The sequence below is a fragment of the Eumetopias jubatus genome, unplaced genomic scaffold, assembly GCF_037043125.1.
Source record: "Eumetopias jubatus isolate StellerSeaLion01/CBP00866 unplaced genomic scaffold, mEumJub1_p1.0 scaffold_1, whole genome shotgun sequence".
Taxonomy (NCBI): domain Eukaryota; kingdom Metazoa; phylum Chordata; class Mammalia; order Carnivora; family Otariidae; genus Eumetopias; species Eumetopias jubatus.
The window spans coordinates 24,041,780-24,113,868 of record NW_028274807.1 but is presented as its reverse complement, the minus strand read 5'-3'; positions in this window follow the sequence as shown (position 1 = coordinate 24,113,868).

Sequence of the window (72,089 nt, the reverse complement as noted above, 5' to 3'; positions counted from 1 at the left end):
CAATATGTGATAATAATAATATATATATATAATATATAATATATAATATAATAATGGAATATTACTCTGCCATCAGAAAAAGAAAGATATCTTGCCATTTTCAAGGATGTGGATGGAACTGGAGTGTATTATGCTAAGCAAAGTAAGTTATAGAAAGACAAATACCATACAATTTCACTCATATGTGGAATTTAAGAAACAAAACAGATGAACATAGGGGAAGGGAAAAATAAAAAGAAGAGAGAGGGAGGCAAACCATAAGAGACTCTTAACTATAGAGAACAAACAGGGCTGCTGGAGGGGAGGTGGGTGGGGGATGGGCTAAATGGGTGATGGGGATTAAGGAGGTCACCTGTTGTGATGAGCACTGGGTATTATATGTAAGTGATGAATCACTAAATTCTACTCATGAAATCAATATTACACTATATGTTAACTAGAACTTAAATAAAAACTAAAAACTGAAAAAAAGAAAGAAAGAGAATTGTGGATGCTTCAAATATTTGACAACACTTAGAATTTTGTCTTTTTAAAATTGTAATGTGTGTGCATTGGTGTCTCATTTTGATTTTATTTTCATTTCCTTAATGACGTTGAGAACTTTTTCATGTGGTTTTGGACCCTTTGGATATCTTCCTTATAAAGTATTTGTCAAAGCATTTGATCATTTTCTCAAAACCAACTGCTTGTTTATCTTCATGGTGTTGAATTCTAAGGAATTTTTTTTTAAGTAGGCTCCACATCCAGCATGGAGCCCAGTGCAGGGCTTGAAACAATGACCCTGAGATTAAGACCTGAGCTAAGATTAAGAGTCTGACACTTAACCGACTAGCCACCCAGGCACACTGTAAGGGATTTTTATAGATTCTAAATAAAAGTTCTATGTACGGTGAATCAGTGTTGGGAATATATTGTTCCATGACTTTAATTTTTTTTCTAATTTTCTTAATAGTAACTTTAGTTGGACAGTATTTAAAAATTCTAAATTGAAGTCCATGAGTATTTTCTTTTCAGGTTTCATGCTTTTTGTTCCTATCTAGGAAATCTTAGCCTAGTCCTAGGTTGTGAATATGTTCCCTAGTTTTTTTTTTTTAATTTATTTTAGATCTCTAATTTTAGCTTTTGTATTAGATCCATACCATTTTTGTTTTTTAGAGGTGGGGGAGGGGCAGAGGAAGAGGGAGAGAGACAATCTGAAGCAGGCTCCACACCCAGCTCTATCTCTTGAGGGCTGAGATCATGACCTGAGGCAAAATCAAGAGTCAGACGCTTAACTGATTGAGCCACCCAGCCATCCCTATGATCATTTTTAAGTTAATTTTTGTGTACCATGTGAGTCAATTTTTTTTATTTCCAGGTGGATATTGAGTTCAAGGGAAAAAGTTACTGAAAAGATTATGCTGTATTGATTTACCTTGGCAATTTTGATGAATAAAAATGAGTACCTGTGATCTATTTCTAGACTCCCCATTCTCTTCCACGGATCTGTATGTCCGTATCTACATCAATACCACACTGTATTGCTTATCATAACCTCATAAGTAAACATTAAAATCAGGTAAAATTATATAGTCCAACTTTGTTCTTATTTTACAAGACATTTTGACTATTCATAGTATTTCACATTACCATATTTTGAGGACACATAGATTCAGGGTGTCAGTTTCCATCCCCCCCCAAAAAAAGGTGGTAGAGAATGTGATTGGGAATGCTGTGGAAGTTTTAGATCAATTTTAGTAGAATAGATAGGCAACAATCAGGTTGTTCTTTACCTAAGACATTTTTTACAGCTGTTCTTTGTCAGGCCAAGGATATTTTCTAGTTATAGTTTGTTGTGTTGAAAAGTGTTGAAATTTATTCAAAAGATTTTCTGTTATACAGAAATACTCAATTTTTTCCATTTTATTCATGATTTATATTGATGCACTTTTAATGTTAAGTCTTGCGCTCTAAGGATAAATGTCATTCATTCATAACATTATTTCCATATATTGATATATTTGGATTTGATAATATTTTTGCATCTGTGTTCATGTGGGATATTCATTTTTAAGTTTCTTCTATTTACTGCCTTTCCTTCTTTGGGTATCAGAGTAATTGTGTTTTCAAAAAACAAGTTGGGCATGCATTCTGTCTCTTTCACTTTAAAAAAAAGTTTTTACATAGTTGGTAATATTGCTTCTTTAAAAAAAAAAGATTTTATTTATTTGACAGAGAGAGGGAACACAAGCAGGGTTAGTGTGAAAGGGAGCAGGCTTCCCGCAAAGCGGGGAGCCTGATGCGGGGCTCGATCCTAGGACCCTGAGAGCAGGACCTCAACTGAAGGTAAATGCTCAATGACTGAGCCACTCAGGCACCACGGTGATACTGCTTCTTTAAATGTGTGTTATAAGGCGTCTGAGTTGCTCAGTCGGTTGAACGACTGCCTTCAACTAAAGTCATAATTTCCGGATCATGAGATCGAGCCCCACATTTGGCTCCCTGCTCAGTGGGCAGTCTGCTTCTCTCTCCCTTTGCTGCTCCCCCTGCTTGTGCTCTCTTGCTTGTGGACACACTCTCTCTCTTTAAATAAATAAAATATTTTTAAAATAATAATAAAAATTAATGTGTGATATAATTCATCAGTGAAAATAGTCAGGCTTTGGAGAATCCTCTGTGAAAATGTTTTCAATCATGTATTCCTTTAACAGATAAAGACTCATTCAAATTTTCTACTTTTTCTGGAGAAAATTTTAACTTTTATTTTAATTAAATTTGTACACAGTATTACTTTATTTTTTTTTAATTTGATAGTCTTATTTCCTCTTTCTGTCCTGATACTGGTAATCCGTCTTGTTGTTGCTTTCTTGAACTGTCTAGCTAAAGATTTATAAAAACTTTAAATCCCTTCATTGATTTTTTCTGTTTTTCAGTCTCATTTATTTCCATTCTTTTATTATTTACCAAAACTTACTGATTTTGAATTTAATTGCTCTTCTTTTTCCAGATCCTTAAATCATTTATTTTGGATGATTATTATTATTATTATTTTAACTAATGTAGGAATTTAAAGTTATAAGTTTCCCTCTCGCACTGCTTAGCAGAATTATTTTGTTTTCATCATCATTCAGTTTAAATTATTTCTAATTTCTTTTCTGTTTTAATTCTCCTATAGCTGACTAGAACTTGGACCTATCTTTTTGGGTGTCATTATTGAATTTATTACATATAAAGTTGGATTTTGTCCTTTCTGTCTATAATTTCTGCTTTTTCGGTTGAATTTTTTTTCCATTTTCATTGAATGAAATTATAAATTACATTAATACTGTTATGTTACTATTTATATTATAATTAATATTCTATTTCTTCTGTTCTTTTTTCTTGTACCTTCATCTTCTGCCTTTTATTGAGTATTAAGTATTTTTAATATCCTATTTTATTTTTCCTATTGAACTTGTAAAATTTTCTTTACCATATTTTATCTTTCACAGTTGCTCTAGTGTTTGCAATATGACTCTAATTTACCACAACGTGCCCTGAAATAATAGTATGCCACTTTGGACATAAGTTTAGAACCTTTTAATAATATACCTATATTTTCTCCTTTCATGGTAAGTGTTGTTTTTTCATACATTTTCTTCCACATATGTTATAATCTACTAGTCCATTGTAATTAGTTTTGCTTTAAACTGAAAATTATTTTTACAGTAAAAGTGAGAAAAATTTATCTTTTATAATAACTTAAAATACAATAATTCTGGAACTCTTTATATTTTTACAAATCACAGTTTCTATCTGGTGCCATTTCTCTTTATTATGTAGATTTTACTTTAATATTAGCTGGATACCACTTATCTGGCAGCATGTTCTCCCAGCTAAGTTGACCTGAAAAATTCTTATTTTGCCTTAAGTTTTAAAATGGGTAGTTGCTTAATAAATAATCAGGTTGATAGTTTTATTTTAATTTTATCCTTTAAAGACACCATTCTCATAAACACTGAGAATATTTTAATCCCTTAATCTCTTCTAACTTTTTCTATGATGTCCTTTGTTTTAATTATATAAATATTTTACAATATACTGGACATTGCCACATTGCTTTACAAAGTTAATAATCATCTTTATTTACTCAAGCATCTGCCATTTCCTTTTTTTATTTCCTTTATTTTTCTGCTTCCATCAGGATTATTTCCTTTCTTCTTAAAAAGCTTATTTATTAATATAAGTCTCCTGGCAATGAGTTCTCTCTCTCTCTTTTTTTTAAGATATATTAAATCCAGTTGATTTTTTTTTCTTTTTAAAATAAACTCCATGCCTAATGTGGGGCTTGAACTCATGACCCCAAAATCAAGTTACCTGTTTTACTGACTGAGCCAGCTAGACACCCCTAGTTTTCTCTTTTTTTAAATCTAAAAGTATTTTACTATGCCTTTATTTTTAAAATAGAAAAAATTTAGAGGTACACCTTAAGAATTATTTTTCTTTAATACTTAACACTATCGTTCCATTGTTTATCTTATTTCACTATTTCAGTTATCATCTTTGAGTCAGTCTTATTGCTACTTCCTTAAAAGTAGTGTATATTGGGCGCCTGGGTGGCTCAGTTGGTTAAGCGACTGCCTCCGGCTCAGGTCATGATCCTGGAGTCCTGGGATCGAGTCCCACATCGGGCTCCCTGCTCGGCGGGGAGTCTGCTTCTCCCTCTGACCCTCTTCCCTCTTGTGCTCTCTATCTTTCATTCTCTCTCTCTAATAAATAAATAAAATCTTCAAAAAAAAATTAAAAAAAAAGTAGTGTATATTTTTCTCGTTGCTTTTGAGATTTTCTCATTGTCTTTAGTTTTTAAGCACTTTTACTATGATGTGCTTAGATAATGTTTCTTTGTATTAACTACTCTTTAGATTATATGTAGCATTATGTATTTCATCAGTTAGGAAACAAAATGGTCAATGTATTTTTTTCAATTACTGTACCTGCTTTATTCACATTTACCTTTTCTCCTAGAATATCAAATGATCTTATATTAGACATCTTTATTGTGCCTCATATTTCCCCTTGCACTCTTTCTTGAAATTTCTGTCTTTATTTACCCTTTCTCCTTGCACTTTAGTCTAGACATATTGCATTCTATTGACCTATATTCCAATTTGCTAATATTTCTGTAACTGGAATAGTTGAGCTGATCATTTTCCTGGTAACCAAGCGAAGGAAAATGAAACTAAGAGCGGATTATAATGCAACAGTTGAATGTAATAAGAAAAAAAAGAGAAGGAAAGAATTGATTAGATTTTGAATATAGAGTTTAAAATCCTCAATATTCATATGGAGGAGAATACTGAGAGACAAATAAATTCAGTATTAGAATTTGGTCCATATTCTTTAAATAGGCTTCTCTTACACACGTATATGTAGATCTGATAGGTCCTAAGATCTTATTAGTATTGAACGTTGCTTCTTCACTCACCGGTGTCTACCCATTATTCTTGTTCTTTTCTTTCTGGCTCACTAATAAGCCAGTATTATCTTACATCTAAATTCTTGATTCCTAATGACACCTTGATTCTCACCTCTCTCTCCAAGAAAATGTTGCTACTTACCTGTTGTATTATAAGAATCACAGGTGTGGGCAGGACACTGCACTCTTCCAAACAAAGTCCTCGACCAGGCTTTTCTGTTTCCTCTAGAAGAGATAAGGCTTAAACCTTATAATATAGAGTCCTAGGCTAGAATCCTAAACTTCCATATTGCCAATATGGTATTGCCAGTACATGAAGTTAAAGACAAAGAAATGGGAGAGATCTGGTCCAGTATGTATGTGATGTAAATTCTACATCTGAAACTAATATTATTCTGTATGTTAACTAACAGGAATTTAAATAAAAACTTGGGAAACAAATGAAGGGCTTGGAGGTAGGCATAGACTTGAGAATAATTTACTAATTTTCCGAAACTGTTATTAACCCAGTCAACCTATATTTATTACATGCTTACTAAATGCCATACCCTTTCCTAGGAGCTGTGCCTAGAACAACATAAAAAGCAGATATGGCCCTCTGGTCCAGGAAACTTGTATTAGGCAATGAAAGCTTATAAAACAAATGTTAGACTAAAGTCGTAGTTTACAATCTATAAACTCAGATGAATTAAATGTATGAATTCCTTTGCTTTCTGTAATGTGTCTTCCTGTAACCACATGCAAACAAACAACAGAGTTGCTCATCCTAGACTCTTCTAATTTAAAATTATTTCTTTTACTTTCATTTTGTCTCCTTCAGATAATCATTTCAAGACTTACATCCATTCAAGTCTGGTTTCCCTCTACACTTTCTCTTGAGGAAGTTATGGATCCTGCTAGCGTCAGAGAGAAAGAGAAATGTCATTCATTCATGGTTCTTGTACTGGACTCCAAACAAGTGTATTTCACCCTTATCTAGTCATTATTTGCTGGAATGCAGCTGACACCTGCCCAGTCCTGCCTCGTGTGTGTGTGTGTGTGTGTGTGTGTTTGTGTGTGTGTGTGTGTGTGTGTGTGTGTTGGGGGAGAAAAATGATATGGAACATTCAGGATATTTATCCCTTACCTTCTATTCCTTTCTCCCCTCTGTTCCACCCAGTTCCAGAACTGACTTCTACTCATTTCTATCTGATGGGAATTTATTCCTTTCTTTCCCATTGTAGCTTTATGACTTTATCTGCTTGGTGAATGGTGTCAGAGGCAAAAGTCCATATTACCCAGGAAAGAAAATAGAGGAATGTTTTTAAAAATCCCCTTGTACATCTTTAATAAAGAGTAGTAATGTTCATATGGAAAAAGTAAAATGCTGTAAGAATTTCTAAGATGGTGACTTATTCTAAACTTAGTATAGTCAACAAAATACCATAAATATGTGTGAAGCTAAAATAGGAAACAGAAAAAAAAAAGAAACAAACCTGACCAAACTTTTGGAAAAATAGTTTAGTTTCCTATATAAAAAGTAGAAGGACAAATTTTTCTTACCAAAAGAGTTCAGCTGCCACTGATTCAATTTTATTAATGAAATTTTATACAAATTTAGAATTATACTTCACTAAGTAAATTGGATCCGTATTTATGCATTTCATGATTGTTGAACTTTGTACAAAATAGAATTTATAAATTTCCACTTGAACATGTATACAATTATTTCTGCTATTTTGGGTAGATTGAAAAACTAAATCAGATGTCTGTTGATTTTTAAATTTTCATTTTTATCCTTAAAGAGCAAGCAATAGAAATCAAATGTCCTGTGACAACTAATTTGATATTGTGTCATTATGACAACAGTAAAAATAGCTTCAATGACAAAAATTAATGGAAATTTCATATATTTATATGTGGATTTTATTATAATATTTTATTGGTCAGCATATCTTAATTGGAGTTCTGTTAGATCTTTTGTACTTATTGAAGTGTAAAAACAAAAATAAGCTAGCATATGCTTTACCAGATGGTATGCATATCTTTCAAATATTAATGTTTGAGCATTGTTATTTGTCAAATTTAAACAGGTAAATAAAAATTGGAAGGAGTCTTTCACTTACTTCTTATACTATCCTGTGTAACATAGAATTACTTTACAACTGGACAAGAACAGCTCTTTGCTTATTTACCTTGTTAAGCCACAACATTTGGCTTTGACTTTTGGCTAGGGTAAGAACAAGTCTGGTAACTAATGATATATAATGAGCTGTTTAATATTGACAACTTGTGGCACCCAGGGCGGTCTTGCTTATCGGTAACTCACACGTGATATAGCTGTTCAGAATCTGTTTTGGCCCCATAACTAGGTGTATGAACTTCCTAACAGGAAATTTGGTGGGACATCAACCACTACCAAGATTCTTTACACATATATCAGTTGTTCTTCTCCAGAGACAAAACAAATTCTGCATAACTAAAGAAAAGACATTGAAGAGCTCTTCCAGGAACTTCTCTGGAGCCCCGGGCTTTTCTGTGCTTTTTCTCATGCTCTACTGTATCCTTTGCCTTAACAAGTCCTCCTACATAAGTATGCTCAGTGAGGTCTAATGAGCCATTTCATTATCCAGTTTATCTAGTCTCACTACCAGATGCATACTCATATTAATCTTTCTTCTTAATTCTGTTGGTAGTTATCTCTGCAATCTTGACAATATCCTTATATCTTACTTTATCAAACTTGAAAAATATCTACTCAAATAACTTTATGGGAAATGGTCTTACTTAAACTACCTCCCAAATATACCACATATTTTTGATAGTTTTGTATTTCTTAATCCATCAATTTTAGACAGTCTCCTTGTATGTTAAAAAGAGAGAGAGAGAAAAGAGAGAGAGAAAAGTGCTTCTACACTCTCATCTATTTCCAAATAGTTTTAACTTCCAACTTCTAGCAATGATTTTATTTCCTATAGGTTGTCAAAGTCTATAACACATTTTGAAAGTTTTGAGGAGTTGATTATGAGTAAATAAAATGAGGGATCCCCGGTGTCCCTGTTGGTTAGCTGTCTGCCTTCGGCTCAGGTCCTAATACGGGTGTCCTGGGATGGAACCTGCTTCTCCTTGCCTCTGCCCCTCCCCCACACTCATGCTCACACACAGGTTTTCTCTCTCTCTCTCTCTCAAATAAATGAATAAAATCTTTAAAAAAAGAGTAAATAAAATGAAATTTTCTGTATAACAAAGGTGAGGCAGTTACCCACTCCCCCATTACCAGGATGTTCCTTGAAATATGAAAGACTCAATAATAGGTTCAGTTTTTATATCTTGCACTGCAAGATCTCAGGTCTTCTGACTGTTGGAGCTATAAACACATACCCTGAAATTAACTTTGGAATCCCTCCTAAGTTTACAGGACACTTTGTAACAGGTAAAATATGTGTCTCTCAAGGAGATAAAAAAAGTTTTATTGATTTTTTCCTTCTATGTTGGTATATGTAAACTTGCATGAGATTTTGTCTGGACTTTGTTGTCTCTCAGTGACTACCTGCAAGCATGGAGTCAGATTGTCTTCTCAATAATAAATTGTGTTCTCTCCTTTCTATATCAGTATGGAGGACTCTCTTTGTTGGTAAAATTTATTTCCCTCACAAATGTCTGTAAGTTGATTCTAAAAATTAAAATTCAATGCAGAGTGTTTATAAAATTATGATTATATAAATTTTATCCACCAAGATGATTCATGGGAAAGAATGGATGATATATATTAGAAGTCATTAAACCTGTCAATTTGAATGAGAATGTTAGAACATCAAGGCAAAATGGCTCTCTTTACATAGTACATTATTACTTTTGAAAATTTATGCCACAAATTGCATCATAATTGGAACATGACTTTGATATTGTTTTATCTCAAGTATACAATAGCCTTTTTCCACTTTTATAAATGATATTTATGATTCCATTTTTGTTAATAAATACATGTCTTTTTGTTTTTAATAATAAAATAATTTTTAATACATCTTATTATTTTTAATAATAAATACGTGTCTTATACCACATGTATAAGACAATCCTATTGCAAGTTGTAGAATGTTGGATTCTGGAGGGATTTGGAATATACCATCCCCGAAAATATGCCATTTTGGCATGAACATTATTTTGAGCTAGAGGCAAATGAGAATCAACAAGAAGCAGACAGAAATCTTCCCAGAGCTTCCCTGATCTCACTACAAGGAGAAACTTCTAAGAAATGAGGACTGCCATAAATCTCTCCTGGGGAAGTTTTGTGGCCACGAAGAAGATGGAAAGTAGGTGCTGAGATCAAGCTGCACAAACCAACCTTACTCCATTTGTGTCTCCATATATTTACCTTCCCACAACTGGCTGCACTCTAAAAGCCTAAACCCCTTCTCCTGTGCTTGTCACTTCTCTACAAATGTATTTTTCTTTCTTTAAGATGTTATATAAATTCAAGTTCTAACGACTCTTTTGAGTTACTCATCACTGACATGTCTGCACACCTTAACAAACTCTGTTAGTTCTCCTCTTGTTCATCTGTCTTTTTTCAATCTAATGTACAAAGTCCCAGTCAGAGAACCTAGGAAGAAGGTAGAAGAAAAGGTCATATTTTTCCTTCCCTGCAATCCCCAAGTATCAACAGCACAACTTGTTGATAAGAGAAAACTAACTTTATTGATCATCAGGGTCAAAGAGAACTGTGAGCTTGGAAAGTGTCTTGGAGTGAGGTTGCAAAATCAGATTTTATAGACAATTAGAGGTTTGGTTCAAGGCAAGACTTTCAGTGCTGGTAGGCTGATTAGGATTGGGTAAGAATCATGATATGTTTAGTTCTGGATTGATGGAAAAAACAAGGTGAGGATTTTGAGGTGGGGGCTCAAGGAATCTTAGGACACAAACTGTCTGTTGATGCTTTCCGTTAGAGACTTGATGGGTCTTTTATGAAGTTCGGTAATGAACAATTAAGCCATCTGTTAGGACCAGAGACTCCTTGAAAAGTAGAGTAATATTAATGGAGACAGTGGAATAGCTAAGGCATGTTACCGTAGTATTATGGGCTGAATTATACCCCACTAAAATTCATTTGTTGAAGTCCTAACCCCCCAGTATCTCAGAATGTGACTGTATTTGGAGCTAGGACTTTAAAAATGATAATTAATGTAAAATGAGATCATATGGGTGGGTCTATGTGAAGTATTTGCTTATCTTAATATTTATTTTGTCTGATCTTATGTTTGATTTGCATTTTACTGAGTATCAAATCTATATTCCATTTGATTTCTCCTTGTAATATTTTCCATTGTTTTCTAGTACTTATTATTGATAAAGAATATATGATACCAGTTTAATGAAAATCAAATATATATGTATACACACACACACACACACACACACACACATTCTTTATGTTCTAAAAATCTTTGAAGTATGTACTATACCTGGGGATTATTAGTTATCTCTTCATAACTATAGATATTGTTCTTCATTCTGGCTGTTCATTAAAATCATTCATCAGGGAGTTTTTATGAATTACATGATGCTATGCCATACCTATTAGATTAGAATTTCTGGGACAGGGTTCTCTTAACCACTTTCTAAATATTTTCTAAACAGTTATAGGTTTATTGGGAAAATACATACATACATAAATATATATAAATATATTTATGTATATTTGTATAAGTATATTACATATATTATGTATATTTGTATATGTATATTATATATATATAATTTCATAATAGCTGTTTCTTGTGAGCTGGAGTGGCAGTGTGGCATTTTGTGTTTGTAGAAATGGTGTTTCCAGTAGCAAGCCTAATATTAGAGCCATGTTTACAATGATGACTCCTAAGATCAACCTAAAATTAGTAAAATGCAGATGATGAATTTATTTTGGCCTGATTAAAACTATAGTAGGATTTCTAGGCAGATCATTCCACTTTTGAAAAGACTTGCTCTGGGAGCCACGGCCATACGGCAAATGATTCTACACAACATGTGGGTGAAGTTAAAAGGTAAGAAGAATGATTGGCACAAATCTCAGCCATTGGCATAACTGTCTTTTAATACCTTTCTCTGCTGTTCATTCCGTATCTCCATCCTCTCTCTTCCTAGGCTGCTGCTTCTCTAAGCTTCTGCTGGGGCAAACAGTGTTACTGCAGCCTTCTCCTATGTGTGCACTGGACCGTGACTCCCTCCACTATCTTTGATGTAGCCTTAAGTTTCCATCTGCCTCTCATTTTCCAAAAATGTGTCAAAGTCTCTGTAACAACAATTATTCCCTTTTCTTCTACCTCTGTGCACTCTGGTACTCTTCTTTTTTCTTAAGGAATCATCAGAGGGAGAGAAGAGAAATATACTTGATGTATAGATACAAATATTGGTGTCATTCACATTATGCCTTCTTTTTAGTTGTCTGAGAGTACAGACTATAGAAGAAAGCTAGTAGAGAAGGAAATAAAACTGTATTTACAGGGATGCCTGGGTGGCTCAGTCGGTTAAGTGTCTGCCTTCGGCTCAGGTCATGATCCCAGGGTTCTGGGACCAAGTCCCACATAGGGCTCCTTGGTTGGCAGAGAGCCTGCTTCTCCCTCGACCTGCTCTGTTTGCTGCTCCCCCTGCTTGTGCTCTCTCTCTCTGATAAAAAAATAAAATCTTAAAAAAACAAACAAACAACTGTACTTACACTTAGTTTATCCAAACATCTATATGGATTAATTTATATACATGTTTTTGAAATTCAGAATTAAAATTCCCCTATTAAGAATTACACAAGGAAGCTTAAATATTTGTAATCTCTTTTCCTCCAATTTACATCTTCAGTGTTTTCCTTTTCCACTTATTCTAAAGAAAATATACCCTATACCTGGGTTGGATTCACTTTGTCACTATATCCTCACTGCTGAAGGATTTCTCCTCTTGTGATTTCATCTCTTATCTGTTCATGAATAATTTTCAAAAACTGAGCTCTCATATTTAGACAGCTTTCTTGCAGTGTAACACCTCATCACCTACCCGGCAGGATACCCTGGATGCCTGCTTTGCATGTCAGCTTGTGTATATCAAAGACAGAATTTTACAGTCATCTCAAATGCCTCAATATTCTGCATACTCAGAGTCATTACAAAAATGTAGAGAGTTTCCATGCCTGGGCTTTTATTAAGTTAAAGCAGCTCTCTTTTCCTAGTTTTTTATTTTATTTTTTTAATATGTCAATTTTGTTGGGACTAAACTTAGAGCACAATGTGCTCATGAGACAATAGGACTATGGGAACTACAGTGTTTGGAAAGAAATAAGTTAGTTTCATTTTGAATACAGAATAATAAAAAGCATGTGTTTACTTGTGTATGGCTTAACCATGCTTTCAAAATGTTAACTCCTGATATATTGTAGGAAATTTGAAATGAGTTATCTGGGATGCTGAAAACATTTTTACTGTCCCATTTAGAGTATCTTCCTGGCCTCCAAGGGGAGAAGCAGAAACTGCATGCGGTCTTCACGATCAGTCAGTAGAAAGTATATAAAGATTATCCTTGAAAGGAAATTCTATGATTTAAAAACAAATAAGTGAGTGATGTCCATGAAAATGGTGTAATAAATAGCTCCAAGGGACCAATGTTCCACAAAAACAATGAAACTGCCATCAGTTTTGTCAGAATTCTGGAAAATAGTGCAAGGTTTACAGCCACCAAGCAAATGCTGACTCAAGAAAAAGACAACTTTAAAATGGTGGTAATGCTTTTTGGCTTTTCACTTGCCCTTTCATACCTTCTTACCAGCTCAGCTGCAGACTTGAAGATGGCAGCCTGTGTCCCCAAATGAGTCTCTGAGCTCTGGCTCCAGAAGGTACAGAGCAGAGCTTATTCTCAAAGAATTGTTTTGTCTGTTCTAACTTCTGTGGGGGCTGCCTCTGTCTGAAGTGTTGAGGCAAGGAATTTGTCTTTGTTTAGTCTGACTCAGAACTCACTCAAGTCTGAAAATCTGTGGGATTGCCTCAAAAACACTGTAAGGCAAATGAAAAACCATAGCCACTTGGGGCAAAAGATTACAATGGAAGCAAATGACAGAGTGCCAAATGCCTGGGAGGAAAAGCTGCAACAAGAGTTTCTTTGGGAAATGAGGGCACTCTAAAAACTGTACATGCATATGAATTTTAAAAATCATATTCATGCCCAAGTTAGGACACATTCTCAGAAAAGACCTGCAAATACTTTAAATTTTCTCCTCCTCTTCTCCTAAATTTGCCCTCTCTAGACACAGGGCAAGCAGGATGTGAAGGATAAGGCAGAGTTTTAATTGGCCTGATGAAGGGTTGCCTCATCAGAGAGCCAAATCCGCAAAAATTGAGAGAGATTTTCCTTCATTTCCCCTTCCTGCTTCCTAGCCCCTATCTGCTTCCCCTCCCCCTCTGCCTCTCAGAATTCAAGAAACTGTCAAAACACTAGCTGTATCCAAGCTGGAAGAGAAGTGCCTTCAGAAACCACTTATGACAAAGGATCTAGGCTTACATCTCAAAGACAATAAAACTACCCAATTAAAAAATGGAAGAAAGTTGTATACAGGCATTTTTCCAAAGAAGATATACAAATGACTAATGAGTACATGATCAAAAAACATACTGACTACTGAATAAAACAGAGTAGAAAAATGGGTTTATTGCAAGGCTTTCAGCCTACAAGCCAGGAAACTCAAGGATATGGGAGCAGTGAGGTCTGGGTTGCTTACAGACTAAAGGATTTTTATGGGACAAACACAAAATTATTTGGCTTTGGGTTAGTTGTCTTTTAGTCTTCTTTCTTATTTGGATCAGAGTAGTTGAGTCAGAGGAACAAGGAAGTCTAGAAATGGCATGAACAGACTAGGCATTTGGGGATTGGCTGGTATCCTCTGCTGATCTCTGAGAAGAGCTGTAAATTCCTATAAAGTTTAGATGAAATTTTCATTATGCGCCTGTACTCACTGTTTCTATTTGGCCCTTGACATAAATAACTCCATTTCAGTTAGGTTCTACAACATGAAAATATGCTTAATATCATTACTCATTAGGAAAATACTAATAAAAACCACAAGATACCTTTTTTTCACCAACTAGCATGGCTGCAACCAAAAGAGAAAGAAAAAGAAAAGGAGGTAGGAAGGAAGAGAGGATGGGAGAAAAGGAGGGAAGGAAGAAAGGAAGAGAAGTAAGAAAAGAAGGGGAAAAAAGTGTTGATGAATATGTAGAGAAATGGAAACCCTCATATATTGCTGGTAGGGATGTAAAATGATTCACCTGCTATGGAAAACAGTTTAGCAGTGTCTCACATATATTCAAAGATAGAATTGCCATTTGATCCCACAATTTAACTCCTAGATATTTACTCACGGCATTGAAAACAGGTACCCAAAAGAGTCCACATGCATGCATATTCAAAGCAGCACTACACAGTAGCCCAAACATGGAAGCAACCTAGATGTCTCGCTGAACAGGTATCAAATTATGTTATGTGTATACAATGGAATACTATTAAGCCATATAAAGGAATGAAGTGCTGATGCATGCAATACTGTGGATGAACCTCAAAAACAAATTATGCCAAGTGAAAGAAACCAGACAGAAAAGGCTGTGTATTGTATGATTCCATTTATACGAAATATCTAGAATAGGTAAATCTGTAGAAACAGAAAGCAGATTGGTAAGAAAAAAGAAAAAGAAGAAGATAACAGGAGAGGAAGAAAAGGGGAGTATGTCAGAGGGGGAGACGAACCATGAGAGATGATGGACTCTGAAAAACAAACTGAGGGTTCTAGAGGGGAGGGGGTAGGGGGATGGGTTAGCCTGGTGATGGGTATTGAGGAGGGCACGTTCTGCATGGAGCATTGGGTGTTATGAACAAACAATGAATCATGGAACACTGCACCAAAAACTAATGATGTAATATATGGTGATTAACATAACAATAAAAAAATTAAAAAAAGAAAAAAAAAAGAAAGAAAGCAGATTGGTGTTTGCTAGTGGCTGGGAGATGGGAGAAAGGGAAGTAACTGCTTAATAGATACAGAATTTTTTTAGAGGGGTGATTAATATATTTTGGAATAGATGGAGGTTGTGATTGTACAACACTGTGAATATGCTGAATGGCACTGACTTGCTCACTTTAAGATGGACTTTAAAATAAATTTATGTCATGAATTTGATTAAAATTATAAAAATTTTATTTAAAAATTGTTTTAAAGAGTAGATGCTACAGACCTCCACTCATGTCTTGGTTTTTGGAGGAATATATATAATATCCACTTTACGTATGAAAAAACTTCACACCAGAAGAGATTCTGAAAATAATATAAGCTGGAATGTGATAAAACTTAATTGCAAATTCCAATGGTTTTGAAAACATTCAGGAGAAATTTAAAGGATAACAATATATGTCAGCAAATAATTTTTTTCCTTCAAATCAAATTTCTTTCACTAAATCACTTTAAATATTAATCCCTTTAAAAATGGTAAAACATACATATCACATACATCTTGTTTAGTAATAAAGGATATTTTGATATTGAAACCATATATTTCAATAATATTTATCTAATAGTTTTCCCATTTTAATTTAGTTCCTGGCATCAGAGTCTCAAGGAAAAGAGGTTGCATCGGAATAAAGAGGGGATAAGGAAAAAATTATTCCATGAATAAATGTATTCAGACTTATTCAACACGAAACTTAAAAAAAAATGTATGTGGAAAAAAAGTACCTAATTTTTACTCTAAATGGATAATTCATTTAGAAAACATATCATACTTTAATATTAAAATTTTCTGACAATTAAAATGCCTATTTCAGAACTTTTACTCAGCAGTACAAATTAATATTAAAGTCAGGGGATGTTCATATTCACTAGGATAATCTGACCATATTACATATTTTTCTGCATCGACTGTACAGAAGGTCCATATTTTTCTTTATCTCTTTTTTCACCTTTTCTCTTTTTATCAGATATTTTGGGGAAGACCCAGAATCTACTAGGATTATACTAGTTAAATAGCAAATAATTTCATTCAAATTAATGAGGAATTTCAAATGCATGTTCTGAGTAAATATTTGAGATTTATTTAATCAATAGTTAAATATTTTTGCACCATTCATCTTTTTTCTTCTCTCCCCCTGCCTTTTAGAATTCATTTAACCATCTCCTGCTCTGCAGGTGGCTCAGTGCTACCCTCATTACTCAAAGAACCAGAAGCAAAGAAAACTAAAGAAGCTTTTGTTCTTAAGCAGTCAAAACAAGATAGGTCAACAATAGTTACAAAGCAATGGATTCAGTGGTAATTAGAGATTTGGAGGCCTTTTGTGAAACTGTTATTCCTAAGAAACCCTTAATCCTTCCAATTTCTTCTTTCTCATATATTCTATAGCTCTGACGTCTGTCAGGCAGCCTACAGTATTTGTGTCTGCAGGAAGTTTCTAAACTAAGCATATGCAACCAAGATTCTTTCCAAGAATCAACGCTGACACATTGCAAATAGACCTCCTTTAAACTGTGTTATAAAAGTACATAAAGGCATTGATTTAGTAAATTAATTTTTATTTGAGCCCCTGTTAGTATAAGATTATGCAATTAAATGATATAGTGCATTAAAAGGATACGAAATGGTTTTCTACCCTTCTGTGCAAAGGAGTTGAAAATGTAACTATCCAAGGTTAATTAGTGGCAATAGTAAAAATACTATTTTTAGTAAGGGAAGGTTTTGTTAAGTAAAACTAAAATATGTTTATGGCTTGCTGTGACCTTATTTTATAATGTTAAACTTAAAGGTTACCTTACAGAATGTAATTACCAACTTCCAGAAGTAGTTTACAGGGTTGTTATAACTTCACACAATTGAATAAAATATTTACAATTTTGTGTGATGATGAACACATGCATTGAGATTATACTAATAGATCAACAGTAAGAATAATGACACTGTTTTTGCCATCTCCAGCATCTTAGATGAAAGTCTTGTTGAAGCAAAGGTTTGGATGGTAGAGAGAAGAGAAAAGCAGGAAGATATTTTTTAAATGATTCTAATAGTATTCTAATTTAAAAAATTCTTAAAATCTCACTCTCCATTTCTTTCTCTTTTTGAATAATTTTGATAACCAGGAAGTCTTTCTTGTTTTCTCTAAAATTTAATCAATTCTATGGAAAATAAGCCCAGTCGATGTGAAATTTGGCAGGGACTGTTATCTCGAGCTTGCATTAACCTCTGTAGTGTAATGGAGACTGTGAGACTCTTGGGAGTGACAGTAACCACGGTGACAGAAGAATACCGGGTTATTGGCATTTCATCCCTTATAATAGATGCCCAAACAGGTCCCCAGACACCTGCAGAAATTACTAGGGTGTGTTAGACCATGACAGTTGATAAATTATTGCCAGACACAGTCTGAAAGTGGGTTTCTAAGCTTTACTATCATCTCTGAGGGAAACAAAAAAAGTACTGCTTGCTTATTGGAGGAAAACTTAGGTAAATATTCTAAAGAAAAAAATTGAAATATATGCATAAGGTAATCATAATTCAAAACAAGATGTTCCTGAGCCCAAGTTCAATTTGCTCCAACAAGTCAAGTGACAAGTTCTTAAAGCAGGAATATATGACTTTATTTGAGAAAGCTGGCTAGCAGAGAAGGTGGTGGACTAATGTCCCAAATAACTGTCCTACCACTTTGGTGTGGACAGGGGATTTTAAAGAGGAAAGGAAGGGGAAACAAGTCTCAAAGTTTAAGCAGTTAAAGTCAAAGGCTAATTATAACTCTTCAGAGGAACTTGTAGGCTCCAGTCCTGGTTATCTGTCTGTCTTGAGCAAGTCCCCAGTTGTAGTCATTTGATTGTCATGAGTTTTTGAGTTGGCATCAGTTTAAGTTTCCTTTAAGTTCCCTATAAACAATATTGATGATTATCTTGGTTACAGTTTACCCTTTAGATTGTGTTTGAGAGTTACGCGACAGCATGTTAACATAGTTTGCTTTAAGCGGTAAGTCAGGGTTTCTTATGTATAGATTACCTTTCTTTTAAACAATTCAAAGCAGAAGAGAATGGGGAGTCTTCAAAATGCCCTTAGTTCTGCTACAATTAGATGGCAAAATTAGACAACAAAATAATGTAAAAAATAGGAATATTCACAAGTAATGCAGTGTAGAGGCAGAAAATTTTTTGCTTCTTCCCTTCTAGTTTATTTGGCTGGTCTAATAATTCAGCTGTCAGAAAACAGATTAACAAGAGAAAAGCAAATTTAATTTTGAATGTGCAGGAGAACAAGAGGTAGTCAGGCAATTGAGTCTTATATGCCATTTTGAGCTAAGCAATGGGAGACGGGTCTGGAGCTTCAAAGGGGAGGAGGGTGATTCACAGGAACAGAAATAGAGGAGCTGTTTGGTATTAGACGTTTGCCCTGCCATGCAGGTAAGCCTTTCAGATAAAAAAAATTATCTCTGGTAATAGCTCTCTTTCTAGGTCAGGCCCCCTATCTAAAGTATTTTAGATGGTTAAGGGAGAAGTAAGAGCTTCTCCTGAGACTACTGAGTCTTAACTGCCTTTAGCTCAAAATAATCTACATGGCAAAGCCGCATGTTTTGGTTGCCCTATTTTGTTCCCCCTCAATAGTAGAATGAATGTCAAATAATAAGAAAAAAAATTAGGTATTTATACACTTTATGCACAAGGACATAATATTGCTAGAAGTTATGCTATAAAATTTTAGGCAGAAAATAAAAACAATGGTATAATATTAGCACTGGGACCAATTCCACTTTAATTGCATATAGTGCAAAATATAAGTTAGACTTACATATGTTCATGCTAAACTAATTCTGGGATGATTTTCACAATGCCATTGGGAGTTTCCATAGAGTAGAATTTAGTAACAGTAAAGCTTACTGATTGTGCACTTAAGTTTTTACTACAAATCTGAGTATGTAAGCAAGTACTTTCAAATATATGCTAATTAATAATATATAATTATATACAACATAATATATAATATGTTATATAATATATACATATCTATATACTATGCCTATATCTATAGATTTATAGATGTATGTGATTATTTTTTTAGGATTTATTTATTTTAGAGAGAAAGAGTGTACAAGAGTGGGGGAGAAGCAGAGGGAGAGAGAGAACCTGAGCAGATTCCCCACTGAGTTGGGGGGGCATGAAGAGCTCAATCCCATGACCCCAAGATCATGACTTGAGCTGAAACTAAGAAGTAGATGCTGAACCTCATGACTTGAGCTGAAACAAAGAAGCAGATGCTTAATAGACTGAGCCACCCAGGCACCCTGTGATATATTAATTTTTATATTGGCTGGTTTCTATTACAAAGAGACTATTTTATTTACTAATATTGTTCTCCAGTCTTCTCAGTGTTCACAGAAAAACTAAAAACAAACATGAGCTTTTTCCATGAATAATACTAAATCATTTTGTTACTGATTTGTATATCAAACATTATACACTTTTTCTGGGGCGATACCTAACCCTATGTAGCTGTTTTGGTTTGGTTGGGTTTGGTTGGGTTTGGTTTGGTTTAGTTTTCCCCTCAAGGAGGGTTAATAATTCCATTCTCAGTGACATTTATCCAAGAGATAATGACAACCTTGAAGAAAGCAGACTTTCTTGGGGACAATTTTAATATGTTTAGGGAGGAAGAATTTCCTCTGTCCTTCAAGTTCCTTCTAGTTGTACTAAGAATCAAATTGACATGAGACAGATTAACAGGAGAAAATCAAATTTAATAGCTTACGTATGGGGAATCCACACTCATGGAAATTCCAAAGACAGTCAAGATGCTTATTTGAGATAAGGGGAGGAATAAAGTTCTGAGGATACAAAGGGGAGAAAGACCATTAGCAGGAAGGTGAAAGGAGATGTTTGGAAAATAAAAGTTTCTCTATTATTGTGGATAAGTTGTGGAAAAGTTTCTTAGATAAAGAAGACTCTCTGTGAATAGCTTTCATCCTGGTACAAGCAGGCCATTGAGGGGAGGTAAAGAGCTTTTTCCGAAAGTGCTGGGTTTTGACTACTTTTAACTCAAAATAATGTTCATACCAAAGTGGCCCATCTTAGGATGCTCTGCCCCTGGCCCCTACACATGCCTACTGTGGCCTCTTACTCCATTGGATTTCTCATTTCTTCCTTCAGATTCTTTCATCTTATTTATAGAAATTCTTTATTGTATGCAATGTGAATTTAATAATGAACTCAATGCTTAATGATTTCAGAACATTTCTACAAATGAGCCAACAAATCAACTCAATCATCCAAATATATGATTCTTATAATCAGCACTTATTCTCAGATTTGAGCACAAACCTTATAAGGAAAAAAGTCATTTGAGTGTATTTATATGGTACACAATTGTCACAGGCAAAAACTTAAGATGATCCAAATGACGATAAAAAAATTGTGAGGTACTCTTGTATTATTTTTGGTTAACTTTTTTTTTTTTTAAGTAGATAACGGAGGATAGTCAGAAGAAAGGCAGGCAGGGGCAAGGGGCTCCGTCCTAAAAGGAGACTACCCTTAAAAGGAAAAAGACCCCATCATGTTATTCTACACCACCATGAAAAGAGTCTTCCACCCTTTCCCACGTAAATAACTACCTGACAGGTAGACGAGCACAGGGACAAAAACATGATTGGGTGACAGATGGGCACATGGAGGGTTAATCAGATTAAAATAGCCTGCCAACGTTTTCATAAAAACCACTAGACTTAGAAACTCCAACAGCAACCCTCTTGGGTCCCCTCCCCCTTCAGGACTTTTGTACTATTATTCAATAAACTTTGCTTTGCTGCCCACCACGCTTCATCTGGTCTATCTCATTCTTTGAACTGGTGTGGCCAAGAACTGTGGGCACTAAAGGAAAAGAAATCCTGAAACATAGATATGTTTAGGTCCATTAGTTTATATTCCCAGACAAAAGTGATAATGGAAATTTCTACCTCATATATTTGTGTAAGTTTAATCAGCACTTCTTTAGTACCTTCTTTATAACTCTCTATATACCACAGTATAAACACATGGTCATGTTATTGAAAGATCTATCACAGCTGCTAACTCAGGAAACGAATGGGTGAGCCCTGGTGCCCTGCAGGGACCAACTGCTCTGTCCCAGGGAATTTCAAGGGGGTTGGACAAATCTAAAGCATAGCTCCTGGCTGTGTTTGCCAACACTGTTGTCAAACAAACTCAGGATAAACACATTGCAAGAGAAGCCAATAACTCAAGAGACTAGGGTTTGGGAAAGGTATGGGGAGAAAATTATTTTGGGTGTCAGCAGCCAGGGAAGGTCACAGGCTCAAGCTATAACAACTGACCTTCTCACCCACAAGATGGACACCTCCAGTCTATAGGGAAAGAATGATGATGTATGTGCAAGAGAACAGGCAGGGAGCACGTGATCGTGGGTAGAGGTAAGTATATATTCAGCCCATGATCATGGGCATGGAAGGGGACATGTGGGGTGTGGTCTTCCAGGCATTCCATTGCTATCAGGGCTTTCTGATCTGACAGTTGGGATGTTTGAGCCTTTGCAAACACTTTCATCACCGCCGCAAGAACATATGATAAAACATTAGCATAGTGGGTTTTAGTTAGAGCATGAGTTAAGTCTTGTCTATTTCTGGTTTTAACTGTTGGGGTCTATAGTAGAGAGCTTGCTAACAGTCACATATTTATGGCATAGATGCTGCTGATCAATAGTAGTAAGCCAGATGTAATTTGACTATTATCGTTTATTATATATACAGATTTCAGCTAAATAATAGAAATTACTCGCTCATCTAACAAAGTTTTATAATGCCATTTTAATTGGTATATTCTGAACATATTGAGAATTTTAATAGTTAACATATTTATTTTGATAAACGCTTAATATTTTACCTTATCTTAAATTTTATTAGATTCTAAAGCAATGAAATATAATTTATAGCTGAAGTGTTTAGCTTCACGTTATTTTAGCTACTTAATTTCTTGTGTTTTTATCTCACTGAAAATATCACCACATTACTCTTACTATTCCTAACTTTTCTGCTTAGTCTCATAAATTTATGTTTCCATGTTAACTTTAAAAACTGTTATCTTCCCACAAAATAATGAAGGACAAAATGAAATGAGGATTATGGTGAATTAGTAACTTATAGAGAATTTTATAAGATAATTTCAAAAACCTGTAAGTTTATATCTAAAGTAATAATAAATAACATAAGTTAAAAATACATATTTATTACAGTATTAGAAAATGCATATATACATATGATATACATATATATGAAATAATTTCCCAATTTATCTTTCAGCATGTCAATCAGTAAAAATGCAGACTTGAAAAATCTGTTCATGAACAAAAAGAGGTCACTAAGCAATGTCTGATTCACCCTGGGGTAAAATATTTCCCTTCTATAGGCCTTGTGAGATAGGGTTGTGGGTTGAATTTTCAAAAATTGCATGGACCAGAAAAATCTCTGGGTGAGAAATTAACCAAGGAGAAACAAGCAGATACTCTTTAGAGTTCCAGACACAGTTGATCTAAAAATGTAGGAAAGGCAGACTCAAAGAGAACTGAAAATTCTTCCCAAACTAGCAGTGTAAATAAAGAGAACCACTTTGGAACATTTGAAATGATAACATAGAGTATAAAACAATAGCAACAAAGAGAAGAAATTAAAATTTGTGTGTCAATGAATACATATCCCTATAGAAGGTTTTTCCCTTTGCTCTCATTGATAGAATCGTAAATTGTATCAGAAATTTCATGTGTTGGCTAACTGAACATAAAAAAAAAGAAAAGAAATTGGCTACTATGAATAAAAAGTGAAATCTGCAGGTCACTGCAATTAGGTATGGTACTACTAAATACAATGGAACTAGGTATAAGCAGAAGTTGTGTGTGTACTTTTTGGAAAGCGTCATTACAAAGACATCTCATTTTTTATCTTCCACTCCTCCATTCTGCCACCTGGAATGTATAGGTCTCCACATTTAATCCTGAGATTTAAGGTTTTGTACAGTGGAAATACATGATGAGTGTGATAATTTCTTGAAGTAGAAGTAATACACAAGTCCTGGACTACTAATTGGACTTCAGTTTTGTATAAGAGAGTTAAAACCAATGTCATCAAGCCACTATTATTTTGGTTTTTGCTTTCCTTTTCTTTCACTGCTTACTCTCATGCACTTTCTTTCTCTCTCTAAAATAAATAAATAAATCTTAAAAAAAAAAAAGACTAGAAAGGAGCCTTCTTAGTCTACTAAATGCTATCTACCAGACAATTTATGGTTAGAGTTGTAAATAAAGGGGAAAAGCTAAAAGCATTTCATTAAAAATCAGGGAAAACTCATACATTCCATTCTTAAGTTTATAAACTACAGTTCCTTTTTATACATGTGCACAGGATATTTTTGAATATTTATAATACAGTCTCTTGTATTAGTGAAGAATTGGTTAAAACCTAAATGTCCATCTCTGGTATAGACTTCTACCCCCTAAATATAATAGTGCATTCATTCCATGTATTACCATACAAGATTCTTACAAACATAACATTGAGAAAAGATACAAGTGTCAGAGGATATATACAGTTTAAGCTCATGAAAAACAAAGCTATGTATCATTAAAGATGAATACATGTGTGATAAAACTACATAAAAATACACAGGAATAATTGAAACTAAACTTACTACAGTAGTTACTTCTGGGAAAGGAGAGGTAAGATAAATCAGGGAGGTGTTACCTAAACTCCATTGGCAAAGTTTGTTTAAGCTGCATTGTTGGCTTGTAATTATTCATTATGCTATTCTTTACTCCTTTTTATATGTCCTAAATAAATATTGCATAATTTTAGAAATAGTGAATACTGTTTTAATAGACTTCACTTCTATGATGTTATTTCAAAGTCTAGCAAAATAATGGAATGCTTAATATATGGGTATTTAATATAAATGAAATATGTATACATTATATATAGTATCATATATACATTCATATATATATATATATATATACACATACATATATATTTTCCACAGATATAATACACAGAAACTGGAAATGTTTCACAACCAAATAGGAGGAATCATTAAGAAATGATTGTGTAGAATAAATACAATTTATTGGAAAATGAATGTATACTTTTGTGATTATATATGGATATAAGACTAAAGAGCATAAGCTTTACTTTTTTTATAAAGATTTTATTTATTTATTTATTTGAGAGAGTGAGAATGAGAGAGAAAGAGAGAGCACATGAGAGGGGGGAGGGTCAAAGGGAGAAGCAGACTCCCCGCTGAGCAGGGACCCAATGCAGGACTCGATCCCAGGACTTCAGGATCATGACCTGAGCCGAAGGCAGTCGCTTCACAAACTGAGCCACCCAGGCGCCCGAGCATATGCTTTAAATATATGAAAAATAGTTTTAATACGGAGCTTGCATGTTTAGAATTTGTTTGGTTATTTTCAGATCATTTATAAAACTTCGAATAGCAAACCTGCTGCTATGGAGATTTTGCTTAATAATCATCAAAGGCTAAAAAAGCAAAAATTTGCATTCATAAGAACACTGTGCTTGTGTTTATATTTTGAAGATCTACAGCATGAAACACTTGCTGAGTTCCTGCCAAGTTTTGAAGCAAACCCTTCCACTCCCACTTAATCTGAAATTATTCTATTACTTTTAGATTAATTTATGTATTCTTCATATTCACCTATCATCATATTGACAAAAGATCAAGCATTATATACTGTTATTATAGGTAGTAGCTGAAAAAGAAATGAAGAACATTCCATGAATTATCTGATATTGCTTGGGAAGAGCACATCTGAATCCTGCAACTTGGTTCAGAGCCATTGCAGAAGCCCCGCATATAAAAAGGAGTTTTCAATGCAACAATTTTATTTTTTTCTTCCTCATGATTTTGGCTGGGGTTCATAGCTTGCTTGTAGGGATTCACAGACTTTTAAGCATCCAAATCTGCAAAATTACCACATTTCATACATATTGCCCACTATGAAAGTCTGTCCCTCTTCAATCTGGCTTGCTTATCTGTGGTCTGACAGATGGATTCTACCCACAGGCAAAAAAGAAACCTTATTTTAAAAATAAAAATTAATTAAATCAAATTTGAAACCTCACATCAAGTTGCTGAGAATTTTTATTGAATAAATTGTATTAGAGCACTGATTGTACTGTTTTAATATCCATTTTCATCTGTCACTGAAGGTACTTTTTAAATCTTTGCTTTCTAACTTACATAGGTGTCATTTTTCAAATTTGGTAGAGCATTCAAATTCAGTAGAAGGATGGGTCAGACACAGACTCCTTACAATATTCTGGCTAATAAGATACCTGTTCTTGTTTGAAGCAACAATGTGCTTAGCTGCAAATGTAGATGGTAATTGAACTAAACCAGTAGTTTGAATCCTGTTCCCCCTATTTTCTTGTAGCCAACAGTGGCCATTGCAACACTGCTTTGCCAAATGGACATAAAGGGAAGTGTGTTGGGTGCATGTGGGGTTTTAGAAAACCTTTTGAATTTTTTGATAAAAGAGATAAACTTGTTAAATTTCCTTCTGCATTTTTCCCCCCCTTGCTGCCATTGTAAATACCATGATTACAACTGGAACAAACATTTTGCTACCATAATTTATATGTATGAAGAGGAAATCTAACATTCTAGCGATGACAGAAGAAAAACAAGAATCTCATGCTTCTGATGGCATGAATGAGTATCTGAGGCATCAGTGCGAGAAACAACCTAGCTTCAAATTTCTTATCCTTTAATTGACACAGAACCATTCATGTAATCCATTCCTTTGTGAGGGGATGTTTGTGGTTGGTTTCTTTTCAAGTGATATGTTCATTTTATCTAAGTTGTCAAATTTAGGGCAGAAAGTTGTAACATCTTTTTGTTATTATTTTAGCGTGTATACATTCAAAGTGCTATTTCCCTATTATTCCTGATAGTGGTAATTTGTGTCTCTTGTTCATGATTATTATAGCTAGATGTTCATCATTTTACTGATATATTTTTAAAAGATTTCATTTATTTATTTGAGAGAGAGAAAGAGAGAGAGCATGAGCAGGGGGGAGGGGCAGGAGAGAGGGAGAAGCAGACTCCCCGCTGAGCAGGGAGCCTGATGTGGGGCTTAATCCAAGGACTCTGAGATCAACACCTGAGCTGAAGGCAGACACTTAACTGACTGAGCCACGCAGGCACCCCAATTCTATTGATATTTCAAAGCAGTTTGATATCAATGACTTTATTATTTCCTTCTTTATGCCCATATTCTTGCTTTGATTTTTAATTTGCTCTTTATTTTTCTAGTTTTTTTTAAGGTACAAACTTAGATTGTTGATTTGAAACACTTATTTCCTAATCTAAACATTTAATGTTATACATTTTCTTTTAAGCACTGTTTTAGCTGTGTCCCATAAAATTCATTATGTTGTTTTCATTTTCCTTCAGTTGAAAATATTTAAAAATTTTCTGTGTGGCTTCCTCCTTGACTTATGGGTTAGGTAGAGTACATTGATAAATTCTTTATATAATTAATTACTTGTAGTGTTGTCAGAAAGCATATTTTGTGTGATTTCAATTCTTTTAAATTTGTCATGTTTTATTTTATGACCCAGAATCTGATTTATTTTGGTGAATATCCCATATCAATTTGAAAGAATGTGCTTTCTGCTATAGTTGAGAGGAGTGTTCCGTAGCTGTCAATTAGGTCAATTTGGCGTTATTCATCTTTTCTATATCCTCGCTGATTTTCAGTCTACTTGATATGTCAATTATAGAACAGTGAGATTTTTCTATTTCTTTTTCAGTTCTGTCAGTTTATGCTTCATATATATAGAACCTGTTTTTAAAAGTATATATATCTTCTTGGTGTACTGATCACTTTATCATTATGTAATTTTGCTCTTTATAACTGGTAATGTTCTTAGTTTTAAAGTAAACTTTGGTATCAGTATACATAGCCTAGGTTTCTTCTAGCATTTCTGTGATACCATTCTTGCTCCTCTAACCCATGTCCTTATTTTTAAAGGCAGACTCTTTGGACAGCATATAGTTGGGTCTTGCTTTTTCACCATGTCTTCAGTATCTACCTTGAATCAGTGTTTTTAGGACATTTTATAATTTATTGCAATTACTGTTATGACTAGATTTATAACTAAAATCTTAGTAGCTGTTTTTTCAACTTATCTCTAAGTTCTCCATCTCCCCCTTTTTTTCTGCTTGCTTTGGAGTTGTATAAACTTTTAAATTATGCCATCATATCTCTACTAATGGCTTATTAATTATATCTTACTTTATATTTTTGGTTGAATTAATACACATTGTTATTTAATCACAGTGTAACTTCCAATAAGATTATGCTTTTCCACAGACAGTATAAAAACCTTAAGTAGTACACTTTTAATTTCTCCCTCCTACTATTTTCTGGTATGCACATGTTACTTTTACGAGTAATATAAACTCACTATTTTTGCCTTAGAATGCTAATTGTCATTTAAAGCAAATAAAAATAAGAACAATGTATTCATGTAGACTTCATTTCTTTGTGTTTATATAAGTTTTTTATGTATAATATTCCTTCTGCCTAAAGAAATTCCTTTAACATTTCTTGCATTGCTCTTCCACAGATGATGGGTTTTCATAGCTTTTTTTTTTTAAGATTTTATTTATTTATTTGTCAGAGAGAGAGCACAAGCAGGGGGGAGTGGCAGGCAGAGCAGGCAGAGGGAGAGGGAGAAGCAGGCTTCCCGCCAAGCAAGAAGTCCAATGTGGGTCTCAATCCCAGGACCCTGGGATCATGACCTGAGCTGAAGGCAGATGCTTAACCGACTGAGCCACCCAGGTGCCCCAGCTTTTGTTTTCTTAAAGAGTCATTATTTCATATTTATTTTTAAGAGATACCCTGACAGTGTATAGAATTCTGGATTGGTATTTTTCTTTTTTCTTTTCTATTACCACATTAGTATTATTCCATTGTCTTCTGACTTGCATAGTTTCTCATGAGAAGAATATCCTAATAGCTATCTGTGTGTGTGCGTGTGTGCGTGTGTGTGTGTGTGTGTGTGTGTGTGCAATGTGTATTTCTTCTTTGTATGGCTTCAAGATTTTTGCAGTACATTTATTTTTTGGCAATGAGACTATGATATACCTAGATGTGTGTGTGTGTGTGTGTGTGTGCGCACACTATATTCTCGGTAGTTGTTCTCTAAGTTTCTGGGATCTGTAATTTCATACATTTTATTATGTTTGGGAAATTTTTGACCATTATGTCTTCAACTCTTTCTTCTGCCCTATTCTGCCTCTCATGTCTCTCTGGAATTCACTGTTACAGTATTTGATATTATTCTACATCTCTTAATGCTTTTTAATTTTTTTGTCCTCATTTTCTTTTCTTTTTTGTTTCAGTTTGGGTAATTTATATTCACCTGGTTTCAAGTCCACAGATTTCTTCTTTGTCAAGCCTACTGGTGACACTTGTGCCCTTCGAAACAGATGTGTTGAACTCCTAATCCCCAATACATTATGAAATAACATTATTTGTTTTTTTTTATAAAGATTTAAAAAAGAGAGACAGCATGAGTGGGGGGGGTGGGACAGAGGGTCATGGGGAAGCAGACTCCCCACTGAGCAAGGAGCTTGACATGGGGCTCAATTCCAGGACCTGAGATCATGACCTAAACCGAAGACAGACACTTAACCAACTGAGCCACCCAGACACCCCAGGATGTGACATTATTTGGAAATGTATATTTATAGGGGTAATTGAGTTAAAATGAAGTTATTAATCCACTATGAATGATATCCTTATTAAAATAGGAAATTTGGACACAGAGACAGACATGCACAGACACATGTGAAGACACAGAGAAAGCCATATGAAGAGGGATGATTGGAGGGATGATGTATTTATAAGGAATGCCTGAGAGTACCACAAGTTAGGAGGGATTATGGCCCTGATGACACCTTACTTCTGTCATGCAAAATCTGAGACAAATTTTTGTTGCTCTGATCTCACTAGTTTGTGGTACTTTGTTGCAGAAGCCCTAGGAGCTAATATTAGTAATAATAATAATAATAATAATAATAAATCTCTGAGAGATTTCTTCATTCTGTTACAGTATTTTTTAATTTATACTTATTTTGTTTTATTCTTCATGTATTTCTCATTGTTATACTGAATTTTCCTGTTTGTGCATATTAATTTATCAACCAAATCTTATAATATATATATCATAGTTACTTAAGTTTCAAGTTAAATATTTCTAAAATATATGTAATCTATCAGTCTGGTTCTTTAGGTTGTTTTGCCTCTTGACATTAGACTTTGTTTTTTGTGTGTCCCATAATTTAGGCTAAATGCCAGCCTTCATAGGTAGAACTGTAGAAATAGAGGTAATCAGTATTTATGAGTAGAAATGGGCATATCTTTTTCTTTTCTTTTTCTCTATTATGTGGGAGATTGTGCCAGTCTAGTCAGGAGTTGAGCTGGGTTTGGGTTTTATTATCACTAAGGATATTTTTAACGTTATAGTCCCATTGGTTTTAAGTTCCTTTAGTAGTATCCTGAACTTAGCTATAGTGGGTACTGGGTTGCTTGGGAAGTTTTTTTAATATTTCCCCTCTACCCTCAGCTTTCAAACTTCACAGTGCACCTACACCTCAGAAGGAGTATTTTTCCACATTCCTTTCTTTCTTCTGTGGAGGACTTCAGTGGTGTTCTCAGTATGGGGTAAATGGAAGTGCTTTATTTTGTCCTGTTCCATCCTCAGTCTTAGATAGCTCCTACATGAAGGTCTGTGGAATAGAACATGATGAGAGTTTCTGTGAACTCCCGTTGTGTCTGCAGTTCCATGGATTTCTATACTCAGAGGGTCCCACTTTCATCCTGGAGTTTTTGGGGTTTTTGTTTTTAATTTTGCTGAATTTGTATCTTTCTGAGGTGCTTGGTCTCTCTGCTACAAGTATTTCATATCCTATTGCCTTGGAAGGAGTCTGTCTTTGGATTTCAGGCTACTTGTGTCACTTGTGACCTTAGTACTCTGATGCATACATGAAAATTTATTAGTTTCTAGTTTATTTAGGTTTTTTGGTTGGTAAAGAAATCATGGTCTTTTCAGTTCTTTACCTTTTAGATGGAAATGGAACTCTCTGTCTCTCTTATCTCCATTATCTCTATCTATCTATACATGTATACATGCCCACACACACACACACACACATTTATAGGGATTATTTAATAGAAAGGGGGGAGAGTGTGTGCAGACAAGCATCACTCGTCTTATAGACCTGATTTATAGATCAGGAAAGAGACACAAAGAAGGGTAGTGACTTGCAAAAGCTTACATAGCTAGTAACTGAGCTAGAGATTGAACCTATTTTTTTCTGACTTCAAAGTCTGTTTTTTCTACTTTGTTGCATTTTCCTCATGAATTGTCTTCCTCGTGGACTCCTATTTGTCTTTCAGAGCCCAGTGTTACAGAGTTATTTCCTAAGTGAAACCTTCCCTCATTCTCTTCTCTCGCCATCTCAGGTCAGTAATTATTACTAGAATTCTAAATGAAGTTCTGTTTTAGTAAGTCTAGAGAGCCCAGGAATGCCCACATTCTTCTCTGCTAATTATCCCTTCTTAAGCTACACACCCAAGAAATAACAGAAAAAATTGCTTCTCATTTTTATCTGGGTCAGAGTTTGATGCCCCCAGGGCAAAACTCCTGCCACAAACCTAAATCCAAAAATATGTATCTACAGGCATACCTCAGTGATACTGCAGGTTCAGTTCTAAACCTCTGCAATATAGTAAATATCACAATGAAGCAAGTCAAATAAAGTTTTTTGGTTTTCCAATGCACATGAAAGTTATGTTTACACTGCACTCTTTCAAACATTAATAGTACAAATAAATATTTATACAGATAAATTACTCCTAGTTTCCTTTCAGTTATAAATCTTAAACAATAATAATGAAATTTGTTTAGTTTAAATATTCTATTTAGTGGCACAGAGAGTGAAAATGTATATATTTTTGAGTTCCTGCCAATCTTATTTTACTGGTGCTGCCATAACAAAGTATCATAGACTGAGTAGTTTAAACAATAGAAATTTATCTATTTACAGTTCCAGAAGTTAGAAGTCAGAGATAAGGGGGCCATCATGGTCAATTTTTGATGAGGGCTTTCTTGTTGGTTTCGATGTTATCACCTTCTCAATAGTCCTCACATGGTGGAGAGAAAGAGCAAACTCACTGGTGTCGCTTCTTCATAAAGGCATCAATCTTATCATGAAGACCCCTACCCCCATGACCTCATCTAACCCTAATTACATGCCAAGGGCACCATCTCCAAACACCATCATATTAGGGGTTAGGTCTTCAACATATGACTTTTGGAGAGCACACAAACATTCAGACCATAACACTGCCTAATAATTTAAACAAAACTAGTTAGGATTAATGGAAAGAAGAGTGTCACCATTGAAGTATATCTGATTTAATTTTAGTATTACTATTTAACATTAATACATGCAGAACATATACATGTGTATGTTTTTCACACATACATGTATGTACACACAGACAGACATATATGTATGCTTATAAACGTGATTCATAGAGTAGACCTATGTAGTTAACAAGAAGATTGCAATTATTCATATTGCACACCCATCCTGGGGAATCCATTGTATCATAATGTTGTCCTTTTCAATGTTTATTTGTAAGACATTGAAAGAACTACCAACTCAACAGAGAGAAGCATCTCAGAACAAAAGTGTCTCTTCTCTTTGCTTTGTTATTATTAGCACTGTTATGTTTTTTATTTGCTTTCTTCCATCTTTTGCTGTTTTTTATTATTGAGCATGTTACTATTTCTACAAAGAAGGACCATATTGACAAGTAATATTAGCTATGTATCTTAGTGTTCTATTAAACCATTGAGGTTTATTCGTTAAATAACATTTCAATAAATGTATTTCTTTTTTCCCCCTCTTTCAGCTGTGCTGAAAATTGTGAAAAAGTATTATTAGAACACTAATAATAGTGTTCTTTATCAGTTGATTATTCCTACTTTTAACAAATCCATTTATTTTTTTTTAAAAAGAAGTCTTTGGTATTATCAAAGATTATTAAAGGGAGAAGTTAAACGAGTTAAAGAAAAAAAATTTAGACTATTAAAAGGAAATTAAAAGGAAAGAAGACTGAAAAGCTCAAGCTTACCTACTCTGTTAAATTATACAAACTTTTCTGGTTCAAAGTTCTTGGTATTTTTTTTTTTGAAGTTATGTTGTGGGAGATAGAAAAGGAGCAATAAGTATTTTCTGACTAAAGAATTTTTAAAGTTCAGCTATACAACACAAACCAATTACTGTACAAAATTCAAGGAGAGATTATATGCTAGGAATAATGTGAGTCTTGTGTATTGGAAATTTTATGGAAAATATAAATATTGAGCTTTTGAGGTTCTGCATTATGTGTATTATTTAAGTAGAATATGTATAAAATTAATGATATTTAATTTAAAGAAATATGTTCTCTGTTATTTTGGTTTGAAGAATCTGGCATCTTGTGCATTATTAGTTTGATATAATTATTAGTATGGTATATATAGAACCCTTTATATGACATATTTTAATATCTGAAGAATAGTTCCAAGTATTATTGAAAAAAATAACAGGAAGTTATTTCAGTATAATTCTATTGGGGTTTTTTTTGGCTAAATAATAGGAAATGTTTTTCTTTGTTTGTTTGTTCCTAGATAATAGGAAAAGGTTTAAGTAATTACAATTCAATTGGTCAAATCTGTCTGTGTCTGAATCTTGATTATGGACTAAGATTAGTCTTTCAACAATGATGCACTTTAGGGGTGCTTGGGAGGCTCAGTCAGTTAAGTGTCTGCCTTCAGCTCAGGTCATGATCCCAGGGTCCTGGGATTGAGCCATCCAGGTCCTTGCTATGTGGGGAATCTGCTTCCCCTCTGCCCTCCCCTTCCATGCATGCTCACACATGCTCTCTCTCACAAATAAATAAATAAAATCTTAAGAAAAAAAATAAATGGTCTTTCCAATTTAAAAAATGATATACTTTAGCTAGAGGCAAATTAAAAAAATATGACTAAGAACTTGTTTTAGACATCTTGCAACTTACTAAAAGTTAATACATATTTATAATATTTCATAGCACTTAGGGAGGCAGATATTTGGTATTTATTCTCTAATACCAAATATCAAAACTAAAACTTGTGTTGACTTAGTAAAAAGATTCATGTTAGTAGGAAATTTATTAGATATATTCATATTATCAAATGGAACCAAAAGACAAAGGGAACATGAAGAGGAAATTCAGTAACTGTGTAAGAAAGATGTTAAAAACCAATTTTCTCTCTCTCCACACACATCTTTATCACTATCTCTCCCTAGTGTGTTTGTGCATATGTGTGTATCTACAGATAAACTTCCTCTCCTTTTTATGTACATGTTCCGTTCACAATTCAAAACCTTCTGTTAAAGGAACCACTTAAACTAACATGTCATTCTGAATTCCAAATCCCCATGAGAGAGGATCTGACTGTGTTTAACTCATATGATCAACACTGACACTGCCTTTTGTATACTATGAATACAGCTTCATAATTTAGAAATATAGCTTCTAGGAAATCAGTCATATGAATTTAAGATTGATGATGTTTAAAAAAAAAAAGGTGGTCATCATGACTAATAAAGACGCTCTAAATATCCCTTTCACAGCTAGGATCTCAAATAAACCCTAAGCTTAGTCCTTGGGCCTTTCCTTCCATCCATTAATATGATCTTGGTAATCATGTTAGTCATGAGTGAAGTATTTCAAATAAATCTGTGCTTGCTTTAGGAGACAAGTAGAGCATCTATAACAAGTATTTGAAGCCAGGCATATCTCAATTTAAGTATTTGCTGTGTTATGTAATAGGTCTATGACCATGGCCAAATTATTTGCTGTTCATTTCCTAAATAGCAAAACTAAAGACAGTAATATTGGTAACATCATAGATTTCTTCACTGGTTAACAAAAAAGATAAAGAATGAAACTTGTTTGATACAATGCCTGCACACAGAAAATGTTTACCGTATATTGATTGTTGGCAGTATTGGAACTTATGGTAGAAAAGCAACTGGTAAAAATATTAATACATTGGGTGGGCAAGTGTAAGTCACTGGCAGTTTTGAATAGTTAATTGGCACATTATTTAAATAGTTAACTCATAGCAGAATGGGTGTTAACTATGTTGTATAAGATACATAACACAATGAGTGGAAAAAAGCATCAGGACAGTAAGGAATATCAGAAAACAGGTGATGTATTAGTTTTCTAGTGCTGTTACAGTATGTAAATCAGAAATCTTAAATGAGCTACAATCATGGTGGCGGCCAGGCTGCATTCATTCTGGAGGCTCTAGGGGAGAATCTGTTCCCTGCCATTTCATAGTTTCTAGGCTCTGCACATTTCTTGGCTCATGGAAAGTCTTTCCAGACATTCCTGCTTTCCTTCTGCACTTTTAAGACCACCTGTGATTATACTGGGCTTCCCTGGATAATCCAGGATCATCTCCCCCATCTCAAAGTCAACTGATTAGCAACTTTAATTCCCCTTGCTGTGGAACAGAATATTCACAGGTCCCAGGAATAAGGATGTGGTTATCATTAGAGGGCCACCATTATGTCTACCAAGGTAGGTGCAAGAGTTTGAAAGAATTTCAGAAATTAGAGTTTACAAGTTCTTTGTTTTAGGTCAAGATGAGGGACAAAAAAGTGTATGAATAAGTAAATTACTCCATTAGGCAGAGTAACTGATTGGCTTTTCTTCTCAAGATATAGATTTATGACGGGCACATTCCTACCCATTAATAAGAAATTAACCATCTGCAACAGAGTCCTTTCAAACACTTGTGTCATTTGTAACCATGTGTAATAACTGGAATATTGGAGCATACTAAAAGACAGATTGAATGGATAATTAGATGACTATAACAGAAGCAAGGTTAAACATTACTTTAATTTTTTTTTAATTATTGAGAACAAATGTATATCGGAAAATGTAAAAAGTAAGAGTTCAAATGAATTTTTTATCTAGAAAAGTGGCCATCCTATTAAAATATCTCACTGTGAATTTTCAATAACAAGCTTGCTTTTCTGATACTGAATATGTAAAAGCTATTTAATTTTGCCATCTGTTCTTAGAATGATTAAGTATAAATTAATTGCAGGCAATAATTTTTAGAATGCACTGAATGCCAGCATATCTTAAATGTTGCACAAAGAGAACTTATTTTATTTTCCAAAATAATAAAGCAAACTTTTTGAAAGTGAAGTAATGATACAGACTTTGCTACTTTGATATAATTTTCATTTTTTCCTTTCCTTCAGGAGTTTTGTGGAATTTGGGGTGCCTGGGTGGCTCAGTCATTAAGGGCCTGCCTTCAGCTCAGGTTATCATCCCAGGGTCCTGGGATTGAGCCCCATATCAGGCTCCCTGCTCTGTGGGAAGCCTGCTTCTCCCTCTCCCACTTCCTCTGCTTGTGTTTCCTCTCTCGTTCTGTCTCTCTCTGTCAAATAAATAAATCTTAAAAAAAAAAAAGAATTTTGGGGAATTTGTGTCTAGCATTTTACCTATATCCCTGGTATCCATTAATAGTTCTTGCTTTAGTAGGGGTTCACTTATCACCCTTGCCTACTCCTAAATTTGGCACCTTTCATGTATACACTTTAATACTGAAATAATAAATTCTAACTCTACTAAAACTGGGAGAAAAGTGAAAAATAATTGTTATGGTATGAAAATAGAAAACAAAAGTTATTCAATTTTTTGTAGGTGGGTATTTTTAAAGAGTTATAAGTAGTTGAAGAGGACACCAAGGTATTTCAAATAAAGAAACAAACCCAGAGTAGACAAAATAAAAAAGTAAGCTAAAAATTATTGAGCAAGTATTCACGTGATAGGAACTCTTCTAGGTACTTGAACAGAACAAGATGAGGTTCCAGTTCTCATAGAAGATAAATTCTAGGGTGTGGAAATAGGAAAGAAAAAATAAATATTAAATAATATGATATTGATAAAATGGTATGTTTGTAATTTTAATGTGATATTGTTTTAGTAGGTCAAGGAGTTCACATTAGATTGCCTGGTTTAGGACAGTTGCTCTGAAGAGCTGAAAAAATCAGATGACCTCTAAATGACAAGAAGAAATCAAAGACAGGAATCCTCAAAAACTAGTAACATCTTTTGCATTAAGTTATTTTTCCTCTTTTATAAAATTCACCACTCTGTAAAATTCGTGAATTAATGTCTCATTTCCTTAACATTTCTTTTCTAAAGCTTATCTTTTTGTTGCTAATGCATTGGACATCTGCTTTTTCTTAATTTTTCATTATTATGAGCATTTACTTAATTTTTAATTATAAATTATAAATTTTCCTTATTTTTTGGAATTTCCTCATAAAATCAATATTTTTATCCTCTGGCTCTTTGCTGGGTTTTTAAAATTTTTGCTCTTTTTTTTTCTAAATTCCAAGATCTTTTATTTTTTTGTTCTTTTCGTATTATGTTTCTTTTCTCAATCTTCCACTATCTTAAATTTCAGAAGATATAAAATTTCTTTGAAGTATTATTTCTTCATTACTATAATTCATATGGATTCTTAAATGTATGTGTGTATGTGTGTCTGTTTTCATCTCTATATTTTGAAGTGGAGTCTTTCCTCAAATGTATTATGATCAATTATGCGTACCAGTGAGCCATTGAAAAGCTGATTTGAAGGTTTCTTTTCAATGGAAATATTCTTTGCTGCTGGTGGGCATTATTCCAGAATAATTAATTTGGGTTTTTTTCAGAGTGTTCTTCTAATGGTCTATCCTATGAATAGATTCTTAACTTTAAGTTCATAAGTTCTTAAGACCCTCTTGTCCTGTTTGGACAATTTGAGTCATATTTAGGTGTTCTTGAACTGGGCCAGGTAAAGAGGCTATGGATTTCAGTTTTCACTAGTCAAACTTCCAAATAGTATGTTTTCAGTGAAGCACCCAGCCTTTTCTTTGTCTATTATGCCTGATACCAGAACCTCTGGAATTCAGTTTCTAAAAGGAATGAACTGTAGCCCTATGAGAGGCTTATGGAAGCAAAATGCCATATTGCAGGGTTTGGGGGGAACTTGGAAAAACCGCTCTTTATCCTTATTACTGAATTCCTCCCCCTGTGTTAAGTGTTCGGTCTTCTGCAGCATCAGATATATGCCTTTTGAGGGAACACACCCTTATCTTCTTGGTTCTTTTATACTTGTCACACTTTTCCCAATATCTGCCCCTTCCTAATTATCTACATTTCTTATAGGAGATAAATATCCCAACAACCACAGTAGTAAATTACAAGTTCTAGAACCTGGATTTGCTACCATCAGTTCTCCAAGTTGGCTGACATCTGCACTAATCCTTTACATTTTCTTCTATTGTAATGAAGAGTTTGACACTCCCATTATCTGAAACCAATTCTTGCACCTGTGCCTCTACCACTTTCTTAGAATGCTAGTTATTTAATATCTTCTCTCCTTGATCTTTGGGCTTTTCCAACCGACCTTCTATTTCCTATCACAACACCTCAATCTCACCGTATTTTAAAACAAAAACAATCCCTTAATCCCACAGCTCCTTTCAGATATTAACTCATCTGCCTTATGGAAAAAAAAATAATTCTGACATGCAATCTACATTTAGTCTTTGATTTTTCACCTCCCAGAAGTGACACTGACTGTAGAACTTCCCAACATAGATTTAGTTTCCACCATTCTTTAGAACCTTCTTCTAGTAATGCCATTATTTCAGGAGATATCTTTGGGTTATCTTCCTTTCTTGTTTTCTAAGAACTTGACACAATTGCACATGTCTTTGTCAAGGGCTCAGCTGAGCTGAACTGCCAGGTGTTAAATATCTCATTAAGACAGCAAGCAAAAATCAAAATAATAGTCAAGCCTCTCATCACTTATTGCAGTAGGGTAAACAAAAGGCTCAACAGCACTAGCTCTTCCCTGTTCCATTTTATTTTTTAAGATTTTATTTATTTATTCATGAGAGACAGAGAGAGAGAGAGAGAGGCAGAGGGAGAAGCAGGCTCCCAAGGAGCAGGGAGCCCGATGTGGGACTCGATCCCAGGACCCTGGGATCATGACCTGAGCCGAAGGCAGATGCTTAATCATCTACACCACCCAGGCACCTTCCCTGTTCCATTTTTAACCCCAAGGAAGTACCAGTACGTTGAGGGTCAAGTGGATCGGTACAGTTATGGGATATCATCTCACTTCCAAGGGACCCCCTCGAAACAAAAGGCTCCTATAATGCTATGAACCCAGGGAACAGGGAGAGGACAATGGAAAAGGGTAAGATTGAAGCTCTGAATAGTGATTCCAAGTGTAGAGAAAATGCCTTCACTCTGCTAAGGAGGTTTCGACAGATGCACCTGGGCTAAGAATGTACCTATAAACACAGCCAGCAGGGGGGTGCTGAGTCTCTGGCTTCAACCACCTTCAGAGATTCCAGTGCCCCAGGTACCATATCTGGTGTGTGAAGGGCAAATTTTCCTGTGAGGTCTGTTAGGTAAAACCTTTGTAATTTTCTATGACTGGGCCTAAAATTCAGTTTTTTAACTAGGAGCCAGACTCTTCAGTCCTTATTCATTAAACATTAGCTTCCTCTGGTTTTCATTCTAACATGATACTCCTGAGAGCTTGTGTTGCATAACCTAAAAATGAAAAGCAAAACTCTGATATTTGACCTCTTGGGTTCAAAGACCAGTTTCACCTTTTGTTAGCATGTGACTCTGGGAAAACCATATATTAAAAGGGTAAAAGGAAAGGTCTTTCCAGGTATTCCATTTTTAGTTTTAAAAATCTTTATTAATTTAAGGAATTATTTAGTTGACATCATTAAAATGAGTTGCAAAATTAACTGGAGTCTACAGCTGTATTATTCCTTTACTCAGTATTTCATCATAAACTGTAATAAATGATTTTTATTTTGAAATATGAGTGAGGGATAGTTTTCATGTCTGAGTTTGTGATAGGTTTAGAAAGATGTGGCAAATGATAAAAGAAGAATTGTTGAATAGGTTACTCCATGAAGAGTGTCCAGAAAGCTCTTAATGCTAATACTGTGGGACTGAAAGAGCCTTAAGAAGCAAATGATGTCCTAAACAGTTTCCCCATTTGTAGGTTCTCTATCCCTGTCTTTCTCTGTTTCATTCCCTCACTTTTGAAACAGGAAGGAGGATAAATATAAAAATGATGTGAAATACAGCTGACCAACATTTATGGAGTGAGTGTGGATTCTTTGGTTTATTTACTTATATGTGTAACATTATTTTTTTTACATTTTAGTAGACCTTAACCTTTAAAGAATTTTTACATAAAATACCTAATTTGATTTCTGCATCCATGCCACCTCATATCCATAGCTCCACAAATGTCTTAAGACCAGTGGAATTATTTGTACAGCATTGCTGGAAGCCATGGGAAGAAGTGAAATATTTCTAATACCTTTTAAGTAAGTAATATTCTTGCCAAAGAATTTTCATATTAATTATATCATTTAGTCATGTAAAAAAAAACTTAGTGAATTATATAGATGTGTAAAAACTATGATAAGATTTTTGTGACTAGCTATGATAGCAGCCTAGTTATTAAAAGTGCTATATTAAGAAGTCTTGTAGTTTGAAAACTAGTCCAATTATTTTCCATCTATATTGTACCCTGATTATAAAAACTTACTTTGGTAGCTGAAAAGAAATGAGACTCGAGGATTTATCTGGAGAAAATATTATTCTTACATGTTTGAACAAAATCTATAGGAAGAAAACATATAAAGGATATTCTGGATTATACAGAAAATGTATTGCTGTAAAATATAATTTCAGATTTTATTTGTTTCGATTGAAGAAAGTTTTTTTATTACTGCAAAATATGTATTTTTAAAAAATAACTTGGTTTGACAAACTTGTCAAAGTGTCATTTAAGGCAGATGTTCCTTTAAAATGGGCATTTTCAGTATTTTAATATAATTACGGATATATATACACACACAAATCTACAGTCTTTTAACACATGACAAATTCCACTGTCATTGATTAATATAAATAAATTCTGAATGAACAGATTTCAGACATATAAACTCTACTGACATTCATTTTAGTTATCTACACATGAAATGTGCACAGCAACTTTAAGCTTAAAGTATACCAAATGCTTTCAGAAACAGAATATCATTTGTTCTAATTCAGAGAGCAAATATCGTCACAAATGGGGAAACTGAGGCAAAATCAAGAAAGTCTCTTATCAGGGTCATCCAAGATTTATTTCAATGATTCCTGAATATTAATTTATTTCATCAATTGCTCTACTGAAAATAGATTTAGAGTGTGCTAGAGAATCTAAGTACAGTGCTACAGAATAAAAATGGGATAAAAATTTTAGAACATATTAGACAAATTGCTGAACTCTGTTGGAAATGAAGTTATTGAAGAAAATATAAGGTATTTAAACAGTATTTTGGGGGTGAAACATTTTATGACATGCTTCAAAATTAGAATAAAAAGTGAAACAGATTTTCTATATTTAGTTTTATCTCAGGAAATTTCATTGTTTAGGTAAGTTAAAGAGTATTTAAGAACATCTCAGATTTTCTTTAATGAATTTATATACTGAGAGTAAAAATGGTAAAATAGTAGTCTGTCACTTAAACTTTCTTTTTAAACTCTAAAACCACCAGGAAATAAAGTTGAAAAACTAAAATTTTAAAGCAGATTGATAATAGGTTACTGGATAGCAAATGTTACATTGTTCTTTATTACATTTATTTGGCTACCCTAGTCAATCAAAGACACTTATATAAGGGTTTGATAATGTCACTTTCAATAACATGCTTGACAAGAACAATTCTTATACATTGACATGACATCCAGTATAGGTACGGTCTGATTTTTCAGGCTTTCACTTGAAAAATTTCACATTTCATATGTTATAACATCCACCACAGTAAATGCTTTAGTTAAAAATCACACCTATGTATAATTTATTTTTTTGCATAATCTTGTAAGCACTGTTGTTTTGTCACCAATGTTTTTGTGCACATGCAGTCTGAAAAAGCTTCATATAAAAGAGTGGGGACCACACAATTCACAAGTGGAATATTAACAAGCAAAATGAAATCTCAGTAGTAGAATTCTCATACTGGTAAAGAAATTAATCTAAAGTAGCCAGAAAAGATGAGGAGTTAAATCAATTAAAACTATGATATTGGTGGAGGATTCCATACTAAATAATAGTTTATTATCCTTTATAACTAAACATTGTTTCTTTTTTTGATTTCTTCCTTTAATTTTCCCAGTTAAATTTACCTTTCTGGTTTCTTTACAATTTTAATATTTTTGTTTTTTTAATTTTATTTTTTTCTGTATAGAACCATCAACTCTTCCTGTGAAGTGCGCTGCATGAATATTGTAGATACACATAAATGCTACTTTTTCAGGATGATTTTGTTAAAACATATTTCACACACTGGACAACATCCAAACTTGCATATTTAATTGTGGCTGAAAAGATTTTGTATGCTACTAAATGAAATTCTATTTCAATATGATTTAAAATGGAAGATATTCTACTATGTCCTCTTCTGCAAGTCATGAGCAATATTCAAATATCAATTACATCACTGTTTATAAAAGGTTTATTTTACTTTGCATGAAATACATCATATCCGGAAAAAGGAAAAGCAAGTACTAAAATTGAACCATTTGACTTAATGTCATACTACTTACCTGGCAAGGTCTAATGACATCTATAACCTATGACATATCCAACAGTTACAACTTTTGGAAATGGAAGTGTAATGATGGTTTATCTTTTTCCCTTTAATCATCCTTCCCCCCCAGTTACTTTACAGCACAATAACCTAAATTAAATATCAATCTTCTCAACTATATTAAGCTCCAATCATTTCTAAGCATGATAGTAATTCTGAAAAGCACCAATTACCTAATTATCTACATCTTCCTTGAAAATTTCACTTTTGAGACTTACATAAACAGAAAGATGTGAAGTTGTATTTTCCCCCTATATTAAACATATATAGGTTCCAAAGCATTCCAAATGCTGCTTTTATGCATATGGACATTTTTTTTTAAAACAGCGAATTCCAGAAGAGGAGTTATGGTTTGTTATTAAAGGTTAATAGTCTTAAATGGAATACTTTATGTGTTATGTAATATGTTGTCATTTCAAGTGACTATTGAACAGAATTTGGCATGTAACATTGATGAGGGAACAGAAGAAAAGCTGAGGACAAAGCAGAAGCTGACACCCCATAAGACGCCCCCCCCATGGGATTTGTGTGACATTCCTCAGGCACTCCTGAGTGCCCTAAAGGAAAAACAAATAGTTAATTTATAGAGATCACAATCCTACAAAACATGAGTCTCCCTCAGTTTACAAATGTTTTAGCAATCTACAAGAACAAAGCATTCCTATCATCAATAATCTAGCTTCCAGAAGGAAATGTAGATACAATTAAATGTCTTTATAACCTGCAGCTCACTGACAGATAATTAAAGTAGGCAGAGTGTCCTGTTCCTGCAGGAATCTCCCAACTATCTTCATGTTAATGCCTTGCTAGAGAGGTAAACAACCTTAACTTGACAATTGCAAGACCTCTGGTATCTTGTAGGTCCTCTTTAGCATATGAAAGTTCTTTTAAAACCTCCCTTTTTCCTTACCTCCCCCAACCCCATAGCATAGTATATAATCAGCCGCCCCTCACAACCCCGGGGCAGCAGCTCTTTCTGCCCACAGGTCCTGTCCGTGTGCTTTAATAAACCACCATTTTGCACCAAAGACGTTTCAAGAATTCTTTCTTAGTTGTTGGCTCCGGAGTCCACCCCACTGAACCTCACTTATATTCTAAAACTTCATCAACATGAGGCCCTGGTCAAAACCATAGAGTCTGTATCATAGGATTCCAAATACTCAAGCAGAACTCATTAAGTGAGCTCCTTAGATGTGCAAGAACCCTGCACAGTACTAAGTATGGAATTTGGGCTAAATAGACGTTATAGTTTTCTTATTTTGCTCTCTTATATTTTTTTGTATCCAAGATAATTGGATTATAGTTTACATTGTTATGTTAGGGAATCGCTCCCTTGGTTTAAAAATTCTAGTAACTTGGAATTTAAATACTTGGGGAGAGGCAAAAAGAGATTAATTTCCTCTTTAATTCAGGTCATATTTTAAAAATTATTGCATTTACAATCTGGTTTTGATGGTTCGTTGTTTTGTGTTAAGAAAGCCTTCATGACATGAAACAAATTCACCTCAGTCCCTTTAATATATTTCTTTTCTTTTCTTTCTTAATTTTTTTTTTTTTTTCTGATCTTCTGAGAGACTTTCCCCAGTCATTTTCCAAGGGTCCTGATCTGGTAGTCATTCACTTCTCTGAATAACTATTCAATTTAGATGAGTTTCTTCTATATGAACTTTGTAGAAAGGATTTTTAGAGATGACATTTATTTCTGACTTAATATCCTTATATATTCAATTTGAAAAATAAAAGAAAAAATCATAAAGCTCTTTTGAATTACTTTTTAGAGAGGCATGTACTACTTCACTATTATCATTTTACTCCTCCAGGCCCTTTATGTCATGCTTTTAAATCTTAAGGAAGGAGACACAGATTTCCATGGTGCCAATTTGGACTAGAGAAATTGGTAAGGTTGTAGCATCCACTTGAAGTGAGCTTTTGTTTCTACGCTGCTTTTGTATTCTCATTTTTTACGTTTGGTTCATTTTAAGAATCAGTAATGATTTTATCTTTATTTGTGTGGAAATAAACACAGAACAACTGAATAAGAACAGGCAAAGGCTATTTTTCAGGATTTGCAATTACAAGGGTATAATCACCATCACTTGTGCTTTGGCAGAAACTCAAAGGCAGGAAGCATTGGAAAGCTTTATGATGGAAAACAGAGAAGGCTTCAGGTATGTCCTGTTTGTGGAAAACAGAGAAAGCTTCAGGTATGCCCTGCTTGGAGGCTGTTGGCACAGGGAAGCTATAGGTGGCTAACTATAAGCAGGGCAAGTTTTGGCAGGTATGCATACTCGGCTTTCTCTGTTTGGTCCTATGTTGGAAATAGGGACAAAAATTACGGAAGATGAGAGTTATTAATCAGGTCCTGGCCATTTTAGGCTAATTGTTACAGGGATGTTTGTTTGGCTTTTGGAATGTTTGCTAGAGAGAGTGAGTGGTCTGACTTCCTACATTGACTTGTGAACAGTGGTTTGGCTTCCTGTGCTGGTTACTCTAGATAATGGGTCAGTTTGTGGGCTGGTTGTTACAGACTGTGAGCCAAAGTTCTGCCTTTATATATATATGTGTATATATATATATATATATATATATATATATATATATATATATATGGTCTGGTCCTTGTTCATTCAGTCTCTCACTTTTCACAGATAAGCTTTAGATATTATTGCTTAAAAGGTTGTATTAGTTTTAGGTTGATGAGCAAAGGGGTAGTTCTAAATAACTAGAATTTGCATAACACAGGTTTAACTAAGAAAATATTACCTAAAATTTAATAAATTTTCATATTATGTACTATATTTTATTTATCATATATTACATGAATATTTGTTACCACTTGTAAAACTTTCTTCAAATTTTCCTATTTATACAAGACAAGCTTTCTTAAGAATAGAACAAACTTATTTTGATTGAATTCATAAGAAGGATTAACTTTAAGAAAAAAAATTTCTCATCACATCAGCTGATTATTTATAAAAGGAATGTAAGAATCATTGATGAACAAACAGATATATTTATTTTAGGTTGATTTTAGTCTCTTATTGCTGAGGGATGTTTTTAAAACTTCTCCAAATTCTGGGGAGAATAAAATAAGCCCATAAAAAGAATTTCTGCCATTTATTGAGTCTTTTCTACATACTACACAATTTGCTATTCTTTACATATTTTTTAATGACACTCTCTAAGAAGTAGTATAGTTTTGTTTGTTTATTCACGTGAGTAAAGTGAAGCCCAGGGAGCTTTAAAATTCTAATAGTCTTGGGAAAGAGAATTCAAAGTCTAACTCCATTATGTTTCACAGCCCTTCAAGTGATGTAGCTTTGTCTTATCTACAAATTGTTTATCTCCAAATTGTATGTCTCCTAAAGTGAAACTGTCAATTAAATACAACATCTAATGTGAGAGCAACAGAAATTACACTGATCTAGAATTAAGCCTGGTGTTTCTTATGTCAATGCCACAACTACGAGCTAATGTAGAATGATTCAACAGATTGACTTTGACTTTGAAATAATATAGGAAAAATAAAATAAGGAAACAAAAAGGGAAGCAGATATATGGAAGCATGTCTAATTATTGCAAACCCATTCTTAGTATTGTGATAGAATTTAAACACATGTTTTTTAATTAACAGAGACACATAAGAAACAGCCTAAATGAACAGTAGAAGAGCAGTTAGATAAAAAGTTATGCACCCATACATTGAGTCATTATTTATTAATGGAACATAATCCATTAACTAGTGATATTTAGTGGGTTTTTAAAATAAGATCTGTTAGTATTTTTTATCAATAAGAGAGCAATTTTTAACTTTACCTGTTTATTTATTTATTTGTTTGTCTGTATTTTTCCCTGCATATTTAAATATTGACTGTGAGACTATTAAGATATTGTGACAATATTTTAACATAATTTCCAATGGCAAATTATAAATAATTTCAATTTTCTCATGAAATATTCTTAATTAAATGAATCTTTTTTTTTTAGTGTCATAATTAATGATTGAGAGTGTATAATTGTTTAGAATATATACCCTGAATTGGATCATTGTCTTTTGGCAGAAAGCTACTGTCAGTAGTCCAAGAAATAATCTGTTGGGTTCTTTGTGGCTTTCATCACTCTCATATGGCAGATGAGTACTCAAAGAAAAAGCTCAGCCTGTTAGCCTGACAGATGACATCCATTTCTATATAGAAACATTTTATATCATCACCAGCACTTTACAGAAAGTGCAGTTATTAACATTGTCATTTAAAATGTCATCAAGTTTAATATAATGATATATTCCCATTTCCTTTGTTTGTTTTTACTTTGAGCTCAAAATACATATGGTTATTTTTTCTTAGACATCCTCATTTAGGACATTATAAATAACATTGAAAATTTTCCCAGAATCCCTCAGATTCTGTGACAAGGTGCAATTTAACATTCAATTTCTGTCACTAGACCCTACCAGTAGAAATATTTTAATTCCATGTATGCTTTACATATTTGTTATATTAAAAAAATTAAAGTTTATTATACAACATTCTAGAGAGTAACAAAAAAATACATTGTTGTAAAACTTCTCATTTAATATTTCTTTTTTTAAAAATTTTTTTAAAGATTTTATTTATTTTTCAACAGAGAGAGAGAGACAGCGAGAGAGGGAACACAAGCAGGGGGAGTGGGAGAGGGAGAAGCAGGCTTCCTGCTGAGCAGGGAGCCCGATGCGGCACTTGATCCCAGGACCCTGGGATCATGACCTGAGCTGAAGGCAGACGCTTAACGACTGAGCCACCCAGGCGCCCTCATTTAATATTTCTGATTTCAGTTCCAGTGTATGTGGGTTCTTGGTTTTTTTTTTTTTTTTTTAACATACCACCAGTTTGGAGACACAAGGTGGATATACTACAGTCCAACTCAGTTATCCCTCTAGATAGTGTCAGATTCCATAGGCTAAGTTGGACCCATGAGACTGTGCCCTGTTCAGATACCAATTGCAAATTTAGGTGCTTCTGAGTGACTGGTTATAAATCAGAGGTTCCCACACATCTTCTTTGGGTTTGATTAATTTGCTAGAGTTGCTCACAGAACTCAGAAAAACATTTTACCTCCTAGATTACCATTTGTTATAAAAGAATATAACTCAGGAAGAGCCAGATGGAGGAGATGCAAACGGTAAGGTATGTGGGAAGGAGCATGGAGCTTCCAGGCCCTCCACACCACTCCTCTGGCACTTTCACAGGTTCATCAACCAGGATGCTCTGAACCTTGTCCTTCTGGGTTTTTGTAGAGGTTTCATTAAATAGGTTTGATAGGGGTGCCTGGGAGGCTCAGTTGTTAAGCGTCTGCTGTCAGCTCAGGTCCTGGGATCAAGGCCCCCATCGGGCTCCCTGCTCAGAGGGAAGCCTGTTTCTCCCTCTCCCACTCCCCCTGCTTGTGTCCTGCTCTTGCTATCTCTCTCTCTCTGTCAAATAAATAAATAAAATCTTCAAAAAATAATAAAAAATAAATAAATAAATAAATAAATAAATAAATAAATAAATAGGTATGATAGATTAAATCATTGGCCATTGGTGATTGAACTCAATCTCCAGCCCCTTTCCCCTCCCAGGAGGTCAGGTGGGAGGCCAAAAGATCCAACCTTATAATCACATGGTAGGCTCCAGGTGGAAACCAGCCCCCATCCTTCAGTGCTTTGCAAATCACTTCATTAATATAACAAAAGATACCTTTCTATTTCTCCTCATAAAAATTCCAAGAGTTTTAGAATTTCACCGTATTATCTCAATATTATATTATCACAGTATTATAATATTAATCTCAATAATTTATAGCAATGACTTATAGAGTCTGACCAAGAGAATCCCAAACTCCCCAAATCTTCCAACTGGATTCAAGTTAAATTCAGGTTGCAACATGTTAATAGTATTTATTTGGCTTCTGCTTTTTTTAAAGTAGATTTATTACTTCAGATTACAATCTAAAGAAACAAAATACCTATATTATCACACACAAACAAGGCAAAGATTCCCAAGAATATTGTTTTATTTTATTTTCATGAGAACTAGAAGACTGGTTGGGCTCTGCTATCACCTTAAACTTTATATTTTAGATGTTTGGGAGACACTCCATTTCACATATTATTTTCTTATTTATTTATTTATTTATTTATTTATTTATTTTTAAAGATTTTATTTATTTATTTGAGAGAGAGAGAGAGAGAATGAGAGATAGAGAGCACGACAGGGAAGAAGGTCAGAGGGAGAAGCAGACTCCCCGCTGAGCAGGGAGCTTGACGTGGGACTCGATCCCGGGACTCCAGGATCATGACCTGAGCCGAAGGCAGTCGCTTAACCAACTGAGCCACCCAGGCACCCTCACATATTCTTTTCATAAAATGTTGCAGAGAAGAGTACTAACATTGTGGCACAATGTCTCATAATTTATTTAGGCCCTTATCCCCCATTAGAATGAGTGTCTCACAAATCAAGGAGTCGATCCCATTTACAATTGCACCCAAAACCATAAGATACCTAGGATTAAATTTAACCAAAGAGGCAAAGGATCTGTACTCAGAAAACTATAAAATACTCATGAAAGAAATTGAAGAAGACACAAAGAAATGGAAAAACGTTCCATGCTCATGGATTGGAAGAACAAACATTGTGAAGATGTCAGTGCTACCTAGAGCAATCTACACATTCAATGCAATCCCCATCAAAATACCATCCACCTTTTTCAAAGAAATGGAACAAATAGTCCTAAAATTTGTATGGAAAGAGAAGAGACCCCGAATAGCCAGAGGAATATTGAAAAAGAAAAGCAAAGCTGGCGGCATCACAATTCCGGACTTCCAGCTCTATTTCAATGCTGCCATCATCAAGACAGTATGGTACTGGCACAAAAACAGACACATAGATCAACGGAACAGAATCGAGAGCCCAGAAATGAACCCTCAACTCTATGGTCAACTCATCTTCGACAAAGCAGGAAAGAATGTCCAATGGAAAAAAGACAGTCTCTTCAACAAATGGTGTTGGGAAAATTGGACAGCCACATGCAGAAGAATGAAACTGGACCATTTCCTTACACCACACACAAAAATAGACTCCAAATGGTTGAAAGACCTAAACGTGAGACAGGAGTCCATCCAAATCCTAAAGGAGAACACAGGCAGCAACCTCTTCGACCTCAGCCACAGCAACTTCTTCCTAGAAACATTGCCAAAGGCAAGGGAAGCCAGGGCAAAAATGAACTATTGGGATTTCATCAAGATAAAAAGCTTTTGCACAGCAAAAGGAACAGTCCACAAAACCAAAAGAAACAGTCCACAAAACCAAAAGACAACCGACAGAATGGGAGAAAATATTTGCAAACGACCTATCAGATAAAGGGCTAGTATCCAAAATCTATAAAGAACTTATCAAACTCAACATCCAAAGAACAAATAATCCAATCAAGAAATGGGCAGAAGACATGAACAGACATTTTTCCAAAGAAGACATCCAAATGGCCAACAGACACATGAAAAAGTGCTCAACATTGCTCGGCATCAGGGAAATCCAAATCAAAACCTCAATGAGATACCACCTCACACCCATCAGAATGGCTAAAATTAACAAGTCAGTAAACGACAGATGTTGGTGGGGATGTGGAGAAAGGGGAACCCTCCTACACTTTTGGTGGGAATGCAAACTGGTGCAACCACTCTGGAAAACAGTATGGAGGTTCCTCAAACAGTTGAAAATAGAGCTACCATACAATCCAGCAATTGCACTACTAGGTATTTACCACAAAGATACAAATGTAGGGATCTGAAGGGGTACGTGCACCCCAATGTTTATAGCAGCAATATCCACAATAGCCAAACTGTGGAAAGAGCCAAGATGTCCATCGACAGATGAATGGATAAAGAAGGAGTGGTATATATACACGATGGAATATTATGCAGCCATCAAAAGGAATGAGATCTTGCCATTTGCAATGACGTGGATGGAACTGGAGGGTGTTATGCTGAGTGAAATAAGTCAATCAGAGAAAGACATGTATCATACAGCCTCACTGATATGAGGAATTCTTAATCTCAGGAAACAAACTGAGAGTTGCTGGAGTGGTGGGGGTGTGGGATGGGGTGGCTGGGTGATAGACATTGGGGAGGGTATGTGCTATGGTGAACACTGTGAATTGTACAAGACTGATGAATCACAGATCTGTACTTCTGAAACAAATAATGCAATATATGTTAAGAAAAAAAAAGAAGAAGATAACAGGAGGGGAAGAATGAAGGGGAATAAGTCGGAGGGGGAGATGAACCATTAGAGACGATGGACTCTGAAAAACAAACTGAGGGTTCTAGAGGGGAGGGGGGGATGGGTTAGCCTGGTGATGGGTATTAAGGAGGGCACATTCTGCGTGGAGCACCGGGTGTTATGCACAAACAATGAATCAAGGAACACTACATCAAAAACTAATGATGTAATGTATGGTGATTAACATAACAATAAAAATTATTAAAAAAAAGAATGAGTGTCTCAAAGATAGTGTCCATCTACTATACATCTCTTTATTCTGTGTTGTAGGGACTGGAACAGAAACTTATAAGAATTCAATGGATATTTATTGAATATCTAGATATACTAAGGATCTGATCTTTTGATCTAATTGTGTTGTAGTATAGCATTCCACAGTCAATTGGTTTTTATCCATGTAAGATCAGTTTTTTCTCAGTACCCTTACAGTACCTCTTTGCCTATAATAATTTTAAATTCTTGTTTTGTTCTCACTGCTCTTTGTATGTGATAACTCCCAAAACTATATTCCCAGACTAATCAAAATACTGTCCTGGGAATAATGGATATATACACCCTTTCTCCAGTTGGGTTTTTATAGTTATCTCATTGGTTTATTCAGTCATCAAATATAGTCAACTATATTTGAACTTTATTCAAATATAGTTATGAGAGTACATACCTCAAGATAGTGGATCAGTCACTGCTCAGAATTAACATGGCTAAAACCAAACAAAGCCTTCAATTCCCCTCACCCACAACAAATCTGTTTTTCTTTTTTTAAAGTCTTCTCCATTTAAGGAAATTATTACACCATTCGTATCTTGTTTAACACATATAGATTTTGAGATATGCTCAGGCCCAAATCTATTTTTAGTGTTTCTTATTCTCTGTGGGGCTGTAATCCTGTTCTAAGCTGTGTTGGCTTCTTGAGAATACTCCAATTCTAGTCTCCCAATGAATATCTCTCCCCTCTCCCACCATTCCTGTTCTGCTCCAATCTTCTTTCCATAAAGCAACCATAATAAAGTTTTTAAAGCATAATTACCAAATTCTTCATGATGGCCTTCAAAATTGGCTCCTGAATCTGATCTGGCCAAAAGTCTATACTTTCTACCTGATATTCAACACCCTAGTCATAATGACTTTCTTTCTGTCCCTCAAAAATACAAACTGGTTTTCTCTTCCAAGCCATTTTCTATTTGTTTATTTGTAATTTTGGGGTTTTTGTTTGTTTGTTTTCTGATTCAAAATTGTCTCACATGATCACATATCTGACACTTCCTCTTCATTTTACTGCCACCTCAAATGTTACTTTATCAGGATGGACTTCCCATGATCTTAGGCAATGGATTCATCTAGTCACTTTTCCATTATGTACGACCATATTACAGCCACTTCTTTATTGTTATCACTCTCTGTATATATATTACCTCCTTAAGTCTTCTGTGTCACAAAGCCAAGCAAAAAAGTAACAGTTCCCTCACCTCCTACCCATTACCCAGGCCCCACCTTAGGGGACTAGGTATTTTACAGAGACTTCAAAATTCAGACATGAAGCATAAAGTTTGTATAAGCTTGTTATTCTGGTATGATGGTGGAACACACAAAATAGATATTAAAACAGAAATCATTAACAACCAAAAGCCCTCTGGGATTCCACATGATTATATAATTCAGGGTGAATAAATGCCAACAAGTACAAGCCTAGAAAAATGGATCAGCATGGTGCAAAACAGGAGACAGGAGGTGACCTCTTCAATTGACTGAGTAACCAAAGGAGACTCAGGGGAAAAAAAAATCTGAGATATATTTGTATTGATAAAATAAAAATATTTAATATAGAAACAAATTCCAGAACTAAGTTTAAATTTGTTATAGACAAATAGTCAAGTAATTCATATACATGCCTGTTACAATTAAGAACACATGTATCCCTAGAAGCAAATAGCAGATATTATTGGATCTTGCTCTAGATGATGCTGAAACACATCGATCACAGCATGAGCAATTTCTAATAGAATAAGACAGAATTCACATATTTTTTAAAAGATTTATTTATTTATTTTAAAGAGAGAGAGAGAGTGTGGGTGGGACAGAGGGAGAGAATCTCAGGCAAACTCCCCACTGAACAGAGAGCCTGACCTGGTGCTCAATCTCAGGACCCCAAGATCATGACCTGAGCCGAAATTGAGTTGGTTGCTTAACAGACTGAGACTCCCAGGCACCCCTGAATGCAAATATTTTTAACAAGCACAAAATATGTAAGCAATCAACCTGGATTTTCCATCCTAGTAGAATCTGTCATATCCATAGGAGATAGATATAAATCAGGACATAGCAGAGTATACGAACAGAAAATGCTGTTACATTAAACTGTAAGTGAAAAGTTTCCAAACAAAATGCTATGCTGTGACATTTTATATTAAATATTATCTTTGTTATTCAGAATTTAGTTCATATGGAAGGTTTACTCATAACATGCAATTGGTAATAGAAAAAATAGATCAAAAGCATAAATAAAAAATTAAAAGGCATAAATTTCAATGTTAGACATAGTGCTAAAATGCTACAAAATAGTGTGTATAAATATGAATAGAGATAGAAAATATATATGGGAGTTTTAAATAAAATTAGCAGGTATACTAGCAGAGGAAAAAGAAAGCTGAAATTATTTTGAAGGAGAGAATTTATGTTTACTTCTGTTGTTCTACTTTTGCTTTCCTTTTTTCTTTCTGGGCACATTTCAGACAAATAAAAGGGTTAGAATGAAGATTGAGCAAGTTGATGTTTGTTTTAGCTGAAGCAGAGTTCAAGGCACAGAGGAGGAGTTAATCAGGGGGTATCTCAATATGAACCTCGCCATTAACTTAAATGAAGTCCAGAACCTCTATCATACTCATAATTCACTTTCATATGGGATATATTTAGTTGTCTCCCCTAGAGAAATGATACTGCACCATACAAGATTAATATAGCTTGGGCCCTTGTGGCCATTATGTTGCCACAGGTTTATGGTTTTTCTATGGTATTTTGATTTATGATACTCTTCATTTTAATAGAGGTTCATTATTTGTACATTAAGTTTGTAACTTACTCCATCATATGGGGACTTCTATTAATCAAGGAGCCTATATAGTTCAGCCTGACATTACTGTCCTTTTTGACAGTATTGCTCAAGCAGAGCAATTTGTTAAATGTGCACACCTTCAGGGGCTTAAGATTCACGTCAGCAGCTGAAGAAACTTTTGCATTCTAATGCAAAATGACTCTTGTGTGTCATTTCATATATCATTTAATCTAGGTGATTGACTCTTCAGTTAACTAACTCAACACTATTTGTTTTGATTTTATAGGTCTTTGCTTTAAAAAAATTGCAAAATCCAAAACTATGCTGTATCCTGGCCTTACCATATCTCTTCTTGATAAAGTAGTGAGGAGACAAAAACCAGAGCACTCTCTAGGCCTTGACCTTTGGTTCATAGTGCTCTCTTTCACATAGATATTGTTTTTATCTGTAGGAGAGAGAGAGAGAAACAAAGATGTGTGATTTTTATCTGAGAAAGAGAGAGAGCCTTAAGATCAGATTCAATATTTATGAGCATTTTAAGTTCTGAAATTCCATACACTTCTAATGCATTGCAAGTTTATGGAAACTACATTTCTATGTAACATTATATTTTGTTCCAGAACTCCACATTTCAAAAAGATCAATTCTGATGAGGTTTATTTGCTATGGAATATTAAAGTGAAATTTTGATGAAATAATACCACTGAGCAAACTCTGCTTAGAGGCTTGAGATTTAGGGAGACTTTATTTGAAGTTTGAATTTACATAGCCAATTCAGGGAACAAAATGCTTTATATCAACATGTAAAGAGTAAAATGATAATAAGATGTCTTGGTTCAAGATATGTATTAACAATGCATAGATGCATAAACCTAAGTCCTCATGCTAGACTAGGTATGTAGATGTTTCCAGAGGCTGGACAGGCAAATACCGATTAAAGTAAGAGCATTTAGAGTAATCACAGCAATGAGGAATTTGAAAGTTGCCTTTTCTTTTGCCTTATTAAATTTATAGTTTCCTAATTAAAGGACGTAAAAGTTTAGCATAGGTATGTTATTCAAAAGTCTTGTTTCTATTTTGTTCACATTTGAAAAACAGATTTTGTATTATTTGGATACCTTTTTTTAAAGGTGAAAATGTATCTAGTTAAAAAGTCATTACCACACAATTATTTGTTTATATACCAATATATTTTTATAATTATATTTATTAATAATAGTTCTTCCTCCATTTACACATTAACTAGATTTAGATAAAGCATATATTTTAATGCTTTGTTTCATAACAAGAAAAATTTGCAGCAACCACAAAATACAAAAGAGGGGAAGGGCACCTGGGTGGCTCAGATGGTTAAGTGTCTGCCTTCAGCTCAGGTCATGATCCCAGAGTCCTGGGATCGAGTCCCACATCGGGCTCCCTGATAGGCGGGGAGCCTGCTTCTCCCTCTGCCTCTGCCTCTCTCTCTCTCTCACTCTCTCTGACTCTCATGAATAAATAAATAAAACATTTTTAAAAAAAGAAGCTAAACTTGATTAAAAAAAAGGAGGGGAGACAAAGGGAGACAGAGACACAGAGGAAGAGAGAGAATCAGAGAAGGCAAGGGATAGCAGTATACAAATCAGATAAATAGAACTCCCCTGTGAATAAATGGTAAAGACATATGCTGTAACAGAGATACGGAGTTCTTAGAATCACTTTGGGGATGCAGCTGAACTGAGATGTCCACATGAAGTCTGGCTCCTTAAGGAGGTTCTAAAGTTAGTGATTAATGCTGTGTTATAAACTACCACACACTTAAGGGCTTAAAAACAAAAACAAACAAACAAAAAAACCCTCACACATTGTCTCACAGTTTCTGTAGAACAGTCCATGTACAGTTCAGTTCGGTTCTGTGCTCCAGTCCCTCCAGCGTGCAGTACAGTGGTTGGCTGGAATTGCAGATTCCTCAGAGGCTAGACTAGCCAAGAGCTATGTCCATGCTCCCTCAGGTTGTTGGCAGTATTTATTTCCTTGTGGCTGTGGGAGGGAGGCTTATTGGCATATAATGAGTCTGGTATGAAACAAATTAGATACTTTTGAAAGGCTAATTTTTTTCACCTCATTTCTCTGCGCCATGATTTTTGACATTGCTTATAGCAGTCCTTGCTTCAAGCATCGCTGACATGTTAACCTGTGAGATATAAGAAAAATTGCAGGATAATCCTTTGTCTTTATAAATATCACTAGATAATTCATATGTAGGAAACTTTGTGCATTCAATATTTTAAAATATGATTCTTACTATGGAATTATAATTGTTTTCAATCTTTTTAATATGAGACATTTTTGTTTTAAGTTATATATATATATATATTTTAAGATTTTATTTATTTATTTGACAGAGAGACACAGCCAGAGAGGGAACACAAGCAGGGGGAGTGGGAGAGGGAGAAGCAGGCTTCCTGCAGAGCAAGGAACCCGATGTGGGACTCGATCCCAGGACCCTGGGATCATGACCTGAGCCGAAGGCAGATGCTTAACGACTGAGCCAGCCAGGTGCCCTGTTTTAAGTTATATTAAAGGTAGAGCACTAAATCAAGAGAAATAGTGTTTCTAACATTGCTACAAGTACATTGACATTTTCACAAGTTAACTGAAACATATTGCTTGATATTTGGTTATACTATCTCAAAGCAATCATCATATTCACCTTTTCTGTTTTATAGATGGAGAAAGGGATATTAAGTCATTTGCACTAGAGCTTGGTATATCTTTGAGACTGAAATATTTGTATAAAAACTCAGTTTACATGTTTACATGATAAGGGCTTGCTCTACAAATTTCAGTTCATGTAATATCTCTATGCCTCAGTTTCTTCATCCATGTTCCAAGTACTTTGCACCTCAGTTTCTTCATTCATGTTCCAAGTACTTTGCTCATATTATAACCCTACTCAAAACTTGTCATTTCTAGCCATATAAGGCTAAACCCCTTAGCTCATAATTTGGAGAAGTATACAGTTAGACCTCAATCTCATTCTGAACCTGTCAGTTCCTCCAGTGCCTACTTTAGTAGATCTACTATGTGCCATACTCATGCTAGAATTTCTTACACTTTTCTCATTCAGCCCTACAAAGTATATATCATAATTTCATTTTAAGGATAAGGAAACAGACTCAATGAGTTGACTTGTTCCAATATCACATAACAAGAGTGTTGCATGGAATAGAGAAATGGCAAAGCAAGTAATAGTATATAAGACTTTTGAGAGCTCAATATATACAGGACACTGCTTAATTCAGATCATATTTTCAAATACTTCCTAGTAGAGGACATAGACTTTTAAACAAACACACAGAAATCACAGTTACTCTGATGCACAAGACACAGTGGTAATATAAAGTCTTGAGTATTTAATTCAAATTGAGGGTTATGGTTAGGAAATGTGTCATAGTGGATTTGCTTGCACTAGTCTTGGGGGATGAATAAGGCTTTAATGGCACAGAACTGGGCATGCGTGAACTCAATAAAAGAAACCACAAAATTTTATAAATTACATGGTAAATTTCTGGAGTGTTTAGCACCCTGGTTCTAAGAGCAGAGGATATAATATAGAGGGTTAGTAGTGATGTAGAAGCAGAAATAAAAAACTTTGAAGGTAGTGGACTAGGTATAGTCAAAGCAAATGGAGAGAAAGGGATTACAAGTTTCAACCAATGGAGTCAATGATTAAAATGGTGGCTAGTACAGAAAATGATGTTGCCCTGTTTAAGTGCTCTTTGAAAACATATGCTGGCAAGAATGAGGAAGAAAAATAGTTGTCAGTGTGGATCTACACTCTTATAAATTTTAGGGGGATACAATTCAGTTGATAAAATGAAGCCTTAACCTCCAATGTGACTGTATTTGGAGATAGGGCCTTTAAAGGAGGTAATTAAGGTTAGATGAAGTCACAGGATGGGGCCTTAATCCAGTAGGACTCGTGCCATCATAAGAAGAGGAATAGATACCAGGAGTGCATGCACACAGAGGAAAGGCCATGTGAGGACACAGAAGGAAGGCAGCCATTTGCAAGTCAAGGAGAGAGGTCTTACCAGAAACAAGCCCTGCTGACATCTTGGTCTTAGATTTCCAGCCTCCAGAACAGGGAGAAAATAAACTTCTGTTGTTTAAACCAGTCTGTGGTGTTCTGTATTGGCAGCCCTAGCTGACACACATATTGTGATCATTATTATTTTTTTATTTCTTTATACATCCTGTAATTCTCTTTATATAATTATTAAGATGCACCAATCCTCCTCAAGCTATCATATGTCTTTTACAACTCTGTACATTTCATAGGCATCCTAGGCAGAGAGAGGGTAAGAGGAAAGGCTAGAGAGAATGGCAAAGGGCAATTCCAGCTGAGTATTTCCCTGTTTTAATGAAGACAAAGTAAACCTTTTAGAACTCCATTTTTGTCTTACTAAGCTGAACTCCATCTAGTAACCCAAGCTGAAAGAGTCTGAACTTCCACCTGAGTTTCATGAAGGCAGAGATTTTGACTCATTTACTAATGTGTCCTGATGCCTATGGCAGTGTCTGGCAAGGAGTAGGCATGCAATAAAGAAATATATGTGGATAAATGGATAAATGAAGTATCTTGTCTCCTGGAACAAAAAGAAAAAAAAAAAGTCTCCTGATTGGCAAGGACAAGGAAGAATGAAACTTGTATATATCATTAGCAATAGGCCACATACATTTCCTTTCTTCTCTTTCATTTTAAACAGTGTTATATATAACATTTCGGATCATCATGTATGCCTAGGTATTTGTGGTAGAAGTAATGAGAAGCCAGCCTGCTTCCAATCTCTAGCTCATTTTATGGAAGATAAAATCAAGGTCTACAGAAATGATGTGTTCACAGAAACACAACTATCTAATGACAGTCCTGGGAGAGGGCTCACACTGGAGTGTGCAGACCCCATATCATTCTGTGAAGAATGGGAAAAATGTGTATATCACTCTGATCCAAATAGCAGTATACCTCTCATTTCTTCTCGTCTACTTAACTGGAAAATTGAATTTCCTTATCTTTAGCTTGCCAAGTGTCCTTGATTCCTTCCCTAGCTTCCCGGTGCATTGTGTGTTATAGTCAGGGAACAATCATGCTTCACATTTGCAACCATCTTGGGCTATGTGATAGAGATCTTTTTGTTGTTGTTGTTGTTGTTTTGGGGCTTTGTGTGTGTGTGTGTGTGTGTTTATTTTTTGTGTGTGTGTGTTTTGCGTTTTTTGTTTTTTGTTTTTTTTTTGCTTATAGCTCTTGCTATTTCAGTTTTTAGCTGTCAGCAACATTAAGGACCTAAGAGATTGCTGAGAATTATTTGCTGATTTTGACTTGGACCTCTGAACCCTAGTATTTGTAAATATCTGAATAGAAATGTGAGTTCTATACATTATCCTATGGGAAATTCACTAGCTAGATATATGATACTGTTCATTTCCTCTGTTATTACTTATGTCAAGCCTAGTGGAAAGATCTGTTGGGTGATAACTGGAAGGCAGTTTCTAATTACACTTTAGATTGTAGCAAATCTTCAGTTACAATTAGGAGAAAACATACTTTGTTTTTTGAAAAGTATTGAACAACTGAATAGAACTTCCTATACTTAGGTGATGAACAAACATAATGTGAACTTATGCAGTCATTTTATTTCACAACTGTCAGTTTAGAGGAGTATGTAAATGAGTTTTTAGGCCCTCCCTCCAAAAGGAGACAAATTATCTTAATATGATACTTTTGAGATATTCAGTAGCTTCTTTAGTGAAGGCAGGAAAAAGTTAAGTAGACTTCCCAGCCTGCTTTCCTTGCTAGGTCTGCCATTTTTTCATACAAATTTGGATGAACAAGATTTATCTGATGTATTGGCCCCACTCCCCTGACATTCCACTGTATACAGTATCATCAATGAGTATAGTGTTTAATACTAAGTAGGATGTGGTATTAAAGAGCCATTCAGTATTATTCCAACAGGATATCGTAATCTGAGATTTGATATGCTGTAGGGCAGCAAAGATAGGGCTTATGCTATCTTTCTAATCACTTCAAGTGGCTGCCAAACCCCAATCTAATATGGCATTTTCCCTGTAAATAGTGTTCATTAAGGTAAGTGAAGAGCTTTCAGAGCATTTCCCATAGAACTACATTTATATGTAGCCATCACAAAGAAGACACCTCCACATATGCAGCCTTCTATTATGAATAGCAAAGGAAAGAAGAGACATAGAGAAGCAAAGTAAAGATTTTATATATATATAATGTAATATATATATTATATTATATTTGCATGTATATACATACATGTACACATGCATAAATATGAATAATTTTCCCCCGTATTTCCTAGAAAGTAATGTTATCCACTGGTTCAGAGATTATAGCACCTGGCACTAGTATAGGGAATTCAACTTCAGTAAGGTGGGCATGAATAAGTAATATTATGTCAGGAATAGGGACCTGGACTCTTGATTTAATAAGGAAAGTTAGCCTTTACAAAAGTGGAAAATGGATGTAAAGGAAGAACTATGTACCCTTCCTTTGGGGAATATGAAATCGTGTTCTCTTTTATGTTTCTTTCAAAGAAGTTCAAAGAGAAATCTCATTGGAGGGGTTAGTGAATTTAATATTCTTCATCATAGTTCATAATTATAATAGAACACATAGCCCATGTCTATTCTTAATTCCAAATGTCTAATGCCAATAAGCGTTTATGTCTACTATTCTTAACCTTACTTCACAGGTACAACCTGTAATCTCCCCATGACCAACCTTCCCAAGTAGTATACCCCACATTGGCTCAGAGTTTCTGTCTTTAAGCAAAACTTGAATATATCTTCAAAACTTTACAGAGGTTAAATTTTGGAAAAGTCTTGAGATTATGATGTTTATATATCTAAGCAATGTGATCATTTTAAATTCATGTCTTAAATGCTTTGAGTTACAATAAACCTTGAAATCCTGTGTGTGTGCATGCACCTGCATGCCTCTGTGTGTGTGTGTGTGCGTGTGCAGTGGTGATGAGCACTCAAGTGAGTATAGATGTTAAGTCAAACAATGCTGAAACTAAAAGCCAAAAGATTGATTGATTGATTGAAAGTTCCAAAATAGGGGCACCTGGGTGGCTCTGTTGGTTAAATGTCTACCTTCTGCTCAGGTTGTGATTTCTCAGTCCTGGGATGGAGCCCCTCATCCAGCTCCCTGCTCAGCAGGGAGCCTGCGTCTTCCTTTCCCCTGCCCCTGTTCATTCTCTTTCTCTCTCTCTCTCAAATAAATAAATAAAATAAAAAAAGAAAGCTCTAAAATAAAGCATTCAGCAGACATCTAACAGCATTAAAATAAATATGATCAGGAATCTATGTGAAAATGCATCACTGAGAAAAAAACTAAGCTTCTATTTTTATTCTAATATCAATAACTCATTGTCATTATATTTATTAAAATCTGTGTGTCATTTTATGTATAGATTTGTTCATAAACAATAGAAAAAACCTAGAATATAACAGGATTGATTTACCAGTCTTAAAAAAAGCAGTATCATTCCTCCATGTTTACTGAAAAATAGTCCTAAATCTCAAAACTTTGTAAGGATATATAATCAAGGATGTATATGTTCAGGAATTATTGTTTTAAGGTACATAAATTTTACCAGATGATATTTTTGGATGATGGCTCTCAGAAGAATTATTTTGTTTTAAAATTATATCAGAGAAATTTCAAAACACACACACTTTTTCTTAAAAGCACAAGAAAATAAGTTCTATTAAAATTCCTTTTGCATTTCCACATGAATGTAAAAAACATAATAGCAATAAACTTCACATTTTATTTATTTATTTTTTTAAGATTATTTATTTATTTGACAGAGAGAGACAGCAAGAGAGAGAGAGAACACAAGCAGGAGGAGTGGGAGAGGGAGAAGCAGGCTTCCCGCAGAGCAGGGAGCCCGATGCAGGGCTCGATCCCAGGACCCTGGGATCATGACCTGAGCTGAAGGCAGATGCTTAATGACTGAGCCACCCAGGCACCCCAATAAACTTCATGTTTTAGAAGTTAGTGACGTATAGACTTACAGAGCCGAAGAGACCAATTAAACAGATTTCACTCTCATTTCCCCTGCTTCTGTCAGCTCCATTTCCAAGAAGTGATGGAGAAATTTTAAACTGTTTACATCTTATAGATCGCCAGGAAAGACCATTTTCTGTAACTTTGCACCACATGCTCATAATATCTAGGAGATAGGAGAAGAAGCATAGGTACATGAAGGGCTAAAGTGGTTGATTCTTTTGCTAAGGTTTGCTGTAACCAAGTACCAAACACTGGGTGACTTAAACAACACACATTATTTCCTCATGATTCTGGAGGCTGGAAGTCCACGATCAAGTCGTCAGCAGAATTGTTTGTTCCTGAGGCCTCTGTCCTTGGCTTGTAGATGGCCATCTTTTCTCTGGGTCTTCAATTGGTCTTGCCTATATGTAGGTCTGTATCCAGTTATATTGGAATAGGACCCATCTTAATGATCTCATTGAACCTTCGTCACCTCTTTAAAGACCAGATCTCCAAGTCAAGTCACATTCTGACATACTGGAAGTTAGGGCTTCAACACCTGAATTTGTGGGGGGACACATTTCAAGAGCTGTCAGGTGCGATCTGGACAACAAAGCTCACGGAACAGAAAGGCTTATATGGATTTATCAGAGTTCTGTGGTTGTAAACAATCCCTGTGCCCTCAAACATCTTTAAGGAAAGTGCACAAAAACACAAAATGCTTAATGGGACTAGATTTCTTATTGGAGATTCAAATCATTTTATATTTAGGTTGATATGATGCTTAAAATGAGCCAGCTTCTGAGTTTGTGGGAATCATTGACATAGGGTTTAAAACAAGATTTTGGTAAAGAAATTGTGAGTGTCATGGTTTACTGACATTGTGTTAGGAAGTCTGCCATTGTACTTTTGTTATCGTTGTTACTTATTCTTTCTCTATTTACATTTTTTTAAAGATTTTATTTATTTATTTAGCTGAGAGAGACACAGCGAGACAGGGAACACAAGCCGAGGGAGTGGGAGAGGGAGAAGCAGGCTTCCCGCAGAACAGGAAGCCTGATGCGGGGCTCGATCCCAGAACCCTGGGATCATGACATGAGCTGAAGGCAGACACTTAACGACTGAGCCACCCAGGTGCCTTTATTTACATTTTCACCCTAAGAATTTCAACCCTAAAAAATGGCTGTCAGTTCTGTATACCTTCTTTCTCAATATTAAAATAGTAAAGTTAGTAGTAATTTTATCCTTAAAACTATATTGTTATTTAAAATATTAAATATACTTTCACAATATTTTAATCAGGAAACATGCATGCATTTAAGTATCACATAGTAGGGCTTATTATATAGCAGATGGTATATAATATAGAAAAGTTATATTTCCACATTCATAAGGAGGAGGAAAACAAACTTACTATTTATCACCCATATTTTAATGATCAAATATTGGCTGATATGACCACACATGATGCATAGTTTGATAGGATAACTGAGTTAATAAAGTTATATAAAGTGAAATAAATTCCTGAGGAACTTCACTTGCTAACACAAATATTATCATTCACTCAGGAGTAATCTGGAGACATTCACGTTCATTATATTGATATGTAGGAAGTAAAAAGAATTGCTGGCCTTAGCAGATAACTGTCATGTTGATGTCCTTCTGATAACTTGCATTCACTGAATTATGGCCCATTATTCATTTAATCCTTATTTCATATAGCATTATATTATAATTTTAATGACTTGATAAAGGCATATATTTTAGTATATTTTATGTAATTAAAAATGAAGATAGTAATATTTATTAAGATTGCTACAAAAATCTCAGTGACTTTTTAACTAATTATGCCATAGGCTAATTTGACTTCTATATAAATGACTACTGTCTGCACAGTGGGGTGATGATGAAAAGTTTGAGGGAATGAAAATGATAAGAGAACATTTTCTACTCACTAAACTGCATGTTGTAAAACTGTTTTCCATGATCCTCTTACATTAATTGCTGAAGGATAAAAGAATGTAAAATTTTACCCGATGAGTTATAAATTTTGCACTTGTTCATTTTAAAAGGACATCAGAATATAAGATATTTTATCTTGTGTAGCCTAAAAATGCTAACTTTACCTCATGCTTGGTAATGAAATGCAGAAGGGAAGTGAATGCTTATCGTAAGAATTACTGTTAAATCTGAAATGGCTGAAATTTAATAAAGAAGCAATGAGACTATTTTGTGGATTGTTTATAAAAGAGAAATTCATGTCATATTTAAAGAAGAATACTGAATTCTCATTTCTTTACTGTTTTAAAAAGGGATTTAAATAGAGCAAACACAATAATTAAAAAACTCAATTGGACTAGAATGACACTAGATTTATGACTATATTCACAGCAGTACAACCCTTGAGTTTCATCCATAGATTGTAAATGTAATAGTATGATTAGAAACTTGGCTGAGGTGTATTTAATTTCACTGTTACACTAATTTATACCATTAGATATACACATAGCAGAAAAGATCTATTTTTTAAAGCAGTATATACCCAAGGTAATTCGAAGTTTTAAAAATTGTTATTGGTATCCCTGCCCCCAAGGAATTGAAGAAAAATTACATACAGAAACATTGTTAGAATAGGCTGGACTTGAAGCAATAATATCTGGACCGATTTACTCTTCTGACTTGAACAACTAGAAAACCAGACAAAATACGTAAAACTAAGATTTTTCCAATGTTGGACAATAAGCAGTGTAGAGTACAGTAATCCCTGAAAAAGCTTACAGGCCTCAGCTAATGGAGGGAAACATAGATACCAGAATTCTTGCTGAGTTACAAAGACAAGGATCCTGTACAAGGTAATCTACTGTTTAAAGCAAAATTAACAATATATTATGGAGATTAAAAGTATGTAGAACTAGATCATAGGTTAAAAGTGGATGGGACACCTGGGTGGCTCAGTCCATTAAGTGTCTGCCTTTGGCTCAGATCATGATCTCAGAGTCCTGGGATGGAGTCCCGAGTCAGGCTCCCTGCTCAGCATGAGTCCACTTCTCCCTCTCCTTCTGCCTCTCCCCCACACTCAGGCTCTCTCTCGCTATCTCTGTCTGTCTCTCTCTCTCTCAAATAAATAAATAAAATATTTTTAAAAACTTATTAAAAAAAGTAGAACAAGGATAAGACATGTGGAGAGATGTTGTAAAGTTTAATATATATGTGAAATGGTAAAATAATAATTGAAAGTGGAGAAGGAGAACTTAAAGATGTATATTGTAAATTTAGAGCAACCCCTTAAAGACACTTTAGTGGTATTGCCAACTTAGCCAAAACAAAGTTGGAATCATAAACAGTACTAAAATTCATCTAAAAAAAGCAGTACTAGAGGAAAGATGGCAGAACAAAGAGATGGACAACTATAAATCAGACAAAGTTAGTAGATTTATTCCTGAATAAATCACATTAAAGATAAATCATCTAAATCTGCATCATCCTGTTTATAGCCAGTAGCCATACATAGCCACTGCACTTGAACATCACAGGATGTGCTGTTAAGTATAAAATCTCCCTTGAATTTTGAAGGTTTACTACTGAAAACAGAGTGAGAATTACCTTGTTAGTAATGCATTTAATATTGATTACATGCTGAAATGATAGTTTATGGGTATATTGGATTAAATCAAATATATTATCAAATTAATTTCACCTATTTTTACTTTTTAAAAATGTGACACTAGAAAATTTTAAGATTACATATGGAGCTTATATTAAATTCCTGTTAGAGCTAGATAAACACTCAAATCAAAAGGCATCATATATATTAGACTTGTACACTGAAGACTATAAACATTATAGAAAGAAATTAAAGATATAATTAATTAGCAGAAAAAGATGTCATGCTAATGGGTCAGAAGACTCAATATAGCTAAACTCACAGATCTCCCCAGTTGGATCTATAGATACAAGGCAATTCCTATGAATATCCCAGCAGATCATTTTGTAGAATTTGACAAACTCATTCTACAGTATGTATAAAAATGCAAAAGACCAAAGCAGTTTTAAAAAATAATTTTGCAAAAAAAAATTGGATTACTATCTTTTACTGATTTCAAGTTCTAATAGAACTTTATACATTACAGTTAGGGGTGCCTGGGTGGTTCAGTCGGTTAGTGTATGCCTTTGGCTCAGGTCATAATCTCAGGGTCCTGGGATCAAGCCCCGCATCAGACTCTCTGCTCAGAGGAGAGTCTGCTTCTCCCTCTCCCTCTACCGCTTCCCCCTCCCCCCTGCTTGTGCACTCTCTTTCTCAAGTAAATAAATAAAATCTAAAAAAAAAAAAGAACTATTTGTGAAACCTGAAGAAAAAATGAAGGGTAAAACAGAATTGACATGGTTAAAGAATTAAGTAAACCAAGATAAAAAAACAACACTTTTCTGATCCTAAATTATTTTAGTTTACAGAAATACATTATGAAAGAATTAGTATTTTAAAACTCAGCTGATTTCATTTTATGTTACGTAATATGTACATGGATACTTTATAAAAAAGTGATCATTAAAAGTCACTTAAAATTCACCTAACGTGTTACTCTTTCCCAATTAATTTCCTACTACAGAGAAGTATGTCATTGACATAGATAACTCTTATACTCATGGGTATCTCTATTAAGGAGAAGATGTATTCTGTCTGAACATCTCTGTTACAAATTCATTACCTGAGAATAACAGAGAAAGGGAATTATAGACCATAACACTCAGAAGAGGTCTGTATTTCCACAGCAGATATTTGCTGGTAACAGTAATTTTAATAATTTGGAAAACTTATTAATTTTATAATGTGAAATATATATTTGTAAAGCTAACCTCATTCTCAGTATAAACAGAACTGGTAGCAGAGATGCAATAAATAAAAAGGGGCACCTAATTTGTTGGAAAGCACACACACCACACACATTCTCTCTCTGTCTCTCTGTCTCTCTCACACACAGGCACACACTCTTCTGGGACCCCAAAAAACTGCTTTTCTGTATACTTTCTTATTCTCCGAAATTCAAGATCACTGAAAATCTGTTGCATGAAGTTCCAGAGAATATCTATTAACTATCACAGAAATCCCCAGGAGTTGTACAAGTCCATTTAGAATATTAAGAGAATTTAACATACTTGGATTCATGAGCTTGTTTTTGAACCCATCTAGGGTTCAAAAAAATCCTACTGCATCACGAAAGCCATCTGAATGGTTTTGTTCTAGATCTCATTTTCTTCTTATTCTGGAACAACCTCTTGAATAAACAAGGCTTTCATTTTTAATTTTATGTTGGTGAATCACAAAGTTTTAATTCCAGCCCATGTCCCTTCTCTGACTTCTGATGTCAGTTTAAATTGCCATACCCTTAAGGAACTTTCTTGACAGACTGGATTAAAACCTTTATACCCTCCAGAATTCTAGGCATATTCATTCTTGGTCTTAACACATTTGAAATGATATATTCATTTTTTGTGAATGTTTGATTTATGGTGTCTACAATTCTCTAAGCCAAATGAAGGCAAAGCTGGTGTGTGTGTGTGTGTGTGTGTGTGTGTGTGTGTGTGTGTGTTTTCCAACCAAATTTGTTGGTCAATTGCTGAGACAGAGTAAGTGAGCACTTAGAGTTTCTTTTACTATGAAGGAATGAAGGCCTTCTTTTTATGAAATAGTCCATAAGAAACATTATGTCTCCAAAAATGTATCAGAGATATCTTGTTAAAGGAAAAGTTAACAAAGGCCAAGTTGCCTTCATACTTTACCAGCAGACCTCATTCTATTAAGCATACTACTATGGAAAAGTCCCATTTTTCACCTATGTATAATAATGTCCTATGAAAAGTCACTTTGAAGATCCTCTCATCAAGAATTGAAGTCTGTTTCCTCATCCTTTCAGTACAGACTTGCATTGGGTTTTCCTCTGGCCGATAGACAGACACAGAAGTGATAGGATGCTAGTTGTAAGCCCTGGCTGCTAAGACCCTACAAGCTCTATGTGACCAGAACCCCGAAACCAGGCAGTTAACAAGTTAGGCTAGCCTGCTTCAGGCTAAGTGATCTTGTGGAAGAGCACAGAGTCTTCTCAGCTGTAGTGTTCCTAGACAGTCAGCCCCAGTTGATCTGACAGCTGACCGCTGACCCATAAATCCAGTCAAAATCAGTCCTACTCACTGATCACCACAATTTCCAGTTTACACTAAGCTTGTCAGAGTTAATAAAAGGTTATTGCTTTATGTTCCTCGGATTTGAAAAACAATACCAAGAATGACAACACCAAGAGTGATAATGATAAAGAAATATATCTTGAGCAAATACAAGTATACCTAAATCTAATTAGTCCCAATTATATTCTGGTTTCAAAGTGGTATCTCATTAGAATGAACATCAATTCAAATGCCAAAATAATTAAAAGTGAGAAATATTTAATATATGTTTTTGAGCAATGTAAGGGGAGGTTAGTACATTATTAGTATTTAGTAGAGCATTATAAATATCATGAAAGTTAGTAAAATTAATTTTTCTCTCAACACTGTTCGCTTCTCCCTTTGCCCACGTTTTGCTTCTTATATATCAACAATCTCTTTCCAAAAAGCTATCAGAACTGCTTAAAATTTTTGACCAAAAAATATATACCATTGCCAAAAAGCTACCCTTGAATAGAAAACAACTCCATTTCTTTGGTTTTATGTCCTCGAGGAAGCTTCATAAAACCATACCATGTCTTTTTGAAATGTGTACTTAAATATTCTTCCTTTTATAAAAAGACAAGGAAATGGAGACATGGGTTATTTTATATTGAGACTGTTGGTGAGTTTTAGTCTTACTACTGATATTACTGGTTGCTTTTAGATTAAAAAAATGAGACTTGTGAAATCTTACAAAACAATAAGAGTTTTCTTATTATCCCTTGCCAAAATAATTTCCTGGGACTTTTTTTTAACACACATATATTTTTGAACGGTTCTATTTAAGGTGTAATTTTGTGTGACCATAACTGCACACAATTGTGGATTATGTCAGAGTTGACCTTGAATGACACTGGGGAGTTGTTATAAACTTTTTCAGTGGCTAAAGAGTTTAACCTAATATATCCTTAATGCTGAGGGCAAAGGTCTGGAGAATGATCGTCAAAGTAAACACACACACACACACACTCACTCACACACACAAAGTCAGCTTTGATTCATCAACTGGATAAAGAATACAGTCTATTCCATTTTACAGGTGTCTTGGTTCATAAACATTGAGATACAACCAGGAATCATTTCCAAAAAAAATTCATTCAATTTTATGAAATGCTGTGCTTACAAACAGTTCATGAACTTCGGGAGTACACTTTTATGTTCAAAAGCATGGCTTTTTGCAAAGCATATTGGTAAAAACAAAAACAAAAACAAAAACACAGGCATTAAAAAAGGAGAGATGAGGGGAGCCTGGGTGGCTCAGTGGGTTAAGCATCTGTCTTCAGCTCAGGTAATGAATCCAGGGTCCTGAGACTGAGCCCCACGTCAGCTCGTCAGCTCCCTGCTCAGTGGGGAACCTGCTTCTCCCTCTCCCGCTGCAGCTCCCCCTGCTTGTGCTCTCTCTCTCTCTCTCTCTAAAATAAATAAATAAAATTAAAAAAATAAAAACTAAAAAAAATTTAAAAAGGAGAGATGAGAATGCTGGAAAGGACTAGTACCACAGCCATATAAGACCAGCTAGGATATTTCTCAGAAAAATTTCATACCTAAGAAGATAAGAAATTTTTCTAACATTTTTTTCTTGTTGAAAATGCCCTGTTGCAATTATTGGCTCATGTCCATTTACAATTTCAACGACATGTTTCCTTGTCACAACGGTGAGAGGAAAACAAACTTATCTAAGTATTTGTGACTATTATGCTCAAAATGTCAATAATTTCATTAATAATTTCAGCTATATCATTCTGAAATATCTTCAATACTAGATGCTAATTTCTTTACTTAATATATAATGTACACATGTGTAATTGGGGAAACAAGAATAGCAATAGATTAAATCTATATGTCAGGTAAAAAATCATTTTTTATTTACAAAAATTTATAAATAATAATTTTACAAAGATTTTCTTTGCTAAAATTTTGAACCACTTGTTGGAATACCATTAAAGAACGGGATTGTAAGCTCTGACAAAATCAGCTCTGATGATATAAGTAATAATTATAATAAAAACAATAATAACTAAAATATTGTGGCTTACCACATGCCTCTGACTTATATTAAATGTTTTAATCATCATGGCAGTATAAAAAGGTAGGTACTGAATTATCCCCATCTTCAGATAGGGAAATGTAAAAAGATCTAGGAATCAAGAAACAAACAAAACCCTGTATTAAACATAATAATCCTACCCACAGATGAATGTTTTTGTTTCAGGTGTACCAAACTGTTTTTCCTCTTTTAATGACCCTTTAACCTCTCTGATCCTCTGTGTATCAACCGTAAAATGGAAATAGTTAAATAATCAGTAAAACCCAGGCACCCAATGACCACATGGGCTTACTGTGATAATTGAATGAAGTATAAAATGGTCAGCACGATATTTTAGCATTCAATAAAATAAAACTTCTTATTAATGTTAGTAGTATTGTATAATTTTGGATGTAGGACTTGCTTTTATCATGAAACTTTAAAAAATATTGAATAATCACATTTTCCATGTTTTCTTAATTTTCAGGAAGCTCAAAGGGAAGATATACTCCAATTTTTGCTGTGTGTGCTTTTTTTTTTTTTTTTAATGTCCAGGGTTTCTTGTATAAGTATCTGCAACTATCACTTCTCTCTCATTTTTGTTATTTATTATTTATATCTCATTTTTATGATTTCATGGTTTCATTAATCTCATCTTTTATCATAAGGCAACTTCATATTGTCCATGGAAATAAGCCCATATGTTCACTGTAGGTTTTCTTTTGACTGTCAAAATTAAAGACCCAATGATAGTGGGTTCAAAACAAAACAAAACAAACCCAGGAGTTTGTTCTCTTTCTCACTCAAATCAAGAAAAGAGAGAGATTATCCATCCATTCTATCCTAGCATAAGGACACAGTCTTCTTCACTGTATCTATTTCATCACTGGTAGTCTGTGTCTTCTCTCTGGGTTAAATAGTATATAATGGAGTAGCTGACCTTCTATCGTGAAGCTCAAGTGGTTGTGAATCCAGCGAGAAAAGGGAGAGGATCAAGGAGCAAAGGGGCATTCCTATGAGCTGATTTCCTGGAAATTACCTCAAAGTATTTTTTTCCTATTTTTTCAATAATCATCTGCAGTAGAAAAGAGGTTTGAAACATGAAATGCTTTTGCTAAATACATTGACACCTCATATAAGTTCCTGGTTTTTCTACTAGCAACAACAAAAAGCAAAAATAAATAGTGGTTAGGCCACTAGATGTTTTGTCAAAGCAAAGAAGAAATGACAGAGGATCTTTGCATAGAAGCAAAACCTTTGCTAGTACAGACAGCTTTTCTATAGAAAGACTCATGAACCTGTTCTCAGGAAAATTCTGTAAAAATTGCAAGAGATATGCTTCTCATGTTATGCCTGCTTTAATTTATTCCTCTGGTGAGTGTAGCAACCTGTGACATGTAGGAACTTAAGCAGTAATATTGTATATCTATGTATCTGTGAGTAAAGGTGGCCATGTAAGTAGAGATGTTATTTTGAGATTAAGTAGCTAGCTAAAAATTTCATTTTGTATGTTCTGGGGACATATCTTAAATTTTACTTTTTGAGTTCTGGATTTATTCAACTAGATAGGACTTTTGCATTATAAATGGGGCTGTATTTTAGAGCATATGCTGATAGTTCAGATGCCCTGTGCCCTTTGGTCCATACATTCTGATTAACTGCTCCTTGAATTGCTGTCCTACATCAAGTTGTGACAGAATAATGTTCTAGCACTTTTATAGTTCATCTCATTTTAAGTTGTTTTGTCAATCAATGACTTGCTATTCTTTTTTTTTTTAAGATTTATTTATTTATTTATTTGAGAGAAGAATGAGAGAGAGAGAGCGCACATGAGAGGGGGGAGGGTCAGAGGGAGAAGCAGACTCCCTGCCGAGCAGGGAGCCCAATGCGGGACTCGATCCCGGGACTCCAGGATCATGACCTGAGCCGAAGGCAGTCGCTTAACCAACTGAGCCACCCAGGCGCCCAATGACTTGCTATTCTTAACAGATTTGAAATTTGAAAAATAGTCTCCTTATCAAGGGATTTTTTTAAAATAAATTTCAGTTAAATTATTTGGTTCAGAAGTATTCTCATACAACTTTTGAATAAACATTCTCTGCATAGTCTTTAAAACTTA